Source organism: Sceloporus occidentalis, unplaced genomic scaffold (assembly GCF_023333645.1).
Source record: "Sceloporus occidentalis isolate IW3139 unplaced genomic scaffold, rSceOcc1.0.p SCAF_11, whole genome shotgun sequence".
Lineage (NCBI taxonomy): Eukaryota > Metazoa > Chordata > Lepidosauria > Squamata > Phrynosomatidae > Sceloporus > Sceloporus occidentalis.
This window is the reverse complement of record NW_028316991.1, coordinates 3,532,726-3,604,814: the sequence shown is the minus strand read 5'-3', so window position 1 is coordinate 3,604,814 and position 72,089 is coordinate 3,532,726. Positions and strand designations below refer to the sequence as shown.

The following is a 72,089-nucleotide window of genomic DNA, read 5'->3' as shown; positions in this document are numbered from 1 at the left end:
CCTCACTGAGTTTAAATGACATTTTTGTGTACATTTTGTACCAATCAACATTATTGTGGTATAACTATCCTTGCTGTCAAGGGAGCCTGTGGCTCATTGTTTTAAAAACAAACAAAAACGGTCAATGGGCTAAGGATTAATCCCTGGAGGCAACTTAAAATACTGATAGCAGCAATTAGCAATTGGAAAAACCCAACTAATTAGTGACTCAAGTCTTTCTTTTTTTAGAATGTCATTTTTGCCAGTACTAACACCCTATTTAGCATTTTGAAAAATGTTTGTATGGGTAACCAAGTGACAACTGCTGCCACAGACATATATATATATATATATATATATATAGTCATAGAGTGTATTGTAACAGTGTATATGGAAGGGTAGTAGAGGGTCAGTTCTTAGGACCTAGGGTCCTCCATAGCCTCAACCCCCTCACCTGTGACTAATAAGTAGCCTACTTTAAATCCCAGGTTGCAAAGTGTTAAAGGGGTATCTGTTTGATAGAGGAGGGGAGGGTGGGCAAAAAGAAAGAAAGGAATAAAGAAATCCCACAAAGTGTGTTTTTCTGTATTTGAGTTACTCAAGAACAATGTCCAAACACGTTGAAATACAAGCGGAGTATAATTCACATACTTAAGTAGCATACATTTGCATGCACACAATGGTAATTTTCCACCTCCATCAACAAAAACATGTTGTCCATGCCCTCGTTTTTCTCATGTCTTGACCCGTCTTGCCCCTTTACAATCCATCATGAACCCTGTCATTAGACATTTGGATTCATAGGAATTGGAAATGTATCAAAATTTGCTGATTTTGTCAATTTGTATGACTCTCCGAAAAGGAGGCTAGATCCCCACGAAAAAGAACAATAATGAATCGAAAAAGCTATGATTTTTCATCCAAAATACCCTCCCACTCTCTTTATGTTGACCGCTTCCATTTCTCGCAGCTCCACTTCTTCTCTCTTCATTTTTCTCTCTTCTTTCTTCATTTGCATCTCCGCAGACATAACCTCACAGCCAACTTCTGTCAAAATGTCAGCGGGTTGGGTTAGAGGACGTCACTTCCAATGCCAGAACTTCTGATGACATCTGCTCCCCAGTTCCTCTAATTTTGGAGGGGACGGCACAGAAATCCCCACCATTTTTGAAGAATTTTACACAGGGTTATTTTAGGACAAAATGGCAGAGCTTCTGGAGATGTGGACAAAGAATGAAGAAAGAAAAAAGGAGATTGGAGAGAGGAGAAATAAGAACAAAAAGCTGCAGAACAAGATGCAAGACACGAAAGCAGAGCCGCGAGACATGGAAACGGTTGGTAGAGAAGGTAATGAGACATTCAGAGAGCATGAGAGAGTGAACGAAACTGAGAGTGTGAGTGTCTGAGAGAGTGAATGAGCGTAAATGTGGGTATTGGACAATTAATTTTGATCCCAGAAATAAAATGACCTCTGATTTTCTTCTGAAACAGACAAGAAACAGAATGGGTCAAAAAAGAATTAAAAAAAATGTGTTTAAATTGTTTTTGACCCATTTGCACATGTCTACTTCCCGTATTCCTTTAGCTCACCCTTCCTAGTCCCTCTCCTGCTTTATGAGAATACCTAAATGCAATAATATTATTAAATTTAACTTAATTGGCATTTTTACCTTTCGTGTAATATACTCAAACTCCTTCTAGATCGTAAGCTTGTTTGCAAAGGGCCCTCCTTAAATTGTTATGTTATGCACTACTTGTTATGTCCAGTTTGCCCATTGTACAGCACAGTGGAATATGGCACTTTATAAAACAATAAATAATAATAATAATAATAATATGCAGGCTCTTCTCATTGGGCATTGTGTATATTATAATGTTAACAAAGATATTGAAAGTGAAGCATCTGAAATGTTGACACTTAATTAGGGCTTTCCGTTTACACATCAGTGCTATAGTCTTTGATGTGGTTGAGCCATGTGTTGTTAACACAAACATGATTATAAAAATATGCTTGACCTTATAAGTTTCACATTGAAGTTTAGGTCATTTACAGTTTTTTCAAAGATTCAAAGGAATCTTTCAACCCAACTGTAAGGTCCATCAACTCCAAATATTTTGCTTCATACAATAGTACATTTGATGATTTTTTTTCTTCCATGTATCATTAGAGAGTATTTGGAAAATTGAAACTTTTTTGTACCAATGTGCCAAACAATATTGATGCTATTTATTTTTAATGAATATACATACATAGGGGTGTGCAGCTAATACAGTAATTGTGAAGTTGGGAATGTTTTGTTAAAGGGATATTCCAGCCAACATATGCACTTGAATGCATATAATAGCTGAGTGTTCCCTTTAAATTAACCCCCCACCTTGCAAATGTTTGGATGGATTAACCCCTTCGCGACCTTTGCCGGTTCAGGACCGTCATAACAAGAAGGTCACTAAATGACCTTTGACGGTCCTGAACCGTCAAAAAATTAAATAAGCTTAGAAAGTGATCAAGGATCACTTTCTTCGCTTAAACGGCCTTGCTGCAATGCCTCGATGGCGAGGCATTCAGCAAGGCCGAGATCGGCATCGGGGGCCATGTCTGGCCCCTCCCCGGGGCGTCAACAGCCGCCATACATTGTATGGCGGCGGACGCCCGTTTTAAAAGCGTTTAGGAGGCATCCAGCGACACCAAACACTTACCTCTGGGTGGGCTGTGACCGCTCCGGAGAGCGGTCACAGCCGCCGCTGCCGGTGATCTTCGCCATCAAGCAAGATGGCGGCGGCCCGGGAAATAAAACAATAAAGACGAAAAAGTTCGCTAGAGGGTCTCCAGACCCTCTAGAGAACTGGCTCCACTTGCTGGTTGAATACAGGTACTGCATTCAACCATGCAAGTCAATGGAGCCCAGCTTTCTAATCACCATGTGATTAGTAAAATATTCAAAAAAAAATAAAAATAAATAAAAAATGGAAAAAAAAATAAAAAAAAAAAATGTGCTAACATTTAAAAATAATTATGCAGTGATGTCACTAGATGAACCATCCAGTACCAGCAAAATGTGTAAAAAAAATATAAAAAAAGTATTAAAAAAATAAAATTAAAAAATAAAGTTTATTATTTTGAGCAAGTGCTAAAATTTCTCAAAAATCTCAACAAAGAGTTAAAATAAAAGCACTTCAAATACCCAAGGGGTGTCTAATATATAAAAAAATGGCTGATGGGGTAAATTGGAGTGGCCTAGCTCAAAGATAGGGCATAGGTACAGACTGACCAAAATGGAGAAAGAAAGCGCACTTCCCAAATGTGGCATTTTAAATCTGAAACAACCCGACAAACCCATGCATGTCGGGTATCACTGCACTCAGGAGATGTTCCTGAACACACATTGGCGTGTTGTTTGACAGTGGCATATACCAGAACCTGTATATCTATAACTGTCAGGCCCGGCCGGGAGCACCTACCTCGCTGCGGGGGCCGCCGCCTCGGATCGCGATCCCCACCGGCAGACCTCCTCGCGACGTGGCCGCACGGTCCCCGGACCGTGCGCCACGCAGAGTATCGGGTCCGGCGTCGCGGGAGACGTCGGGCAGGAGGTCTAATCCTGCCCGCGGACCTCCCGATCACGGCGCGGCACGGCCTCGTGGCAGGCCGCGCTCCCGGACTCCCGGGCTGCGGGCACGAAGTGCCGAGCACGAGCCGCGCACCCGGAGAGGAGGGGGGCGGGGCTTAACCCCGTTTATGCAACCTCCCTCTCCCACAGCCACCAGAGGGAGGGGGAGGAGATAGACCCAGCTCTGTCTCCCTACACTCAGGTGTAGCAAGGGGGAGGGAGACAGGCACTTTGGGAGGTAGGAGTACAGGTGATAGGGGGTGGGAGCCTAATTACCTGCCCCTATATAAACTCCCCAAACCTCTACACCAGTGCTTCTTTGTTAAGCTTCAAGTACTTGCTTATCCCGACCTCTAGTACTCGTGTCCTTGGTATCCTGACCTTTTTGGCTTTCGTCTTCCGTTTATGCTGTCTGCTGCCTGCCTTGACCTTTGGACCGTGACCTCGACTATTCTCCTGGATTTGCCCCTCTTTGTGCTACGCTCCTGGACTCTGTATAGTGGTGCCTGCGCCACGCTCCGCACCCCTCACCTGACAATAACTAAAGTACAATTTGTGTGAAAAAAAAATAAAAAAAATTACTATTACAAAGTTTGACAAAGTGTAGTTGTATAATTGGTGCATGGAAAGGGTTAAAATAACAGCATTTGGAATACCCTGGGGTGTCTAGTTTTCAAAAATATATGGTTTGAATGGGTTAAATTGAGTTAACCGGCTTCAAAGATGTTCCAAAGAGGAGATGGAGGCAGACTGACCAGATTTGTTAAAAAAGATTTGGAAATCATAAAACGCTGCTTGTACTTATTGCCCTATAACTTACAAAAAACAGCAAAAAAACATAAAAACATTGGGTATTTCTAAACTCAGGACAAGTAGTAGAATCTATTTAGCTAGTTTTTTTACTTGCTTTTTTAGGTGAGTAAAAGATTTTTCAAATAAAAGTCATAAAATGTGTTTTTTTTTCAATTTTTCACCATGTTTTTTTTAATTTTTTTTATAGTAAATAAGATGATACGATCAAAATAATGGTATCTGAAGAAAGCCCATCTTGTCCTGAAAAAAACAATATATAACTTATGTGGGTACACTAAATGGGTGAGGAGAAAATTACAGCTGAACACAAGCACTACAAAAGTGTCAAAACAGCCTCGGTCCCACAGGGTACAAAACGAAAAATTAGCCCGGTCCTTAAGGGGTTAATTAAAACCCCCCTATGCATTTGGCCAACCACATCTCCTGCTTGCCAGTGTGTATGTGCGCTATACTCTCTATCAGCCAGCTCCAACACTGACTCACGTCTAAAGACAACATCTTCTCATGCATTTGCAGAAAGGACCCCTTGCCCCCCTCCAGTAACTAACATACATACTGGCACACACACACACATACTTACACTAACACACACATACTAACACACAGTTACATACTCATGCTAACACACAGTCCCTCTCACACACTTATACATACACACTCATGCTAACACACATGCACATTCATTCTCACACACACCTATACATGCACTCTTACTCTAACATACATACGTAGTCCTTCCCTCGCTAAGCCCCTCACTTTCTGGCGCTTGCACACTGTGGAAGCAGCCTCTCTTTAACTGTGGGGCCACATAACTTTATGTGACCCTGCTGCTTTCCTGCCTCCTTGGGCCCATTCCAGGTTGGTCCAGCCCCCTGCTCCACCTCTGATAAATACATAACATTGACACCTGAATTATATTTCCTATGTCATATTTTCCTATGCACCTTATATTTGTTCTTCTTCTGTTTTTTTTCTTGCTTTTAAAAATTCTAGCACTTTTTTATTACAATCTATGCAGACAATTGTCTACATTGCTTGCAGGGTATGGTTAGGGTTATTGGTGCCTGGGTGTATTACCCCATAATTAAAACACATGCATATACTAACATGCAAAACACCTACACACACACTATTTCCCTCCTCACCCTCAGAGAAGGCCTGACAGTACCTTCTCACACACTTTCTTACGTTAACACCATACACTCACACACATGTGCTGCTCACTCACTAACACATGTACACGCTAATGTCATACAGTAACAAACACTCATGTTAACCCCATACACTCACACACACATATATTAACAGCATACACTAAGTCAAAGAGATGGTATAATGGCAGGATACCACCAATGGCCACCAATTAATAATGCATATTAAAGTACTTAAAAAGTAAATTAATATGTAATTTATTATTTTGAGGGAACAAAAATGTTTGGGCTGCTTAAAAGTGCATGCACACAGTGGGGTCTGCATGGAAGCACAAAAGCACTGGTAGTGACTGGTAGTGAGTATAGCCCTTGTGCACATTCGGTTGAAATTAGCATTTGGGTTTGTTTCATTGACCCCTTTTTTGAGTGAATGCAAGAGTATTGTTAGTCACAAATGTTGTTCATGTCCTTGGCAGCTGCACGCTGACAATAGTGCTGGCGGTACCATCAGGTATCTAAATATATGTGCAGGCCGAGGCTGGCCTTCTGGGATACTGATCGAATGCCCTGTGGGCCAGAGCCAGATGGTATGGGTCATTATGTGTGTTCATGTATGTTTGTGTGTGCTTAAGTATTATAAATGTGTATGTGTGTTTCAATAAGTATGTTAGTGTCTGCGTATGTGACCTTGTGTTAGTGTGTGTAAATGTGTTACTGTGTATCTGACTAAATATATTACTATACTGTATATGTAAGTATATTAGTGCTTAAGTAAATATGTTAGCCTGGGTGTAAGTATGATACCGTGTGTTACATGTTACACTGTGTGGAATGTTTCCAGCACCTTGTAGAAAGTATTCCATGAAGAACGAAGGCAGTTCTGAAGGCAAAATAACGTGGCCAGTGAGTGTATATACTGCGTATGTACGTATAATACATTTTTGTTACACCACTGCTCAAGATTGGTATGATCTATTTACATCTTTTAATTAAGTAAGAATAAAAATAGTGACATACACTGATCCGTGGCAAACATTCTGAGGTCCTATAAAGATACAGGCATTGGGGACTGTTCATCCTAAAAATGGGAAACTTGGAAGATGTATGCACAGCTAAATTTAGACTCTTTTTTTTTTTAAATGTGTGTATGCCTATCAATATACCAGTATTATACTTACCAAAATCTCTCTGATGTGTAAATCAGTTGTAAATTCACAAAACACTACAGAATACATACTATATACTACAAAATGTATGAACTTGTGATCTTATTGACCCTAAAAGATTAAACACTGGTATAGCCTTTATACATGATACTGTAGAATACAAGACATATTTACATAGTATTGTGTAAAGCAAGGCCTTGAATGATGCCAGTGTAAACTATGATAGGTAATATTTACATATAAGCTCATTAAATAGATTCAGATGTTGTTTCCCAGTCCATTTGACAAAGATGAACAAATAAAGCCAATTCAGCATATCGTATAAACAGGTGTGACACCAATGAACACCTTTTGCTGTCCAATGCATGTTCCTTTCTACTTACATTTCTTTTCCACAAAGGTCATTACAAACCAGGCAACTATAGGTCACGGGGCAGTTCATTACACTGTCATTGTAACTGTAAAAAAGGCCTTGATGAGGGCAGGTTTGGACTCTTGTTAGTTCAAAACTCATTTCTTCAGGATAAGTGCAGCAACTTATTTAGGATTTAGGTAGATGCTGTTCTAACACAGTTAGTATCTGCCCATGCTGTACCTTTACCAATGCATTAAATAAATTTATTTATTTATTTATAATGAAATTCGTCCAAGGCTTATAAGACAGCATTCTTCAGACCTTATTGTAATTCCACCAAAGCATATTGGGATTCGGGACCCAATTGAGCTATTCTTTGAATTTTGCCACTTAGGAGGGGTTATTTCTTGACTCCAAAAGACAATCAGATTTCTTCTTGGATCAAAAAGCTCTTTAATATCCTTAAAGAATATCTTCCTTCATAGTCTATGAAATCTTCACTCTTGCATTCTCAGAGGATGACCGCTGTACATTTCTGTTAAGGAACAGGTCCCTGGAGAGCCCCTTATATTGGCCCTGCACATATTTATGCAATGCTATAATATCCCCTACAAGACATTGTTTTTGTAGCATACATAGATGCAACTTTTTTAGTCTCTCTTCATAACACAGATCTTTTAATCCCCTTATTAACTTTGTAGCCCTCCTTTGCACCTTTTGTTGTGAGGTCTCACCATTGACTTGTAAAGAGGCAAGATTATATCCTCCTCAATACCCCCTTTTATACATGCCAATATCTTATTGGCTTTTGCAGCTACTGACTGGCATTGCATACTGTTGCTAAGTCTGTTGGCTATAATTATTCCTAAAGTATAATCATTAGTAGTTTTTGCCAGGAAGAGGCCATTATTTTTCCCATAATGTATAACTTTACATTGATCTGTATTAAACTTCATTATTCAATTGCCTGCCCAGTCTGTCTAAATTCCTTCTTCAGAGAATAAACATCAAGGTTAGACTGTTTGTACAGTAACCGTTTGTGTGGAATCATATCAAATACCTTAGTCCAAATAGATCACATCTCCTGCCAACTTACTGGCAATATTAGATCTACCAAGCACGTTAGAGCATGCTGATAAGAAATGGGGTCAGCAAGAAATCATTATTCTGCACATCATAGAGGTGTGGTAAGGTTCCTACCACCTAAAATCAACAGAGAAGGGTAGGAAAAAGTTGAGTAGAGCCATGAATACATTTGAGGGGTTCAACCTGATTTGCACTCAAGATACAGGACCTTTATATGGATGATGGGGACCATCAGTCAGATCTTTTTAACAATGGCTTCCATGAATGATTGAAGAGGTGCCTGAAGCCTTTACAGTGAGTGGCAGTTTTGCAGTGGTCTCCCCTTCTCCCTTGGCAACCAACAACTCGTTTGGTTTTTGTGAAGGCCAAAGCTGGGCACAGATTGTCAAAACAAAGGTCAAAGGTTGGCAGACACTGTCTATCACTTATGTTGTCGTCACAACATTGTGGTCGGGTCTGTCATATGGGTGAAATTGGGGCTATCATCATAAGCAGACCATGGACTAATAAGATTGGGGATCGTGCACAAGAGACATTTAGCTAATGCTCTGGCAATCTTCCAATGATAGATGCTGAGGTGGATGGCAAACTTGGTTGGAGGGGACAGAAGGCTAGACCCTAGACCCAGGAGTGGCACCCGGATGCAGGTAGTGCTTACGTTGTGTGCAGGTGTGGCTCTGCCTTAGGTGAGAGGAAATAACACAGTACTTCTAAGGGGCCTCAACATACATTTTAGAAAGTGACTCAAACTGCCACAGGTCATTCATATTTGTGTGTTTTTTTCATGCTTTGTCATGTAGAGGTTTATTTTTGGCCCTCCCTCCCTTTATCATGAGATGTTTTCCTGTTGTTTCTGATTGGTGTTCATGTTTAATAATTTCCTGTTTCTGTTCTAGGCATTTTGTCACAGCCAGGGGCGGTAGCTTGCCAGGTAGCGGGGGTCTTATGGCCACTGGTGGTAAAGTATTAATGGAAGGTTCCTGGCTGGGCGTGTTTGCTGGAACCTTTGGATGGGGGCGGGGCATCACAGCATGCCCTCCCATAAGGTGATGCTTACAAGTTCGGCCCTGTTTGGTCCTGACAAACTTAGGGGTGCTTGGCTGTAATTGGTTTGGGTCATTGTTGTGTTAACGTACCTTTTTTATGTTCACAGGTTGCATGGCAATGACGTTAATACATCGGCTGTGGCCTTTCCATCCCACATTGGTGTCTGTGTTTTTTTGGGTGGTTAATTGGGCATGGCATAGCCCATGAGTCGAGGCTACTCCTGTCAAGATTAAAAAGTTTCTAAGGACGACAACAGTAATTGTTGAGAAAGGGTCATAATAGAATCAAGAGCCAATACCAGAGTTTTAATTCAGGTCTCTGAAAAGTATAAAGCATCTACACAGACAGGTTTAGACTAGCCATTGGGCATAAAGGACATACTCTTCTTGTACCGCTGGGTCAGGGGTAATTTTGTGCCTTACCCCGGGCAAGTCAGTTTGGAGATTATTATAGTTTATATACAGAGTGCCAGCAGATTTTATAGTGCTACTACAATGACGGAAGAATGAACACAAGATCAACAATTTAAACAAACATAAGTCACACTGGCACAAAAGAAGAGATTCCACAGCTCCGCCGTGTAGGTCTTCCTTGTCAAGAATTCACTAGGTTGCAATTATAGCTGTCATTCACCCAGTCACTTACCGAGACACAGTGGAAGGTGAGAAACAGACTCTGCTTATTGAACAGCACACCTGTATTTATACACACAGAACTTGGTGAAATACAATATCTTTCACTCCCCCGGTCTCACCCAGGGCAACTATTTTGTTCCTCTGCCTGGCACTTCTCTCACGGCAAGAACTAAAGAATGTGAAAAACCAGTGTCAAAAAGTGTGTACAAGAAGAAACAATAAAAAGATACTTTCCTTTCTCTTTTAAACCGGATACACAGCTGCAAACCCGTAATAACACTCTCCTGGTGTTAGAAAGATAATTTTGATCCACTAGGTGTTAGAAAGATAATTTTGATTGAAAAAAACGACCAAAAACACGAGCGCCCCCTAGTGGATCAAAAACTCCTCTCACGGCACCCTGCTGTCCCGGTGTACAAAAAACAGGGTTCCCCCGGGTCCCCCCATATGTCCCTAGATGCCTCTCACAATTGCCTCCCTGCTCCCAAAATAGCATACTGTTCTGAGGCTTTATGGGAGAGCGGCAACCGCTCAATGTTTTAGTGGACCACAGCAGATCTTGGTTTGTCCCAGTCAGGTGCATAGAGACCTCATAACAGGTTAGTCTGTAGAAGTCTGGATTGGACAGGCCAGACTGGGTTTCCTGTTCACCGTGTGCTCCCCCATACATACTGGAGACATAAGTGTGACAGAATGACCTATCATACAGGGCCCCAAGGTAGTCAGAGATGGCTCCAGCCTGGCTGCCAGACAAAGACAGCACAGGCAGGAACTCCATTGTGTAAACTAATCCCTTTAATAAAATTGCTGCCAGGGGGAGATTGAGTAGCTAAAGGTGATTAAAGGTTGGGCTGTCTACATATACCTGTTTATCAATGTTAATGTAATTATGTGGATAAATAAGGCTATGTTTTACAACAATACAATGTTCAATTTGTTCTTCACAATCATGGTGACTACTTTTGTGATCTAAGACAAAGATCCATCTATTAGCCTCCTGAGGCTGGAGACTATCCTGAGGGACAGACAAAGTTGGGTTCATAGGGTATCTGTAGCCCTAACTAAGCAACCCGTTTAAGCATGCCTAGGAACTCTCTGGGTCAACCTCCGAATCCTTCAAGATGCGGGAGCACCCTTCAAGATCCACTGGATCATCTGCTCTGAAGTGGGTTATACAGGGGACAGTAACATAACAATCATGGAGGATATGTCTTGTTAGACACATATTCAGAAAACCCAGAATTATAAGATAGAAAATGTCAAATCACGATAGTTTAGGACCATATACTAACTCCCCACAATTAATAATCACCTAAACAGAAAAATTATCTATCCAAAACACATGTGCAAGAAATCCCAGAAAACTGAAAGGTAGATTTAGAATGTTCGATTGAGATCACTCCATTCTGGTGCAGGAAGGCAGAAGGGGTACTAAAGGAAAACTCCACTCTTGCTTATGCCACCTACAGTATTTTACTCAATATATAGGTGTTTTACCCATTCCCTACTTCTCATCAATGCCCTTCTCAAAATGCTCATTATTATTGTTATTACCATTAATATAATATTATATGAGGGGCACCAGTATTCTTTGTGCCTTAGGGTACTGCTGTACATCCTTCATGAGCCATCCCTAGTCATTGCCATGTAATTTATTCAACTAAGAGGCTCCTTTCTACTGAATTGAAAAACATGCAAGAAAATAATGACATAGCGTCCTTTGCCAAATTAGCAAACGTCTTACACCTGATACTTATAAAGTACTGGAAGTGAAGCACGTGAACAAAGTAAAGTAAACAAAGTCCCTTCATGTGATCAAACAAACAACTCGATGTACTCCAAGTAGCGGTGTGTGTAGTAAAAACAATGGTCTTTTCTCTCTTATTCTGTCTTCAATACAGGGTCACAGATGATCAGCTGCTTTCACTCTCAGTCGACTGACAGCATGGAAAACTTAATGGATTTGATTACATTGCAGCCTACATCATTACTAGAAATATAGGCAGCACACAAGGCCTGGAGGTTCATTTCCTCAACTCAGGACAAACATTCTGCAAAAGAGTCATTGTTTATAGTTTAATGACCACACAGGCAACACAGAACCACGTCCTTCTGTCCTTGGGGAAATTGGGTTAAATGCCTCGTAATTCTTTCAACACAAAAGATAGTAAATTAAAAAATTTGAAATATATAACGTGAACTCTGGGTTTACAGAGGTAAAACATGAATACACATGGTGAAGCATACACACTGGAGAACGCTTAAGCCATTTTGCTAATCATATATGGTGTTTTTTTATATAAATAGTAAAATGGACATAGCTACATACTCTACGGCTTTAACTGTATTTAGGTACAGTAGATCGTATTTACAAATAAATAGCTGTGACTATCCTAGAAACATTCCCCAATTTAGGGGTGTCGGGGGTGTGGCAAGGGGTAGAAGGACTTGACTGTTTTTTTTTCACAGCTCTCTGGGCCAGTCAGGAGAGATCAGAAGACTTCCGCAACCAGCCCATGATACCACTGCCCGAAAACCAGTACTGTCCCACCTATAGTATCATAGGTCACAATACCAACTCACAAAGGACAATGTATTGCAGTCGGAGTGTTTATGACCCTCAATTACCTAGATTTGTACACAAAAAGGAGCAACCCACAAAGCAGATATAACTACAAAACCACAGAATCTGAGATATTATAGTATATAATACTTGGCTTTACTGGATCACTCATCCCGGCATCTCTGCAGTGTTTTAGTAGCTATTGTTGATTTGGGTTTTCTCCCATTTACCCGGAGAGGAGAAGATACCTGGCCAGTCTGACTGTGCTCATTATGCTATAACTAAGCATAATCCCAGTTTATGGTTCAGTAATTATCGCTGCCTATAGCCTCTGTATTTTTTGTCAATGTCAGTCTAATTGTTTTGCAGGTATTTAGTTTAACAGTTCATCTAGTTGAAATTGACATCTGTGTCTCAGAGCTGCAGGGCCAACATTATCTGATCAATTCCCTGTCCTGAAGTCTTTAGATGAAAGCCAGTCCCGTCATCAGCATGCAGCTACATAAACAGTACAGAATCTTTTATTTCTTAAAATATACTGCATTTACTCTCATCAAAATGACGTGTTTAAAGGAACCTAACACCAAACATTACATTAGATATTCTGTTTCTTTTTAGATTTAAGAGGTAACATAAGCAGCTGCTTAGGGCACTAAGTCAGTGGGGGGTGCAGGCATTTGGTTCTTCTCTGGGTTATAAAAAACAGAGGATGAAGAAGGGGGCATCAGAAACCCGAGGGCTGGACCTGGATTCAAGGTTTATTTCCTTTACAAATATGGCTTCACAAAGTATTTGGCAGTGACAGAATAGGTAATGTCCAAAAAGTCTTAAATACAACATGTAATAACAAAATAAGCACAGATAATAAAACACAATAGAGACTGTTACATGAAAACAAGTTGATTGAGGAGGTGTGCGGCACACAGTGTTCATTGTTTCCTACTAGGACTGGACATACAAAAGAACATTGTAGCCAACACAACGAGCTGTTGCAAATATTTATGTTTTTGTCATAATTGGACAAAGAGAGTTGGTTTGTTGCTAAGTACTGATAGGACTTAAATAGGTCATTATCACACTACTATTGGATTTTAGCTGCCCACCTTATAGTATTGTAGTTCAACAGTAGTAATTGTGCAGAAAGTCAGGGAGATTATCAGTTTAATGGGTAATAGGCCAAAAAGCAGTCAGACCAGTTTAACATTTTAAGATGGTCACATTTATAGCAAATATTAACACCAGTAAATTAGGTTGCCCACAAGGAAACTAATAATACTGAACAGGAAACAGCTGTAGGGGCCTCAACACTATTCTAACCCTCATATCTGGGACTGAAAGCTCAAAATAGGACCTGTTGTGAGGAGATGACCTCTACTTGTCATGTAGAGAGCAAGAGACCCTAGACATAAAACTAATCTCACTTAACTTTCAAGTAGCTTTTTGCTCCCACTCTATCAAATATTTGGGAATAAATTAGCAATATTAGAGTGATTTTATCCAATCTTTTGCACTACTACCATACTGCCCAACTATAGCAATGGCAAGCACACCGGTCTGCAAATGCTTGTTAGACTTAGAACATATTTTAATGTGTATGGATCTCCCATCTATTTATGTCTGGGTCACAAACGTCATTGCTCGTTATTCCTTACTTCCTGTTGCCTGAACTATTTTTTTAACTTGGCTAATAGATAAATTAGCCTTATTCTTTAACTATGATTTTTTTCTAAACAGCAGGGCATTTCCCCAGACCTATAAAAATCTAGACAGAACTGGTTTATCTTATGTAATGTTAATACTACAATAATATCTTTTGCAACGTCTGGTGGTATTCAACCCCTGGGTGACTATATAGAATAAATATAAATAAAATAATATAAATACAAAAATCTGATGTATGTTGGAAACTGTGTGAGGGAAATAGGAATTATTACTCATGGTCAGGATGCCCCATGGTCTAGCAGTCCTGGTTTGAAATTACCAACCTAGCATCTCAAATGTTAGCTACCCTGCTCTTGATCCTTGAGCTTTTTCACTATACTGTCCAACAAGCTATGAAATCACATAGCCTTGGGTGGCCTGAAGGATTATGTCAGAGAACTGGGGGCTACCTACATTCCCTTCCTTCCAGGTAGTCTAAATTAAAATGAAATATGCTATGGAAATAGATCTCTCAATGACCAAAATAAGGCATTTCAAAAAATACAGACTCATTGGATGGCATAAGACACTCTGCAATGACTTTATCCTTTGCAAAAAAAATGTCGTTTCCTTTTTTCTCTGTTTTTCCCTTGGTGGTCAGCTTTCTCCTTCCTTCAATCGGCTTTTCTGCTATATATATGGCAGGGGGGATAGGTGGTAAATTCAGAATTTATGTTATAATTTGCCACAGTACTTATGTTTGTTCATGTGGTTTTTTTTCTGGATAAGAGTTGGTTTGAAACCAAATGTATTTATATGCAAGAACCTTCTATTGCCAAAATATGACAATGTGCAAGACTTAATACGCAATTTATTTTAGCAATCAGAAGCATTTCATAGAAATCTGACAGCTGATACTATCTTTTAAAAAATATATGTACTCTTTCTAATCACACTGCAATTTAGTTAATCCTTGTGTGCCTGTGGGGCATATTACTGACTTCAGTGACCTCAGCCTAGTAGGCTACACCCAACTCTAGTTGGTTTCTGGTAGTGAGTTTCTCGCCTCTAGGTAAAGTAGGGAAGATATGATTTAATTTTACACCATGCAGCGGACTTCTGGAGTGTTTATCTGATTATTGGCACCATTAAATATTTTAATGCGTTTCACCTTGTGAGTAGTAACCAAGTACATGCATTGTCTATTTAGGGGCTTCCCTTGACTCTAGAGTGCCCCTTTATTGAGATATGTTGGACTTAAGACAAAATATCCCAAAAGAATGTAGAACATATAATTCAGTTACAATATATGATCTGAGGGAGGGAGTGGAACATCATGTCAGGTTACTAATTGCCAGAAAGTGCATGTTTGTTATCACATAGCTAGTTTATTCTGCAAAGCTGTCACCTTGTGTTAGTTTACCCCCCAATATAAGTACACATAACAGACTACAAAAACCTCTTATATGACATGACATGTTCCAGAACACAATTTGCAGGGGAACCCAGTGTTACTCCAATTACCTCCACAAGAAATACTAGTGAACATGCCCTGATATGGACATGCCCCTGCCATAAACTATGCAGATTCCATGTTGCTTTAACGGGAACTCCCATGGGTGATATGGTTGTGTAGTCAGTAGGGTATGTAGTTTTGAGAGCTTTGTAGGTTATTTGTAAGTGAAGCATTGCGCTGAAGAGCTTACCTGAGGTTTTGCATGGACGTCATACCTGGGAACTTTTAAGCTCCAGCTACCTGGAGCCTCCCTCGCAGGATGGGGACAGGACTACCCACTGACGTCGCAGGCTGTCCCACTGACGTTGAAGGACACACCGACATTTAAGGGGGAAATAGGCAGGGAGTGGGATGTTATAGGAACCCGCTCCCGCAACCCGGAGGATTCTGGTTTAGCCTGGAGAACTCGCACTTTTCTTGGAGTCTCTGGGCTAAACCCAGGTATGATGGGAGCCCTTACTTCTACCTTCCCTCTGTTAATGAGCTGCTGAGTCTCTTTTTCTCACAGCATTGCCTCTATCTGCCAGACTTCTGCTGATTTCAGACACCCCTTGTGTGAAGCTGTGTATTGCCGAAAATAGGGCCTGATTTAGTGGCCTTTTAGGTAATGCTTAGCTTTCCTGTGGTATTTACCAAGCTATTTGCATCCTATGTATTTGGGTGGTGATGTTCCATGCAACATTGTATGCAATGTCATTTCTGCAGTCTTCCAAGCACTGGGAGACTTCCGTGTATTGAGAAGAAGACAGCTATCCAGTGGATCATGGGTAGATACAGCAGAGTATTTACCTTTGGCTCTGCCTTAGGCCTCACCCAGTTCGGTGCCCCCAGCTGCCTTCTCCACAGCTGCCATCTTCACTCTAGGGCGCCAGGATATTACGTCATATCATGTATTAAAGGCAGGCGGCCTAGGCCAGAATTCATCTCTGAGTAAGTGAGCAAATGTAACAATTTTAAACGATTTAATATAAAGGCTTAAGTATATTTTACTTACATGCTTGATGCTTTTTAAAAAAAAAAAAAAAAAATTAGGCAAGGTATTGGGAGTTCCCCTTTGATTTGGCACGAATGCAGGCCCTAAAAGGCTGTTGCCATAGGAACAAAAAAAACACTTCTTAAGAGTTTCTGTATTGTTTTTATGTGATTAAGCCTTCAAAGGAAACAATAAAATGACATATTTTATGGGGGTTTTTTGGCTTAACATGTTAGAGAGCTCAATCTTTTGTCAAAATGGGACAGCACCTTTAAACAGTTGCAGCTTACATGACTGTCACAGTGCATAAAACATTAATATAACTAGAGATTAAATGTGATCAGAAAGTATATGCATGCATGTACATTATGTAATCATATAATGTGTATATATTGTATGTCAGGATTGGTTGTTTTACATTTACTAGACCAGGACAACATAATAAGTGATATTTTTCCGGTAAGATGCCAAGTGCAGGTTACTTTGGGGAAACATACGGGAAAAATAATAACATTTAAAGTGCAGTAGTGTCTAAGGCTGATAAGTAAGCAATTCAAGTTAGAAAATCAGGAGCCCGAACAGGACTTAGTAGGTCAAGATGCCCTCGTGTCATCTGCATTAATGAATGTGCATCCAATAGTCTTTTTTTCCCAAAACATTCTATTAGATACACAGTTATCCGTACTTTTAATGGAAAAATTCAACAAACAACATTTTTCTTCATTTTCTGTTACAACTTACATTGTAAGTGGATTTAAAAGTTATGCAAGTAATGCAACTTGTCAAGATTGGGGTACTTTGACATAGTGGTGGGCTAAGCAGTATATAACCATACCTAAGTACAATATAATAGTGTTACACACTGTCCACAGGTCTAGAATACCATTGTACCCCTCCTTTAACAAACCCTTCATGCTTATGGCACCCTCGACAAAGCTCTTCCCTGGCTTAAGTCATACCTCTAGTGTCTCCTTAGCTGGAACTTGTTCCTCTACCCTACCACTATCTGTTGTTGTTGCCCATAGCTCAGTTCTTGAGCCTCTACTCTTCTCCATTTACACCTCTTCCCTTGGACAACTCATGTCTTCATTTGGCTTCCAATACCACTTTTGTAAATGATACCCTAATAAACATTTCCCCTCTTGATTAATCACCCTCTCTTCTAACTCGCTTCATCCACTGCCCTTCTGGAATTGCATCATAGATGGCATTGCACTACCTGAAGCTTAACATCTCAAAGACTGAGCTTATGGTTATCAGGCCATCTCCTCTGTCCAGAATTCCAGACATCTCTAATACTGTTGACAACTCCACTATACAACCGACAGGCCAAGTTTGCTGCATTGGTTTCATACTCGACTCTGTTCTCTCCTTCATTCCTCACATCCTGTCCCCCACCAAATCCTGCTCCTGTTCACCTGAAAACATATCTCGAATTCTACCATTCCTCGCACAAGAAACAAACAAAATATTAATCCACTCCCTTGTGATATCCCGTTTGGATTATTGCAACTCCATACTAAGTGGTCTCCCCCTCTCCAGCATTTTACCGCTCCAATCTATCCTCAACACTGCTTCTAGACTAATCTTTCTCTGTCACCGTTACTCATCTGCTGCTCCATTGGCTCCATATACCCTCCAGAACCAAATTCTGACCCTTACCTACAGAGCCCTTTAATAGCTCTTCACCCCCTCCTGCATGTCTACCCTCTTATCCAAATACACCCTTAATCGCCCTTACCATTTAGTGTCAGTCTTCTTCCTTGTAACCAGCCCATTGTGCACGGGGACACAGGGGAGCTTGATCACCCAAGAGGGAGATCTGTGTTTTTTGGGGGGTTTTTTTGTAGCAGGGGACTGCATGCCCCCTAGACCTGCCTAGGTCAGGTCACTGATCATACCTCAAAAAAAAATCTCAGAGGGACACTTTCCCAAGGTGTTTCAAGAGGCTAAGTATAGCATTTGTGAGAAGAATGTGTTTATTTTCATGCCTTAGTTTAGAAACACATTTTTTCTCGTTTATACACATACTATTGCAACTCTTAGGATTCTCTGAAATAAATAAAAGTTTGCACTTGTAAATAAACAAAATACGTTATGTTTTTTAAATCTCTCTTTATTATGTTTAAACTTATTGACACACAACTGTATACAATGTATAGGTAATACCTCTCAGTGACATTTTTGGTGCTTATTTGTTTTTTCACCTCCACTGATTCATCATATGGGCTTCAATTACATCTGCTATTTGAACTGTCAGACAGAAAGCAGAAAGGAGTTTACTTGTGCTTTCAAAATATTTATTTATTAGTAACAAGGAGGAGAAATGTTAGGAATGGCAATCAACTAGAGAGTCAGAGGCTTAGATGTTTTACTTTATTAAGAGGGTGTTTGATAAATGGAACAGCCTCCCATCAGTAGTGGTAGGGGCCAATACAATGAGGGAATTTAAACATACATGAGATAGACATAAAGATATCCTGAATCAAAGACAAGACCAGGGACTGATTAAGCTCCTTACGTCAGGAAAAATGGACAGACTAGAGGTGGCTCCTTAGGTAAGATGGGTGAATGGCTTTGCCTCCTGCACCACTTACTTCATGCCAGCTCTTACCCTCCTCACCTCTGGCCGCACACCCCAATAGAGGTGCACTGATTAGGACACCTAAAATGTTGGGGGGGCCAAGCATGACCAAAATTCCAGTATGTGAGCAAGCAGTGTCATATACACAGTAGAGTACCAAAAGGGGGGCGAGGGTTGCGGTCTGCCCCGGGTGCCACTCATCAGAGGGGTGCCACGCCGGCCACCTAATGCGGGCCTGCAGCTCACTGCTGACGCCCCCGCGCACTGTGTGAGGGAAAAGAGTTTCCTCACACAGTGTGCGGCCCATAGATGCCTGCGCGGCCCCAGAGATGTTACTTATTTAATTTATTTGTAAGTTAATAATTATTTTTTCATTTTTCTAGTTTTTTTCCAGTTGATGTACAGTTTACAAATTTGTGAAATAAATATTCTTGCATTATTTTTTTATGTGTGGGGGATGCCACATACAGGATCCGCCCTGGGTGCCAAATACTCCAGGTACACCCCTGCATGTACGCATACTTTGTGAACCCAGCAGTGTTGTCCTTGCCACCTTGACCTGTAACAATCAGCATTAATGTATCGGTAATGCCGGCGTGCCTCCGGACACACACCATCAATTACATTTTCCTTTATACAGCTCGCAGCCACATTCATTTCTAGGCTCCCCTCAGCTGTGTAGATGGCACCCCATCTCCCTAGGCTCCTTTCGCTCATCCTCTGTAGCAGTGTGAAAGAATGATCAGTGCTACAATGTTTCAGAATGAATATACTTTGAATTCTTGAGAAGTTAAGCACACATGATAAGTCTCCTTCACACAGTTTCATTCTGAAGAGACGATCTCTGTGGTTTGCTGTGGTTTATGTAACTTTATATATTTTTTATCTTAATCATCGGGCCAAGTCTACTTATGTATTGTAGTGGAAGCACTAGGGGTGTATTGGTAGTGGGCTTAAATTAACACTCTGAAATTGGATGGAAGTACATTGAAATCAATGTAATTTCATGTTACAATCTTGTGACTTGAACGGCAGCTCCTTGCAGATATGAGTTTAACTCCCATTGCGTTCAGTAGTGCGTGTGATCTCAGCTCACACGTGTGTGAACGGCGTGATGAGCAGCAGCCACTTGCACATACGTCAGCTGAATTTCCAAAAAAATAAAATAGGGAATGGAATGTCGGGTGAACTGGTTAAATGCTTAAGGGAATTTATTTTGATGATTATTTCTTGCTAAAATTTACAACTTAACTAACAGCACTTTGCGATGTCGCCATCAGATCTCCTGTCAGAGGTTAAAATATGTGTCTTCTGTTAAAGGGCACCTCTTGTAAATGTACTCAAATTCCATGTATTTATGACTGCTGGCGATGGCTGATGATGTCAGAGAAGTATCAGATAAGTTAAAAAAAAAAATAGTATATCTGTTCAGCATATCCTACAAACATGACCTGAAAGAGTTGAGGTGAGCACGTGCAGTGCAAAGCACGTGACTCATGTCTTAAGGGCAGGACAATCGCCTACTATGAGACAGGTCAGCATAAGGTAAAGCCCAGGGAGCTTGAATACCCCTGTTTGCGTCTACTAAACCTGCAAGAGGATCGCCTCGCGCATGGAGTGGACCAATCCTTATAAAGCTTACAGCTAGAAGCAGCTGCATTGACCAATCACAAGCGCCCATTAGAAAGCCGGTAGGCGGCTTCTGCTCGTGTCACTTAGGGTGAAAGCGCCCCGCCTCCAGCAGTAGATGCGTGCGGTCGTAGATATGAGCAGCTGCTCGCGCATATAAACACGTTATGCGCTGTGATCCGTCACACTTCTCTCCTGTTCTAGCTCATCGAAAGCGCTGCGCGGCCATTATTCTCCTCTGTCGGAGTCTGGTTTGTGGGCGGGGTCACGTCATTACGTCACCTCATTGGCGTCTGCGAAGCCCTGTGCGCATGGGCAGCAGGTGAAAGAAAAAAAAAAGAAAAAGAAAAAAAAAAAGGACCCGTCCGTGCTGCGGGATCGTATGCCCGCCGCGCGGGACGCAGGGTTTATGGGGAGATCGCAGGACTGTCCCGCTCAATGCGGGGCGCCTGGCACCCTCACCTGAGTGCATGTCTCTGTATATACTCATCTATAGGGTTTTCTCGGCCAGGAAAAAGAAATCAGACACACAATCGGCGGATGATGCGCTAGAAATGCTTCCTTTATTGGACGGGAATACCATTTGTCTCTGGATTACATCCTGATTGCCGCTTTTTTGTTTTTAACCCTTTAAACGCCCGTCCTTTATTGATGCACAGGTGCGCGTTAGTGCGGCCACGCTTTGCAGATCTTTTGCCTCCTGGCCGTCTCCTCTTTGCGGTTATCGGTGGGTTGCCCCCCTGAGGCAGTGTTCAATGGAAGTATGTTACCAGCTGCCGGTGCTGCCCTTGGACAGGCCGGTACCCAAGCATGTTCTGAGCCGCAGAGGTGCCATCAGTTTCAGCTCCAGTTCTGCTCTCTTTGGATGCCCCAATCCCAGGCATCTGTCTCAGGTAAGGGGTGAGGAGGGGGCATTGTCTTCTTTATGCATGTTCAGTGCTGCTGGATGGGGGTGTATTCAGCACAGTGCTGTGGAAAGCATCGGTTTTTGGCTGAAATTTTAATAATTTCAATATTTATTGGTTTAAATAGCGCCATCATATTCCGCAGTGCTGTACAATGGGACTTAATAAGTAGCGTACCATGTCACAATCTTTAATATTTTTTAATTAATTTGCTCAACTGGGAGATGAATAATGTCATTAACCGGCCTGCCTCTGCCTTCCAGAGCGACTGATAAATTATCATAAAATATGAATTATTTAAATGCCTTTTTGATATTTTAATAGTAAACACAAACTTAATACTAGTTGGGTTTAGCGTTAGCATTTCAAACAGGCAGCTTTTACGTATGATATTTTGGAAATGAAAATACAGCTTTACGAGAAAAAAAAAAAAATCCCCTAAAATTATGATATTGTGAAAGTTTATTATTTGTTTACTTAAGGTTGCCCAAAGCAACGGCATGCGATCATCTTGGTTTCGGTCTAATATGATTTGTCCCTATGTGTTTAACATGTAAATGGGGGGGGGAGATATGATTTCGTCATGAATTGTCGAATGAATATCTTGTAGACCCAGCAATTGTTATGTATCAAACTTGGCAATAATAAGACCCACTTATTGGGGAAATTACTATTTTCAATCTGGTCTGTTATGGCCATGCATGGGGAAAAAGTTAAGAAATACATGTAAATTTAAAGGGACCATGTAGCTATCTTAAGCATTTTAACTGATGGCTCGAGTGTCTTTTGAACATGTTTTTATATGTTGGCCCAGTAAAACGTATCAATTAGTTGAGAAATCTAAAATAAAATGTAGCTAATGTCACCAGCATGTCCGTACCAAAAGCCTTGATCATCCTGTCAGCCCTGGCTGGGCAAAGATATGGTTAGAATTCTGGCTCCGCTTTATTAAGTCATATAAACACTTTGAGATTTTGTTCGACTTATAACGTGTTGTCAGATAAAGGATTCCGGATGACCCTGTGTTGCCGTAGGTCAACTGAATCTGACTGATGACCACGAATATAACCGGAACATGGCCGGTTCTTTAGGTGACCTGGTTATGCACCTAGCAATCGGAACTGTCACAGGCTGTAAACATAGAATCATATAATTCGATGGCAGATAAGAACCATTGAACTCGTCTAGTCTGTCCATTTTTCCTGTAGTAAGACTGGGGGTTTTAATCAGTCCTTTGTCTTGTCTTAGATTTGTGATAGCTTTATGTGATTTCCTTACTTTATTAACCTCTACCACTTCACCACCTTCTTAGTGGTGAAGAAAACTTCTATACATCACATATAAACTCTCACTCTCTAGTTTGAAATAAATTTCCCCCTGTTACTTTGTTAGAAACATTTAAATACTTAAAGGGATTTATCGCATCGGCAGATATTCTTATACAGGGGCAGATTGGAATTGGACCAGTGGAAGTGAGCGGAAAACCTACCGCTATTTCCATACAGATAGAAATGTAGGTAATTTTTGTGGAATCTGTTTTAGGCAGGTGTGAAAAAATACTGTAAAGTAAAAACTTAAAAAAAAAATAAAAGACATGTTAATAGTTTTTTTGTCATTTAACAAAATACAAAGTGAGTTAACAAAAGAAAAGTCAAATCAATATTTAATGTGATCACCGTTTGCCTGCAAAACTGCATCAAGGTACACTTGCATGATTTTGTAGGCATGTAGTTAGGTGTATGAACAAACAATTTTTCCTAACAGGTGCTAATGATCATCAATTTTAATATGTAGCTTGGAACGCAATCAATCATTTACTGAAACAGAAAGAGCTGTGTAGGAGATGAACAGCCAAACTCAATAACAAGGTGAGGTTGCGATGATAGTTTGTAAAAAGTCCTACACCATGGCAAGACTGAGCACAGCAACAAAACACAGGGTAGCTATACTGCATCAGCGAGGTTTCTCCCAAGCAGAAATTTTAAGGTAGGCAACAGTTTCAGATGTTCTGCCCAAGCTCCATTGAAGATTCAGGCAATGTAGAGGACCGTTGATGAAGTGTTTGGCCGAAAAAAATCAGTACAACAGATGAAGACGCATCATGCTTACCTCCCTTTGCAATCGGAAGATCTGCAGCAGTGCTGTTAGCTCACATTGACAGAAAACACTGGGATCCAGGTACACCTATCTACTGTCTGGAGAAGCCTGGTCAGCAACGGTCTTCATGGAAGGCTTGCAGTCATACCTAGCGTCTCGAGTATTCATGAAAACAAAGGAACTGGGGTGCCGAAAAATGGCAGCAGGTGCTCTAGACTGACAAGTCAAAATTTGAAAAATTTGGTTATAACAGAAGGCAATTTGTTCGCCAACGGACTGGAGAGGGGAATGAGTGTTTGGTGGCAACAGTGAAGCAATGTGGAGGTTCCTTGCAAGTTTCGAGCTGCATTTCTGCAAATGCAATTGGGGATTTGGTCAAAATTCTGAATGCTGACAAATACAGGCAGATATTTATCCATCATGCAATACCATCAGGGAGGCATCTGATTGGCCCCAAGTGTATTCTGCAGCATGACAACGTCCCCAAACTTACAGCCAAATTCATTAAGAACTATCTCCGGCGTAAGGATGAACAAGGAGACCCTGGAAGTCCTTGGAATGGCCGCCACAGAGCCCTGATCTCAACATTATTGGGTCTGTCTGGGATTACGTGGGGAGATAAGCAACTGAGGCTGCTTAATCCACAGAACAACTGTAGTTAGTTCTCCAAGATGTTCCTTAAACTGTGTACATAAAAAAAAAAAAAAAAAAAAAACCCAAAAAAACAACAATATATAGATGCTGTTTTGAAGACAAAGGTTGCCCACACCAAGTATTGATTCAGTTCACTTATAAAATTATAAAATTGAATATGTCTGTTTCTGAAAGCATTCTCACTCTACAGAATTTTTCATACTTGCTTAAAAGTACTGTGTGTAAAATTGATATGTGTTTGTGTGTATAATATATATATTTCACTTAGATGATACTACAACTGATCCTGCATTGTTACACTAGAAGAAAATTGGGGATATCACTGTGAATATCCTCATGAAGTTTAGAAGCTGCAGAGACCCCCAAGCTATAGTTAGTGTACATGTATAGAAAGGAAACTTATCTAAAGAAGAGACCTCTGGCGTACTGACCGCTTAAGTAACTTGACGGAACAGTCTATTGTCCCTGATGGCACCACTAAGGAAGAATACGTATTTCAATACCCAGTCAGCACTTTAATTTGCATTCTTCAAAAACTAAAAATATTAGCCCATGTTTAAATTAGATGTCGTGCTCTGTGGTCCAATGATTCTTGCCAGTGATTGGCTGCTTCTAGTCAGGAAAGGGGTCCTGTTGGAATTACTTTGCTGTGTACACTTACATGGGTCCCAAAAACTACTGCCAGCCAGACATCTCTTGGACCCTATGAAAAATGTAAAGGGGACCATGCAGCTATCCTATGCATTAAACTGAATATTTTGGCTCAGGGGGGGCCTTTTTAACATCATTTTCTATGTTGACAGAGTAAAAGGTATCCACTAAAAAACATTTTCTTTTGGGCTATTATGGATATTGTTTTTTCTACAGTTTGAGGAATATTTTTTTGTTAACCAGCTCTGCTGACACTGGAAAATCTTTACTATCCTGTTTTTTGTAAAATAGTTTTAGATTTATATTTACAAAAATAAATGCTAGAAAAGGACATTATGGAAGTATTGTGTACTTAAATTATGAGGCAATAAGACTGTATAGTTTATGACATCATATATACACTAAAAAATGGGCACACTGCTGAGAGCGGCCCCGGGGCTGCTTGTTGCAAACATATAGCAAATGTATTTGCTGTTGATAACTTACATAAAAAAGTGTTTGTGTTCATATCTGGATCAATTTAGTAAAAACTGTCAACTTCTGTCTACTTCAAAAAGTTTCTGAATATTTTAGAAAAGCACAACATACGGGACTATAAATGATCGAATAAGCATTAATATTTAGAGCTACTTGATCCAAGCAGAAACCTGATTGCCTTTTAGAGTCAAGAAGGAATCAGAAAAATTTTTTTTTTTGGCCTTCTTTTGGATCAAAAGCAGGAAGGATAAGTAGAAGGGTTGACCTTGATGGACTTAAAGGAGTGCTGATTCAAACATGCACGATGATTAGATCTGAGGCAAAGCCGGTTACACCACGTGCATACACAGATGAAAAAGGGGCCATAAACAGAGCTTACATGGGGCCCCCGATATTGTTCCGCCTGTCTTTTTGCACATACAGATGATAGAATTCTTGAATGGCTCCACAATTCCAAATGACTTCTCCTGTAGACACATTAATGTTCTCTTGGTTTGTTGACATTTCTAATATTTCCTAAATCCACCTTATCTTCTCTCTGCACGTGAACTATTAATCCGTTTTGTGCTTTTGCCTTTTCAGTTTGTTGCTTCCCACACCCTGTAATCTGTGCCAATTTCCGCTGCTTTAAAGGGATAGTCGGGACTCCTCGAGCCCATTGCTAAAATTTCAAGGGCTTACCCGTTATCTTTCTGCAATTGAGCTTTCTGGCTGCCGGCGATCCAAGCAACTGAGACGGACCGTTTAACCGTTTAGTTACAGTTGCCATGAAGTGGGCAGATTGTAATACGGATTGTATGAAAGGTCTCTGAAACCGCAACAGTCGCCTGAAAATAGCAGCCGACGGTATTCCCTCCCACAGCATGGCTTGGAGGGAAGGCCATGCTTTGTCGTAAAGTTTTACCGTGACCTTTGGAATTATCTGAGATAATGTTTGGAGCTCTGTTGTATATTTAGACTGTTTTTTATTACTATTGCAAGTGTGATTTCACATAGAACCTTATATAACGTTATACAATGTACAGAAGAGTGAGCGGTTGATTCAGCTGTCCCGCGTACTTTGGAGACTGCTCATCAAATACAAATTCTCAAATAAATAATAAAAATCAGCATATGTCTTTGACACCAGGACATACTGTAGGCTAACCTGTACTCTGCTAATCTAGTTTATACTTTGATCAAAATGTCCTGAATTTAGCTCGTATGGTATCTATAAGTTTATAGCCTAGGGTTTTCAAGCCCTTCACCAGGTCGCCATGACGACTAGAAACCGCTTCCTGGCCAGGGCTGGCATTGTGAATCTGGCACCCTACGCGTGGACATTACGTGACCCTGTGGGGTGCCTTACTGCACCCTGCAGGAAATAGGGTGCCTGATTCACAATGGCAGAAGACAGACATCCATGTATAGTCTAGGGATGCACTGATATATCGGGCTGGGCTGCTTACCTGCGCGTTGGCCCACAGTGTGCGAGCAGCATCTCGGCCAGGAAATGCAGTAACCCAGCAGATTCACGTGAATGCACGTCACATGACTCTGTTCCGTTCCTTCTCATCCTCTGGGGGCGTGCCCATAGAAGTTCGAGAGGAAGCAGCAGGGCCCCTGCGGTAGTCTGCGAGTGAGATCTGCAGTACAGGTAATGGGGTGGGGGAGGGTGTAAATGAATGAGTATATGAGTGTGAATGGGATAGGGGGCCTGTAATCACACTCCTATCATGCCCAGGTTCTTTTTTTTTTTTTTTTTTTTTTTTGTGTATTCTAATAAAAACGGTTAACACACCAAAATTGGACAAAAATGCAATAACAATATTTCGGTTTCGGTCCAGAATTTCCATTTCGGTGCATCCCTATAATGTATACTGCTGGAGTCAGTGTGTGTGTGTGTGTGTGTGTGTGTGTGTGTGTGTGTGTGAATGTATAGTGCCAGAGTCAGTATGTCTGTAGTCATTATGTGTATGTGTGCGCATAGTGTGTATTTTTATATATGTATAGAATTGGCCAGTACATGTATGTTGGATATTTCGTACAGGTAAGGTGTTAGTGACTGTAAGGTGTTGGCGTGTGTCTGTTGCTGTATGGTGTAGTGGTTAAGGATAATAGTTAACCATGCAAGCTTGAGTCTTTATGGTGTAAAATGCCTCTTGTCATGAAGGGGTTAACTGTACGAAGTGGTGCAGCACTGAAGAAAGTGTGTTTTCTGTCATATTGCCTTAATAAACATCCTTTAACTACAGACTAGGGGGGAATACATGAAAATAAAAACATTGAAGAAATATTTTTTTTTTATTTTTTTTTTGTCTGTCTCCTAGATCCAAACCAGATTTGCCGACCCCCCCCCCCCGCGTTTTTATAAGATCAAAGCTAAAAGGCAGTCAGAAAAATCGACACATAGTTATGTTTTAGAGTACTGTAGAGTTTTCTTTCTTATTTCCATTTTGCTTTAAAAGCAGCACTTAAGGGACACGGCACCATCGACAAGACTGTATACCAGACCTCCAACTTCTAGGCTGGGGCAAAGCCTGGAAGGCAGCATCGTTGGCAGTGCTGCGCATGCCCAGTGCACTGCCCCCTCCGTGGTCCGGTCTGACATGTGGGAACACTTTCTGCATGCACGTGTGGCTTGTTAAATCCCCTCGGATCTCATGGCAGTCACCATGACATGCCCTTTCAGTGAGGGGGAGATGTGTTTGGCCAAACACGCTTGTACGCTAAGAAGCGTGGGGGGGGTAGAATATGGAGGGGATTCTGCAGAATCGGTCCACATGTCTGCAAAGAAGAAGACAAACGTGTAAAGGGCCCACGAATCGTACGCACGCATATGATGTCATATGTGTGTGCCATGCCCTGTTATGAATGTATACTCGGGTGTCTCTACGGCTAATGTTTGTAAGTGAATTCTGTGTGTCTGTTATACTGACTCTATAAGTAAATGAATGCCCGCATGTTTGTGACATCATAGTAAATATATAAACAGGTGGTCACAGTGAGGCATGCTACTCCTTTAAAAGCTGTGTATTCACAGAGCTATGTATAATCTGGACGTGGGTATTTTGTGTCTACTTGAGGAATTCTTTTAGCTGAGATATATTGTTATGGGGCAGGGGCGTCCAAGTTTTTTTTCTGCAGTGGGCCACTTCATCAGAATTGTATACGTGCGCGGGCCGCGCTCATTTTTCACTGAGAGAAAATATGGCCTTTAATAAGATATGCAGATTAAAATAAAGTAAATGACACAAAACCTTTACTTTTCCTCTCACTGATTTCTGGGATTTCTGGGCCTACAAATGCAGGATTCTGTATAAGTAAAAATAAAATAGTTCTATTTATTTTAGCGATGCACTAAAATGAAAATTCTGGACCAAAACCGAAAATTCAGGGTTCACTTAGCCGAAACTGAAAATGACCCCCCACACACTTTTAATAAAAGTAAGTTACACACCAAAATTGTACAAAAAATTATATATTCTGATTAACAGCAATCTCAGGCATACCCAGATTCCAGCATGTACTGGTTGGCTGGGCATTGTATTTTTTGTCCAATTTTAGTGTGTAACCACGCTTTTATTAAAAGTAACACACCACAATTGGACAAAAAAAATCAGCAATATGACTTGGAATGATAGGAGTGTGATTGCTAACAGCAAACACACTCTTTTTATACCCAGGCAACCAGTAAATGCTGGCACCTAGGCATGATGGGACTGTGATTGCTGTTAGCAGATTGCTGTTAGTTGTTAGCAATCACACTCATATCATCCCAAGTCAGCCAGTACATGCTGGTACAGGGTGGCTGTAAGTGCAGACCCCATACTGCTGGCAGCATCAATACACAAGGGGGACAGCTAGCCAGGTTTCAGCATATACTGGCTGACTTGGCATGATAGGAGTGTGATTGCTAACAACTAACAGCAATCTGCTAACAGCAATCACAGTCCCATCATGCCTAGGTGCCAGCATTTACACATCCATGCTATCACACACACACAAATTCATTCATTCCCTCAATCAGGCATACTCATTCAAACACACTCCCTCACCCCCTTACCTGCACTACAGCTCTCTCAATGCCGATCAGACTTCAGCAGGGGGCGCGGCCTCCCTCGTTCTCCCCACAGAGGAGGCAGGGCTCAAGTGATCCTGGCTGCCGATCTCACGCGGGCCGCACCTTGAGGTCCCGTGGGCCGCATGTTGGACGCCCCTGTTATAGGGGATTGGCCTATGAGATGTTAATAGTGTTCAAAAACATGTCAGTGTGGCTTCGTTACTTTTGTTGGATCAGTTGTTTGTTGGGAAGGCATACACCTGCCTGGCCTGATCACTCAGGGTATGGCATGCTGCGTTTTGCATAGATTACTGGAGACTTAATCTAATCTTCTTCCATTGCGGTTAGTCCTGCTTTATGCTATGGTGCCCATTCCTCATTGGAATTTCTTTAGTCAGAGGGTTCAGGTGGGAGGCTAAGACTGAGCCATTCTATTGTCGCCGATGGGGGTCCAGTAACAGAACTAGAACACATACGTATGGCTAATATGCAGCTGCCTCAATACATAATAATTTGGGAAACCTAGAGCTGTGTTAAAGACACGCACTGCAATGTTTATTTATTTTATTATTTTTTTTTTTAAACCTATTTTTTCATCCAATAAAAATCTATTTTTTTAATCTGAAAAGTTTCCTTTTGAGGTTGTGTGTATGTCCTACTACCCCCTTTATGGAAAGATCTGTATTTCTTTTCAAAGAATGAAAAAGCACATTTTAGAGCTAGCGTAACATAGCTAGAAGTGAAGGGCCGTCTGTAATGGGCACCACGTTAAGTGATGATGTCATCCGCACAATAGGAATCTAGTCCTCTAAACTGCACAATTATCAGTGTTTTACATCATATGCCTTTTATGGTATAAAAGTGAATAACTGGACTTTGGGCCTTTTACCCCTTTGCATGTCGGGGTAATATTGTTTTGGTTAAATGACATAGCATACCATAGAAGCAGAAATAGACGTTTGGCCAAGAATCGTATGCTATTTGCCCCTCTGGTGCACCTGCTGCTTTGGAATGCATTTCCCTTGTTTTCTTTCTTTCTGCCCAGCTTTTATGAGGAGGTGAGCTCAAGACTGGATCGGGGTGAATCGCTGGATGTCGTATATCTTGATTTTTCCAAAGCATTTGATACGGTGCCACATAAAAGGCTCGTACATAAAATGAGAATGCTTGGGCTGGGGGAGAATGTGTGTATGTGGGTAAGTAACTGGCTCAGTGATAGGAAACAGAGGGTGGTTATTAATGGTACATACTCTGAGTGGGTGACTGTTGCTAGTGGGGTACCACAGGGGTCAGTTTTGGGTCCTATTCTTTTTAATATATTTATTAATGACCTTGTAGAGGGATTGCATAGTAAAGTATCAATCTTTGCAGACGATACTAAGCTCTGTAACGTGGTTAACACAATAGAGGACAGCGCACGATTACAAATGGATCTGCATAGGTTGGAGGCTTGGGCTGGGATGTGGCAGATGAGGTTCAACACAGATAAATGTAAGGTTATGCACATGGGGAAGAAAAATCCAGGCTGGGAATATGTATTAAATGGGAAAACACTGGGGACGACTGACATGGAAAAGGACTTAGGAGTTTTAGTTAACAGTAAATTTACCTGTAGCGACCAGTGTCAGGCAGCTGCTGCTAAGGCAAATAAAATCATGGGGTGCATCAAAAGGGGCATAGATGCCCACGACAAGGAAATAATTCTACCCCTGTACAAGTCACTAGTCAGACCACACATGGAATACTGTGTACAGTACTGGGCACCAGTGTACAAGAAAGATATAGTGGAGCTGGAGAGGGTTCAAAGACGGGCAACCAGAGTAATAAGGGGAATGGGAGGACTACAGTACCCAGAAAGATTATCAGAATTGGGGTTATTTAGTTTGGAAAAAAGACGGCTTAGGGGGGACTTAATAACTATGTATAAATATATAAGGGGACAGTACAGAGATCACTCCCAGGACCTATTTATACCCAGGACTGTATCTATAACAAGGGGACATCCTCTACGGCTGGAGGAAAGAAGGTTTCTACACCAGCACAGACGGGGGTTCTTTACAGTAAGAGCGGTGAGATTATGGAACTCTCTGCCAGAGGAAGTGGTGATGGTAAACTCAATAAAAGAGTTCAAAAGGAGCCTGGACGTGTTTCTTGAAAGCAATAATATTACAAGTTATGGATATTAGATTAATAGGGACAGAACGTTGATCCAGGGATTTATTCTGATTGCCATATTTGGAGTCGGGAAGGAATTTTCCCCCTGGTATGGGGCAATTGGCATCTGCTTCATAAGGGTTTTTTGCCTTCCTCTGGATCAACACAGTAGGGACACAATATGTATATAGGTTGAACTTGATGGACTTTGGTCTTTTTTCAACCTTATGAACTATGTTACTATGTTACTATGTAATCATGTTGCTTGGAATCCACAATAGATCATGTACGTATTCATTTTTATGTTTTAAAGGAAATAAAATATAAATTTTATATAAAAAGTTACTAATGGAGGGTGAAGGTTTGGCGTGTGGAAGGGCACCTGTGATGTCACAATGTCAGATCCGTGCACGTTCAGAAACATCATCTGAGAGCCTCCAGTTTTAAGTGTAAATTCTCGGCTTCAGTCTCCAGACAAGCACACGACATTATTCCGCCTCTAAATATTTTATTCATGCGTGTCAATGTATAATAAAGTAATGCCAAAATACTATTGAAAAAGTTTTCAGTTATGAAGTTATAGTTATATGAATGAAGTGGATTTTTATCTCGGAGGTGAGAGAAAGGAACGTGATGTAATGAAAGGAAGTTTTACGAAGCTGAGGGAGTGGTGGATAAGTAGAGCAGCCTCTGAGCAGAAATGGTAGAGATGAGGGATTTTAAATATGCATGGGGTGGACATAAGCCTGTCCAGTAGGATCAATGGAGGGATGAATGTTTATCTGCCGCCAATACGTTTCTGTAAAAGAACAAAGCTGTCTGTGATCGAGCGCGGCCCGAGTCTTATTCCTACCCTTATTTTTCTGCTTGCATTGTTTACTACCCTTCTAAACCCACTTCCATGGCTGTGATTATTTGATTTCTGTAACGATTTGTTTTTATTATAATTTAGCCGCGCAGTAAAAAGACATCCAGCGTTCGTATTTGGCACAAAGTGCATTCAGTGCTGATCATCAGCATGTTTTTGAGTTGGTTTCATTGCGTGTCCAGACAGGAGAGATTATTTCAGGTTAGCGCAGTCCATGTGATCCGGATGTTTACTTGCTGCCAATAACTGACTTTTATATTGTAACTAAAATGAGATCTTCGGTGTCTGTTGATGGAACGGCCCTGAGTGGCTTATAAAGTAGAGTCAAATATAATTGCTCTTTTCTACATCCATGGGCGAAAACCTTGTGTGCGCTCCTACCCGATGCATTATTCCCAATAACCATACCTGGATTTACATTTTATAAATGTCTTGGCTGGAGAAGCTTTAGAGGGGCAGATGCCGATAGATCCCTGATATAACTATATAATCCTAGGTAACCTGTAACACCCCCTCCCCTCATAGGGCTAAGGTGTCAAAGCACCTATATGCATGAATAAATGGATAGTGCGATCTAGAGCCCTGCGCGGGGCATCTTTTTTAATCCCGCTCCCGCTGATTTTTTGCTCGCTCCCGCAATGTGGGTGTTCCGCTCCCGCCACGTTTGTGGCCAATCCCACGCGGTCCCGCAAGGCTGCCTTCTCGCTGCTCCCTCATAGTATCTCTTCTCTTACTCCGCCCAGGAACGAGGCGGAGTCACGGGAAGTGACGTCACATCACGTGACTCAGTTTTGTTCCTGGGCGGAGCAAGATAGGAGACCCTGTAAGGGAGCAACGAGAAGGCAGCTTTGCGGGACTGCGCAGGATTACCGGGACCCGCAGGTACAGTCCCTGACCGCCCGCTCCCACCCGCAGCACCAGCAAGACGGCCCGCAAGTTTTTTGGCGGGACCCACCTCCCAATGCAGTCCTCTAGGGCGATCATCTAACTTTAATCGATTTTATTAACCAAAGAAATTACATCTAATAGTTTATCAGGACTGCTCCCGCCAACATGGCTGGCAGTATATAAACACATGCTGTTATGTGTGTAAAATATATAATATATATCTATAGATATCCGTAGAGGTTACAATGTCTAATACGAAATGGGATTGAGAGCATTTAACTGACCACCGCTATAGACAATTATATCGTATCGCTTAGAAAATTATATATAATATTTTTATTTGGGACATATTTTTTGTTATCCTTTATTGTACAGCGGATGGCGTTAAGCTGGATAATAAACCGACCAGCTGCTCTCCTAATGCAATAGTACAGCCATGGGAGGCTTATCGTATATAATGCGTCATTCCAAAAATCCTTTTATGCATTTGCAATGTTTAAAGCTGCAGCTCACATTCATTTTTATTTTTTTAATAGCCTCAACACACTAACATATTGAGTCATCCTGGCTTCGGTTTAATCGCCGTTTTGACTCGCCTTAAAGGGAAACTGTTAACGAACGCTGGAATTATTTTTCGGGAGCCGAGATGTGTGGCACGATGTGGCATAACTAGAATGTCGGCTTATTGCGCAACTTTACTTTGTTTTAATTGTTAGCCTGGCAACAAGGACAGCGTCGGGTTGTTTTCTTGTGTATCAGGGGCTGTTCTATAAAGTGTCGAGGTGTTGTGTTTCTTTTTTTAAATATTTAGACCTAACAAGCGTATTTACTGCAGTAATGGTGATTTTGGCACGATATCTGTGAAAATCTACTGTTAAATGATGAATACATAATGCGTCAATGCAAATTTCACAATTACGTTTGTATTCTTTTATTCAAGTACAATAGGTGGAGGATCTGGCTTATAGCTACAGAATTCATTGTCTCCTACCTGAAATAAAAGGTGAACCGACTGCTGTTTTTATGAGCTTAGATTTTGAGTTTTTCATTGTGTTTGAAACTTTTTTTCATAGCAGAAGAAAATATGTTCATGTTAGTGATGATATAGACAGCATTTTAGGCTTATCTTAAGTGTGCTGTTTTTGTGCTAATTTTTTTTTTAAGCTCTATTTTCCTTTGTGGACTGATGCCGTCTTATAAATCTGATGTACAATAATTGCGTCTATTGGGTTCCCGAGTCTTAGTTTTTTACTGCCAGACTATAGCACTCACAAACCAGTTTGCTATTTACTTTATTTCTCTTACTAAGGATCAGTCAATTTTTACTTATTTTGTTTATCCAGCGGCTCTGTGGCTCTGCACAGAGAAAACGTTTTACAACATTTAAGGATCGTTGGCTGCTAGAGCTTGAAAGCTAAATGATTATTGTGTCCATAGTGTATATGGGCTGTTAGGGAAAGAGATCTTTCTTGTAATGCGCATGGAGGACTTCTGGTTTGCGGGGCTGCTGCCCTAAGCCAATTCTGCCTTTTCCAGAACACACCACTGACTTAGTGCTGCTCCAGAAATAACGTAGGAAATACACAGAGGGGGGACCTCTTGGAGCATAAGTTCTCTGCGTATTCCCACTAGTCTGAACCGAGCTACTATGAGGAGGTGTCCTTGGTTTTCACATTGACTTTGTTGCGTTTCTGGCTACTGATCAACGCTGATTATAGTGAATACCCGCACACTGTTAATGTGTAGAAGTATTTTTTTTCCTTGAAAAACCATATAACTCATTGGCAAGATGTATATACCTTTTATACACCATATCCTCTTTGAGCATTAAAGTGACTCTTCTGTGTCCCATGATGAACAATGATCTATGTCCCATGTGTCCCATGATCTACAAAGAATTGCTCAGCCTGGAAACAAGAATAATCGCTTGCCTTTCAGAGAAGCTGCAGTGAGGCAGTTACCATGGTCTGACGTTCTGGTCCACTGATTGGCTGCTACTAGACAAACCCATCTCTCCCCAGAGCACCAACGGAGTTGGAGCTTATTGACTTCCTCCACCAATGGGGAGTGCATGCAATGTAAGATGAAACTCCCACCATTTTTATTTTATATATGAAAAACAATAGAATGGCTCACCCATACAGATACTCTGACTAATGAAACTCCCATTGAGGAATGGACTTCATTTGCATTGCCATAAAGAAATAACTCTGTGTGGTGTCCGAGCAGGGAAAGTCACATGACAACAGCAGCATCCTCCAGGTCTGTAGACCAAGAAAGACGATTGGAACAAAACCAGATACAGCCAGGATTTAGTCTTCATTACTGTATACTGCTATGTTTTTCCATGGAACTTCACCTTTAATAGGGCCCACTCAGCCGCCATATACGTGTTAAAGTGCGTGTGATGGCTGGTGTGTCCCCTTTTAAATGTTGCTGTTGGCGTAATACATTCTGATATTGTGTAATGAGCACAAGGAGATGGTTATATAAGTGAAAATGTGCAAACGGCAGCAATCCTGACCTTTTGGTAGATGCGAGGAGTGTTCTTTCCTGTCGTGTTCATCGCAGGGAGATCGGGGGGCTTCTCCTCCTCGAAGGGGGATTACACGTGTTGTGTATTCACGCGGGCGGCGTGCCTGTTGCTGTATAAAGAGGCATTGCAGATAACTGTGTGCCTGGAGCAGTGCGTGGCTTTCTTTGTAATAAATGCTTGAATGAGAACTGAAGCTCGGCAGTCCCGGTTCTCAATGCATGTGCTTTTCCCCAAAACAATAGAATGCCTTCCTGCTGCTTTTCCACCCTTTAGAGTTAAACATATAGCTGTTGGTAGTCTGACGTAAAAATAAAATAGTTTGGCTTCAGCTACCGGCTCCGTTTAGATGACTCTCGGATCTATTTTTCTCATATCCTCTCTGAAATTCAGCAGGTTTGCAGCATGACTTGTGGTTCCTGGATGGCTCACTGATGATTAAAACTGCTTTCCATTTGACTTTCACCAACAACTCCAAAACATTTTACTGCAGGAGAAACGTTCAGCCTTGATGTAACATTCAATGTCAGCACTGAGCTTACCACCTGCTCGTGGATGTGCCAGTCCAAACTACTTCTGCAGTCTTTGGGGTAACCAGACTGCAATGTTTTAATGGATCCATTCATTTTCTTTGTGACCTCTCCTTGGTCTTGATGGACCGTCCACGTTAGCATCCCTCTTTAAATCCAGTTCAAAGAATTCCTACCCAGTAATCCAGACTCATCAGTAGACTCATGGCTTGTGTGAAAGATTGTAATTGGTTGCCTTTATTTTTTCATATATATATAATGTATATAGATAACTCAGATGGGTACTTCAAGGTAACTAAAAAAAATAAATAAATAAATAAATTATATATAGATATAATTTAAAAAATACATTCTACACACCACCTTATTTTGGGGAAGTTAACAATGTTGCTGTTGAGAGGCAGTAATCGCTGTCTAAAATGGCACTTTTCATTGGAATTTCCTTTTATAATTGTTTTTTTTTTTTTGCTTTCATGTATATAGGTATGTTCTGCTGTAGACAAAGTTTTGTTATCTGCCTGGCATTGCAGTTACATGATATTTTTCAGCCATGCAAAAACACATAAAATGCTGTTTTGCAGACAGTAGTACAGCTGTTACATGAAAATAGTTAAATACTCATATTGCATCATTAAAAGATTTTATGCTTGAATAATTTACAAGCCGACTTTTTTTAACGTCGAGTTTTTCCTGATTTCTGCATGTCACAAGAAGAGGCGCTTTCATCTAAATTGCTGAAAATACTTTTACTTTTAAAACGGCTTTAGAAACAGCATTCCTGTTTCTAAAAATGTTGTATTATATATAATACTTTACTGTCCCTTTATTTGAATGCTAACATTTATTTTAACACATTTAAGGGGAAAATGTAGCTGTAGCCTGCGACTTGCATAAAGTAACAACCCCTTTTTTAAACGAATAACTCCTTTTGAGTTTATTTGGTTGAATTACATTACCATGAAGTCACCAGGTTCCTGTAAGGAAGTTTCTCTCTTGGTTTCGATTGCCTGGTTAAATGACTGCATTGCGCAATATGTACCTTGGCCTCTCTGCCTTTTTTACTCTAGGTCATAGCTTTCTTTCAATTAACGTAAAATAAATAGATTCTAGATTAGCTTGCGAGCAGGGCTCTCTCCACCAAATGTATCGGTTTGTCTTAGTCTGTCAATTCTTGTCTTGTCATATCCCTTGAATTTATGTATTGTATTAAGCGCTGCGTAAACTGTTGGCGCTATATAAATAAAAGATAATAATAATAATAATAATAATTCTATCTACTGTTATCTAGCTCCTCGCTGGTTTTCCTGGCAAGTCTTTTCCATCTGTGTTCCAATTTTTTGGCAGACATGCCTCTTCAAATAAAAGTCTGCAAAGACTTGCCGTAGACTGATTACTTGAAGGTTGTCCAAGGTTACGTCGATGGTCAGGAACAAAAGAAGACCTTAGGTATTGTTTGAAAGGCACATTAAATATTTGGGAAGGAAGGGTTTGTTTGGCTCTGTGTTGTGAAAACCTTCCTCTGTATCTTTTTTTGCCAAGCTGTACGCCCAGTGTGTGTAGTTTCTGTATTTACGCGTTTATACAAGTGCAATAAAGAAAAAGAAGGCAGCACTGAGTTGACAGACGGGCTACGAATGAATAATGGGAATGAGAGAATTGGAATATGAGGAATGTTTACTTGGTCTGCTTAATTGCCTCTCCTGTGATTCTCAGCCAGCTTTAAAACAAATGAAACCGCTATAATTTATATATAATCTAGGGAGAATGCTTGCGTTTACCTAATGCATCGATTTGTCTTTGTCTGTGAACTGAGTATGTGTTGTATGAAGCGCTGCATAAAGTGTTGGCGCTATAAAAATAAGCAATTATAATAGTCAGGGGTTAGGTTATAAGAGTCAATGAAGCTAATGTTCTAAAGGCTTGGTGTTTAGGCCGTCTACTTCAATTTAGAAATGAATCTCGGAAGCAAGCGAATATAAAATAGCACTAACAGCAACAGTCTTTAAAACTGTTTAACATCTAAAGTGAAATGGCTCCCCTCATGGTGATTCACAAGTACTGCATGTAGATTGTGCCATCATAGTTCCTTGTTTTTAAAAAAAATAAAAAAATTATTATTAGTATAGTACAGGGCTCGACAAATCCCAGGTCGCCATGGCGACTCAGAATTTTGTCCTGGCGCCTAGGAATTTGTCAGCCTCTTACATCCACAAAAAAATGCTGTTGCTGTCTGCCCAGGAGTCTGGGCAGACAGCACAGCCACTCGGAGCCCGCCCCCGAGCCTGAGATCCCTCCCACGGAGTGATCCTGTAGGCTGAAACCGCGGTTGCTGCAAAACCAGCAATCGTGTTATCAGCTGCCACAGGCAGCTTCAGGAAAGGGGGTTCAGTGTTGATTGGGTCCCCACACAAGTGTGACACAACACCCCCTGCTGCCTGATCGTTCCATGAGAGCGACAGGGCAGCGTTAACCCCTTCAGTGCCCCGATCGCGGCATTTTAGGGGTTAATTCCCGTTTTGTACGGGGCTCTGCTGCTGGTGGTCTGCCTGGAAGCCAGCCTACAGCAGTCATCAGAGAGATTCTACCTGCAATGGCTGGTCTATAGACCAGCAATTGCGTCCCAGCTGCCAGAGGCAGCTTTAGGGACAGGGGGAGAGGGTTCTTCGGTCTCCACATGAGTGTGGGGACCTGACACAACACCCCCCTACTGCCTGATCACTCCATGAGAGCGACAGGGCAGCGTTAACCCCTTCTATTCCACAATTGTGTATAACACATTCGTGGCATTGCAGGGGTTAACATTTGTCCCCACAAGCTTGTAGGGACTAAATATCAGTCATTGCTGTGCTCCAATGGAACATCAGCATTGAAAGTGTTCAAAAAATAAATAAATAAAAAAAAAATAAATATATATATATATATATATATATATATATATATATATATATATATATATATATATATAATATATCAAAAGAAATAATAAAAAAAAAAACCAAATAACAGCACTGACCTGAAAGTCCAGGGTGCTTCCAGGTCAAACGCTGTGAGTTTAGTAAGCGGGCTGATGATGATCAGATCGCTCCTAACCAACTGTTAGTTTAAAAAAAAATCCTGGCTCCTAACTTTTTTAGCTGGCGCCTAGATTCACAACAAATTTGTCAAGCCCTGGTATAGTATATTCCAGGACACTTTCTATCTTATGTTGTTTTTTTTTTTGTGTGTCCTTGAATATTTCGCACTTGAATAAAAGGCTCTTAGGGTGTGTTGTACCCCACTCTGGACTCTTATAGACATAGTTGCGGCCTTCTAGATCATAATGTCTATTAGAAGGACCCTTTGCATATATTGTGTAGATTAGGAGGGGGTTCAACAAATGCATTTCCAGAGGTCTTAATGGAGTTTTTCTATGTAGATTGAGAGGCACTATGGTCTATAACAGAATAGCTTTAAATAGAACCCAGCAGCTGGGTAATATCATGGCTACTAGGTCCTTGCTCCTAACATTTGTGACATTTTAGAAGGATCTCAATGGGTATACTTTCAGCTGCATACTGATTTGTATCTCATTCTATATATTATACTATAATAATAATATAATTTTCATTGTACAAAAGACACTATTTACTGTGTCCTCCCAATCCTTCAGTTTTATTTTCCTTTGCGGATCATCCATCTAATCTGAAGAGACATACTCCAATACCATGACTTTTCAAGTTGTTTTCTAAAACACAAAATGTAGAACCTGTAATATTGTGAATAATACATATCCTTAGGTTGGACAGGGTAAAGAATAAGGTGTTACTATTGCCCAGTTTCATTGCTGTGAACAAACATTGTAATGTGCTAGTGTGTCACTGAACACAGTTATATAATAAAGGTCAAGACAGATCGCATCATATTAGTTTACCCCAGAGCTTTAGGGTAAACCTTGCAAACTAATTTCTCCAAAGGGAGAAGTCTGAACAGCAAGTTAATATTTCAAAGCTTCCTACTTGATCGGGGAGGAAGAGATGAACTTGCTGCACATTGTGGATGCTGATAGCATGATATGTAGAGTCTCAAACTTCTTATGCCTTCTAAATTCCACTCATCATCAGATCCAAAGACGGTAGCTGTGATGACCCGACCCACTAAAACCAACTGCAATCTTACAACAAAGTTCTATGCCTTTTTCTTCTGGTTATTATTATTATTATTATTATTATTATTATTACGGTTTGAAGCTGTGAATCATTTACTTGCCGTCCAGACTCTTCAAAATCAAATGGGTCAAAATTTATGGTTGGATGAATGAGAGGCCAATGTTTAACCTAATTCTGGAGTACTCGCTTTATCTGTACGATTAAATTGGAGCGCTGGGACGTTTCCCCATACAGTTTGCTTCCTGATGTGCACCGCCGTAGTAATATGTATGTATCTGTGCCTTTTGGTTGATACTTCCGGTTGTCTTTGGACACTTGCGATACCTTTTTTAATCAGAAGAAGAATATTAAACCTTCGAGATCTTGTCCTAGATGTAGATTACTGCTGGAACTAAGAAGTAAATCTCTTGTCCATAAAGGCTTATAATAACTACAGGGTAATAAGAGGCCATTTTCAGGCATAACTAGGAGGTAACTTGTGTGTTAATGAATTCAGCACGAGTTTCTTGCTTTTCGTTGACCCTGCTTGATTGGGTGCACGTGCGTTTGGCACAGAAAAATACAGCTTCTGTAATATGTATGTAGCGGAGAACAACAAAGCAGATGGACGTAGTACTTTATGGCTGAATAATTGGATAGGCATAAATACGATTGGTGTGACACCTGGGCACCATTCCAAAGATGCACATATTAAATGTTTTTAGTGTTTTTTTTTGGGGGGGTTGTGTATTTATTAGGGCTGCAACAACTAATCTATAATGAAAATCGTTGCCAACGAATTTCATTATCGATTAGTTGAATCGATTTTTATCGATTATAAAATGAGGGTTTTTCAGAGCAAACGCTCTGAAAAATACCCCTCATTATATAAACCGTTTCAGTGACTCACAGCAGCAGCTCCTACTTACCAGCCCCTTCCTGTAATCACTGTGACAACTGGCCCCGCCCCCTTCCTTCTCCCAGAAGGCCAGAACCACATGGCTGTGACACTCATCTAACTGTAAGTATAACATTAATATTTGGGCTGCTGAAAGTTAGGGGAGGTGGGGGTTAATTTAGGGGCAGTTATGGTTAATGGGGTGTTTAGGGGCAGCTATGGTTAATGGGGTGTTTAGGGTTAATTTAGGGGCAGCTATGGTTAATGGGGTGTTTAGGGTTAATATAGGAGCAGCTGTGGTTAATGGGGTGTTTGGGGTTAATTTGAGGCAGTTGTGGTTAATGGGGTGTTTAGGGTTAATTTAGGGGCTGTTGTGGTTGATGGGGGGTCTTTAGGGTTAATTTAGGGGATGCTGTGGTTAATGGGGTGTTTAGGGTTAATTTAGGGTAGTTGTGGTTGATGGGGTATTTAGAGTTAATTTAGGTGTAGTTATGGTTAATGGGGTGTTTAGGGTTAATTTAGGGTAGTTGTGGTTGATGGGGTATTTAGAGTTAATTTAGGTGTAGTTATGGTTAATGGGGTGTTTAGTGTTAATTTAATGATGAGGACTGAGGGTTAATTTAATTAATTTAATAAAGTTAACTTAAGGTGCAGTTAGAGGTAAAGGGGGGCCAAACTAAGGGCAATCTAAATCCTGGGGGCAGTGAAGATTAACCTAGTACTTATAAAAGTATGGTGTCAGTGTGCTGTGAACAGGTCTGTGACTCTGAGGGGACTATGAGATATCTGGGGAGGATGGAGTGACATATCTGGGGGTATAAGGCATATAGGGTATATAAGGCATATGTGGGGAGGGCAGTGTGGCATGTCTGGGGAGGATGGAGTGGTGTATCAGGGGGTATAAGGCATATCAGGCACAGTGGCATATGTGGGGGTGGAGTGGTATATGTGGGAGGCAGTGTGGAGTGGCATATGTGGGAGGCAGCGTGGCATATGTGGGAGGCAGCGTGGAGTGGTATATGTGGGAGGCAGCGTGGAGTGGCATATGTGGGAGGCAGCGTGGCATATGTGGGAGGCAGCGTGGCATATGTGGGAGGCAGCGTGGCATGTCTGGGAGGCAGCGTGGCATGTCTGGGAGGCAGCGTGGCATGTCTGGGAGGCAGCGTGGCATGTCTGAGCTCAAATGTGCATAAATTGGGGGGGCTGGTTGGGAAATAAAGACAAGAAATGCATTTTATCAGTTTTTTTTTTTATTCTGCGTTTGTATTTAACATCATTTGTTTATTAAATTATTTTAAATAAATGAAAAAAGTACATTAATTTTTTTCATCCGATTAATCGAAAAAATAATCGGCCAACTAATCGATTATGAAAATAATCGTTAGTTGCAGCCCTAGTATTTATAGAGAAGTAGTGCTGTGTTGGTCCGAGAGGCACTAGCATCACCAGGAGATTGTGATATAATTAGTGTAAAATTAGCTTTCCCATCTGGGAAATGTATTGATTATAAGGATGATGATTAACAACTGTTTAAATATTTTCCACCTCATGGAAAGACTGAGTAGTCCTAGGAGGTTGACCCCCCTGGTATCTGGGTGAGAGGAGTGGTGTCTGGTTTTCCTCTCCTACTTGCTCCATTTAATTAATATTTTGGGCTTTGCTCTGCCTTTGGGTTGGGTTAGCCACATTTTGACGCCGCCACCTCCCATAAGGAGTAGGGATGGACTGCACCTTGGGCTGGAGGGCATGTTTCTTTTTAGTCACCCACTTTGTCTAAAATTTTCGGTTCTATTTCTGACCTCATGCGACCCAGTTTCTTACAGTATCAGACTCTCTCCTCTTTTCTTAACTGGCTGGCTGAGTGTAGATGTAATATGTAATAACAAAACGCAAAGCAGAAAGTGAAACTTTTCTGATACAGTATATTATAACAAATGCGATCAGAAACTTTCCTATATGTGTTTTAGTAATATTTACTTATTAATCAGCTTATTTTAATTAGCCTTCTAATTAGCATTAATGATTCCCGGATAAGGATCTCTGCACAATGTACACTCCTGTCTGATAGTGTGCAAGAAATACTTGCATATCCCTCTCCCATTACCCCAATTAACTCATTATTATAGGGATAATGCGGAACATATCTTTTTCTGCAACCACCCATTTTCTGGGCAACAAATAGAACAAATCAGGGCAAGTTACCGATTTTTTTTTTTTTTTTTTTTTTTTTTTTTTTTTTTTTTTTTCTTAATGTCTTGCATTTAAGTATGTTTTTTTTCTTCTGAAACCATATTAAAAGCGGTTAAAGAAAGGGCTATGGCAATATCATTGGCATGCTGCATGTTTTATAGGTTAGGAACCATGTGGTCATTATACTTAAATGGGAACTCTGCTTTCTCATGTGCCTGCTGAGTTCCGTCTCTGCTGCACCCTGGGCTTCATGGTTGTGTTCCTTATGTATTCCCTTCTGGGCCTGTCTGACCACCAGATGTCTCTGAACAGTCAAGTCAAATTTACCGGCACCAGTAACTCTGGTACGTAAAACCATGACGTTACGCTAAAATACACTTAATAAAAAAAAAAGCATTAAAAATGTTCCCCTGCGTTATAATTACGCCATAGAGAGACACCATAGCAGATACATTGGAAAAATGTCTTCACAAAATTCAGAGCATCAGGTAACAAAATTCATCACAGCAGCTGTAAATGTGAAGGGTGTCGCTGAATATAACTCGCGTGATAAATAATGTTTATTGACTGTGCTGATTGGAGAGGAGGAAAAAAAAGTCCCAAGAACTAGCTTCTCAAATAGATCATGGGTAGATGAGTGTTTGATTTGTCGCAAAAAGCCTTAAATGGATAACGTTGGCGTTTATCCCCACATCTCATTCACTTATTCCTTACAGCTATATGTGGTGGGGGTTCTACCTTAAACACCTTGTTATTGTGCTTAAAAAAAAAAGGCTAAAGAGTGTGAGCGGCCCAGCTGATGAAGAACTGTTCTAAAATAAGATCAGGCTTTTGACTTTCCTCTGGCTTAACATTGGAACCTCCTATAAACCAACTGATCTTTACATTCATGTTAAGACAGTTAAACTAGAGAAAAGATACCTTTCTTTGCAAGTGTATTTGTCTTTTATGTATGAAGCGCCAACGACTTACGCAGCGCTTCTTACAGTACATACATGCAAAAGGTATGACAACTAGAACTGACAAACCAATACCATTAAGTACTGTGTTGAAATTATTACTGTCATGTAAAAATATAATTCATTTTGCCTTTAATGTCTTAATTTATTAATGGCCCTAGGAAGGATTTTAGAAGCCCAGAAATGTTTCTGCAGCCTTTAATACTAGGCACGCCAACATTGTCGGCCTGCACACTGGAGAAGTCACGGGTGATTGTTGAGACGTACGCCATGGGTTACGCATGATATATATATATATATATATATATATATATATATATATATATATATATTAAATTAGTGTGTGTACACGCACGATATAGTGGCAAACTCTAATGGTTTTGTTTGCTCTTGTCGTTTTTTTTGGTGTATTCTCAGTCCTCCCCGTTTTAGAGCCAGTCAAGTAGTTGGAAGGTAAGGGGCTCTCCGTGTGACTTGAAATTTATGTGGACATTGGCTCTTTCTCTAGGGAGGGATAATTGGGCTATGGCTGAGACGGGTTTTCCTTCCTGGGATTACGTTTACTTCGGTGAGCGTACCTTGTGAATCCGCCGTTCTCCAGACTCCTCCATGCCTCTGTCTCGTAACAGGAAGGGAGCTGCTTGGGCAACTTTAAGTTTTTTCTGGGCTAATTAATTATTATTGCTGCTGCCAGTAAGTTCATATAAAGTGCTTTTAGTAGAGCGTTCCAGAGTTCTAGGAATCCTCACGTTCTGTTTGTGGTCTCTCGCTTATCAGCGAGGTACGCGGGGCAGTACATTTTGATGCAGGCGCTTTCATGGTAATCAGGTGACTGTAACGTTAGTGCAGCTGATTAAACTCAGAACCCTTCTGTTTAATGTCCCAGATTACTCGTTGCTTACATGCCCAAAAAGCTTTTGCTGTTGCCCGCGTTACAGGGGGGCAGGAGAAGATAGTCCTTCTATTATGATTTAGTTTGTTGTGTGACTCGATGGGAATTGCATTAATCTGGTCAATAGCATTGATGATTATCAAGTGGATTACTTCTAAGGTAAGCATTCGTAGAGCTGTTTTATTTTAACTGGTATTCCGATCGATCGCGCACACTCTTGTTCAAAATATTCGCGGAAAAATGGAAGTCTGCAGACTGTTGGCTATGGATTGTATGGCTTTGTCTAAGCAGCTGCTCTGATAATCATAAGACCAAGTTCTTGTAAAGAATTGGGCAACTGGGGATTGTATATTGTGGTCCAATATTAGAAAAGGCAAAAGGAAGATTATAGTTTAAAAATGGCTGTTTACATCAATACAAAGGATACAGTAATGATTTATGATTGAGGTGTTAATGTACTTGTTTTGTATGTGTGTGATGGTTGTATGTTCATATAATGTATAGGAACACATGTAGCAAAATATGTGAAACGTTACAGTAAATTGATATACCATATTTGCTCGATTATAAGATGACCCTGATTATAAGATGACCCCCCAAATCTGAATATTAATTTAGGAAAAAAAGAGCCTTTTTTTTTACCAGTAAATGTTAATTCATCTAAACTATTTTTTTTAATAAAAGCTGTGATTAAGAAAAATATTTTGGTTTTATTTCCTTCTATTTTCCAACCTGCCCCCCAGTTATGCACATCTGCCCCAGAAATGCCTTATACCCCCTAGATGCCACTGTGCCCCATGATATGCCTTTTAACCCCCTATGTGCCTCTCTGCCTCCAGAAATGCCTTATACCACTATATGCCACTCTGGGCAAGAGTGGCATATAGGGAGGTTTAAGGCATTCATGAGGTAGAGTGGCATATAGAGGGTTAAAAAGGCATTTCTGGAGGCAGAGTGACATTAAGGGGGTTAAAAGGCATTTCACAAGAGCACTCTGCCTCCAGAAATGCCTTATGCCCCCCATTTAACACTCCCCCGCCCCCCCCCATGTCATGTAGCCGGGGCAGCGTGTAGATCCCACGCACTTACGCTGCAGCCGGAAGGAGGCGTGGCTAGCAGCGGGGGTTGTCTGCGTCATCGCGCGGGGGAAGGTCTGCAAGATGGACGCAGACAACCCCTGCTGCTAGCCACACCTCCTTCCTGCTGCGGCGGAAGTTGTCTACACGAATCGCGTAGATATCTACACGCTGCCCCAGCTACACACCGGGGGACTCGGAAGTACCGGTAAGTGGGGTGGGGTGGGGGGGCAGACAGGAGGATCCAGGTCCCCTCCAGCTGCGGGGGATCTGGATCTTAGTCGTCTCATAGTCAGACCTATTTGAGATCTGATTATAAGACGACCCCGATTATAAGACGAGGGGTATTTTTCAGAGCATTTGCTCTGAAAAAAACCTTGTTTTATAATCGAGCAAATACGGTAATCCGTGTTTGTACGAAATCAAATGGTTACCAAAGAGGTCACTGCTCCAAAAATCCCCCCTCGTAATTAAACACAGGATCACATGCACCCCTGCAATGAAAATGTACTGGTGTGTAGATTGTACAGCGAAGCGGAATATGACGGCGCTTTATGCATCTATAAATAATAATAATAATGGACCCCATCCATGGCTTCAAAGAATAGGTTTTTGCATAAATTTATTTTTTATGGTATATTAAACCGCAATGACGTTTCAGTTGAAAAGTCAATTTTGTAGCCAATCGTTTAGGTAAATGCAATTTGTGTACAATGTGCACCGTGGTGTAAAATCATTGACATAATCTGCTTCAATCTGTTAATCTTGATACGAGGAATCTGTGCCCGATAAATACTACATGTAAATTGGTGCAAGCATTCTGCGATTAGGATTAAATGTTTTGAAGCACACTACATGTCTGTTTTCTCTTATGCCTTTTTCTCTATAAAAAAATAAAAATAAAAATTATGTTTTAAAGCCTATCATAAATTCAGTTCTCACTCGATGTTGGTTTCAGTATTGAGCACAGTGTCACCCAGTGTGCAGGGCACAACAATGGGCTCCAATATGCATATAATGTGTTAAAAAGGGCTTTGACCTTCAAAACTGAGCCAGTCTATGGTGTACCACAATACAGTATGATAAAGACTCGGGGTGTTTAATTTTGTTTGCGTAGTAGAACGGGCCAAGATAACGCATATTCGTGGCTTACGTACAGACGTCTATAAACATTGTATTGTGTGAACCCGAATTGTTTTAAAACGGAAAACAATATCCTTGAGCTCATTTTGGATGTGATAGTGTTGGTGGGAGCTCTCCCTTAAGCCATTTGATTTACGATATTATGGATCCCTAAAATCGCTACACAACTTTTTCATCCCCCTTTCAAAATATGTCATGGTTCCGTGTAGAGGAGCCAAAAACGTTGATCCTGGTGATGTGCAAGCAATTGGTTTATAAATGTTCAGGTGGGTATTCAATGCATCCTTGTCATAATAGAACTCCCCATGAACCAACACCTAATAAAAATTGTCTTTGGTTTTCTCACGTCTTCTCATTCATCAAAAACAAAAACCCTGTCTTGATTGTGGCCTTTCTCATTGACTGGAAGCACATGCATAAGGGAAAAACATTTTTTCCCCACACGCAACACAAGTTTTTCAATCAGGATCCACCATTTCGAACAGGATAATGAAAAAATTCAAAAAAACTAGAATACGCCATTTTTCATTTTTTTGCGGTGGAACCAATGCTGCATGTTACAGCCCACACTTTTTGATATTAGCTGATTTTAATCAAAATCATTCTAAGTCCCTAAATGGTTCGATGCTGTATTGTCATTGGATCATCACTTGCGTACTAAGGGGGTTATAGGCAGGTGTGGATCTATGAGGTTTTCATATAAAGGGACCTGTTTCTTGGGGTTACATAATCGTGGAGATTTGGGTACCTGTCTGCTACTTAGCATATTCATGCCTATGGAAACAGTAAGTGTGTGCTTAGTTTTTCACACATGGCTTCTCCATTTTGGCTTTATTTTTGTTGAATAAATCATAACAGTGTAATATGTCATGCGTTCATCTCTGGTTTTTGACCTGCTAAGGAACAGATGATTGTTTATTATTATGTCCTGATATGTAAACCCATAGAATTCAGAGGATCTACCCCCCCCCCCACAACTGTATATGATGTAGAAATATTTGTGCACATTAGGGCACCCAGTCATCGAGCTTTGCATCGGACATGTTGTGTACCCATTACAGGAACCTAGCAATCATCCCTTTAGGGTCAGGGTACACCCTGATCTGCTCACGGCCATCTATCCTGCAACTTTGTAATGTCAAAGAGGTGTGAATTTTAATGAATGGATGGGGACATTTTTTTTTAACCCTTCCTTCTGCCTCTGCACCTCCCTGCAATGCAATATGATATATACATTTGAGTGAATGTTATATTTTCTAATGGATTATATAAATTGCTCATGTCCAGGAGGATTTTAATGTCTCAGCCGCTGAGTGGAAAGTACTGTACGCAGCATGTCCTACAATCCACTGGCATTTAAATTGGCTGATAAGGCTATGAGCTGAAGCCCGAAATAGGAAGTGTGGTGCTACAATAACTGGCAGAGCATTCCAGGAGCTTCAGCAGAACAAATATGTAGCATAAAGTAGCAAATCTGCAGGGATATTTGAGTAGAAAAGCTGACATTGCAACGCGAAGGAGACTTTTTTTATAAAGGTTGTGTAAAGCCCTTGACGTAAAAGAATTCCCCCCGTCAAGGCCATGTTTAACGAGTCTTTTCATTTTCTTACATGCGTAACATAATTGTGTATTTGCCTGCGTCATTTTAAGCAAATCCTGAAATAAATCCTGCCTTTTTTTCTGTACTGTGGAAAGCAGCAGGTCTCGGACTGACGTGAGCGCTGGCTTTTCTTCTGTTCTCTCCCGGAACACTCATATGACTTATCGCTATTAATTGATATTTATATTAAGTATATATATTATTTTTTTTTTAAAGCGTTGTATATTATATTGATAGTTTGTTGTAATTTGTCTCCTCCAATGTTTTTCTTTAGCCAGAAGATTGTATTTTAAATGAGGAGAAGCCCAGGAATGTGGCTGGCTCATTTTACATCTTACAATGGCCAGATGATCGGGTTCACGGTTGGCTTCTACGTCTTGGCACAGCTATACATTTCAAGTTAGAAAGCTAGGCGTGCTTCATTCTCGCTGACTTAAATATCCGCTATAACGCTGGGTGCGTACATAAAGGGTAATCATGAGTCCTATTAAGTTTTAGGTACCTCTTGCACCCGAACTGCTAGAGTATGATCTCCATGTCAATTATAATGATCTTGGGGTGAGATTTTTTAAGTCGGTTTCTTAGTATCTTAAGTGTGTGACCCGGAGTTAATCGACCGATTAAAGAAAGGCTAACTAAATTAAGATGGTATTGAGCTCGGAGTCTAGGTCTGAAAGGCCGTCTTCTCGTTAGTTACATCAATGAACTGAAAATGATTTGACGATTACCGGCAATTAGCTTTTCTGACGGCTGTGGAGTTTGAGTCATAATGTTGCAATTTGTTCTCTTCCCCTTTTGAATAAACTGGAAATCTGTTATAATAAGTGGCGGCTTTCAGTCTCCCACAAGGTGGAATTTCGCTACACGCCTGTTTTCTTGAACGGTATCAAAGAGATTGTCTATTCACTAAATATTTTTTCCGTATACAGGAAGTTCAGCTCTCGCTTGATGCTGGTTTTGGTATTGAACACAGTGTGTCCCCGGTGTGCCAAAGACCGGCCGTCGCGTACAATATAATGCAGGCCGCAATCACTCAGACTTACATTGCAGCGTCTGCGCAGTCAAGTTCGTAATTGATTTAAAGACATGCTAGAGTCCGTGTAGCATGGAGTCCAATGCATCTTACTGTGGTTTGAAAATCGCACTACGTTCTCCTTCCCCAACACCAGGTCTCTACTGAAACTCGGAAGTGTAAGCAGGAAGAATACTTAAGTACACGTCGTGCCTCGCCATTGACGTCAGCAGTAGCGTCAATCAGTCTGCATTCATTTAGAAAGGGTGGTAGATAAGTGGAGCAGCATCCCGGCAAAGTAATACAGTGAAGGAATTGAAACTTGCATGGGATAGGCAGGACACTATTCGGAATCGAAGACAGGACCAAGGACTGATTAAGTCTCAGCATCCGGATAAACGGGCAGACTGGATGAGCTGAATAGTTCTCGTCTACTGTCAAATTCTATGTTTGCCTTAATAACATTTCTGCTGGTTAGTGCAGCATGGAAGGCATGTTTCAAATATAAAAGGAGGTCAACATTTTGTCAAACGCAGGAAACCCATGTATAACGGTAAACAAATATGTGTAAAAGTTAGAAGCCAGGCGCATACTTGGGAATCCCCAATATTAATGCCATAGGTGGTTCTTGAATGGTGTTTGCTGGATAGGTGCTGAATTCCTGCTTTGTTTTTGTAGACGTGTTCAGGAACCAGTTATACACCCGTTTAGATTAATAGAAAATGGCCTTGGCTACTTGGCTCCTGGGATTCAGGAGGTTCACAGAGGCCTCCTCTTGCTGTTATTTATTCTTTGGTTGGATGTTAAAATTAATCCTCTACACAATACTGAACTACATAAGAAGTTATGGCACTTTAGGCATACATGGCTTACAGTGGACACATCTTCCGGGCGTTTGGGATATTGGCTGCAGCATGACCTTTCAAATGTTCCCACTTAGCCATGGCAAGGTCGATGGGCGTATGAGAACGTCGTGCAAATAGGGACTGAATGCTAACAAAAATATGTGCTCAGCAAGCCCACTTAATATATCTTAATAATATATCTTATTATAAATTTATAAATGTTTTTGTTTTCTTTCAGAGACGAGGTGCAATTTCCTATGACAGCTCAGACCAAACGGCATTATACATTCGTATGCTAGGTAAGAACAATCTGTTTCCAATATCTGTACTTATTCGGAGGGTAGGTTATTTGTGGATATTTTCTTTTATAGTACAGGTGCGCGATGAATCTGAATTCCCTTAAAGTTCATGTTATGTAATAAGTCCGTAATGCGACCAGAGGCTGTCTGTTGATCTCTCCCCACCGCTTGACAAGTGACACAGAAAATCCTGGAGGTTTGCTGCATGACCCATGTGTGCTTCTTAAAATACAAAGGGTGAAAGTTAACCTAAAAAAGGAGAGAAATTGTCTATCAAGTCTTTCCTTGACTTTCTTGTTGAAAACTTATTACGTAGCTTGGGTTAAGCTTGCATCTGAGTGCCTCCATCTTTTCCTTGAGTTTATGAAATTAGGCTCCGCGTGGGTCACGGCATGGTCAGACGTGATAAAGGGAGTCAGCGTGTTGTCTCTTGGCTTGGCCGGAGTGACGTAACAAAGGCATTAGCGGGTGCAGTGAATTTTCCAATGTGGTTACCTTGTGTTTAACACCACTAATGATTCAACCTGCCCTTTCAGGAGTATCACAATTTAGAAATCTAGTCGGCAACATTGATATGTTTTCAGTGTATATGCCCATGCCGTCACACATCAATGTGCAGTGGGTTGTGTGTGTATATAGTTCCAAAGAAACGTATGGTCATCGTGAAGTTTATTCAAGAGAAGGCCATCAGGAGGGGCTGCCAAAAGGATTGGGACATTCATTATCTTAGCCTGTTTGTTTAAAAATACATTGGCTGTTGTATGCCGTGGGATCTCTGGTATTAAGTGATTTATATGGAATATTAACTGCCTGTATTGGTATTGACCATTAAGTTCTCTGTTGAGTAAAACAGAGGTCTCTTGGGAAACTGTGTCGGGAAAGTCCTTCCATTGAAATGAAATCGAGTGCTTTCCGCACAGGGCGCTTGGGATCAAGCCCCATGGGTTTACAAGGATACTGCATACAATTAAATGGGCCTCTCGTCTGTCCTATAAAGGGCAGAACATTTGCTGTAATAAGCTTGAGCACTGAGGAAACTGATAGTGTCAAACTCAATTGTTACTTTATAACAACTCTTTTTAACCCTTAGTTGTTGATGCCCTAGTCATTAAACCCCTATTTGTGTTCAGAGACCGTAACATCCCTTTTTTAATGCAGAGCCTTTGTCGATGTATAAATAACGGTAATGCTTAAACAACTCTTTGAGTTTGGGATTAATGTAGAAAGCACTGGCTGAGCATGATGAGCGGTGACACTCTTTCAGATTGTTGAGAGGGGATCTTCAAAGGCTTGGGTCTTGTGGGACAGCAATTAATTCCCTTATGTAATGTGATTGAGAAGTTAAGTTTGAGCAGGACACCACTAAGGGGTGGGCAAGTGAGTTTCCCTTTCTGACCAGTGTGTCCTTAAGGGGTGTTTAAGTGCAGACAATAGCTGGAGCGTCCCATTTAACTTTTATTATAGCGAAGGAAAGCAAAATGATAGGAAAACAAAATGTGCATAACCTCGCTGCGGTGATAAAGTAACTCGCTAAATGCAGCACAACTGGGGGAGTAAGAGATCGATTGTTCTTCTAACGCGCCTCCCGTTAGGAGTGTTTGTCTTAGGTTCTGCTCTTTGTAGTTTTATGGATTTCGGTACTTTATTTACCTTTTGTAATGAGGATATTGTATAACTTGTTAGTGTCTGCTTAGTGTTTAATGTATCCTCACACTTTACAAACCACTGCCTAGAAATCCACTTAAAATTTTTCCCTATCAAGATTGTTTACGCGAAGGTAAGCAAGCGGTGGCAAGTGACTTAAGACGTGGCTGTCTACATAGGTGTGAACCATTTGATGATGAGTTTTTAGGACTTGCATTACAGGAGATGAAACCAACTGCTTCACAAGTCTGTCTCTCGTAACCTTCGGGGTATAGTTATTAGAGATTAGATTGCAGGGGAGTTACACGGTTTGATTCCTTGATATTGCCGCGCTATGAAAGGTCAGCACGTGGATAGCAAAATCTGTGAAATGTTTGAACGGTGAACCAGTGGGGTTTCTAACCTGGGAACATTTCAAGTTGTTAACTAGGACTAAATCGTCCTTGTATAATGCATAGTTGCACCAGTGAGATGGCTTATCTCAACTATGCATTATACAGGGCCAGCTTGGTTATGGTGTATAGTTAGGGAACTGTAACCGCTGCCCTGCAAACTCACAGGTTAGTGAATTACAACTCTACATATATGGTAGTAAAGCATATGCTTTACTGGATTTTTAATTTTTGTTCTGTCATTAACCACTGCGTGATCTGGTTCCGTATTATTGGCATGACGAATGTGTTCTGCTTGACTTTAGACATTATCCTGTGTTGTAATGTCTGCCACTAAATACATCCCAGGCATCTCCAAGTGAGCAAGTAGTTGACCGCTCTAATTTAAAAATAGTTTACGCATATTAGCGCTTCTTTTTTCCTTACACAAACCATTTTATTCAGTGCTCAAACTAAAATGGAGCACATAGAGTAAAGGAAAAATGATTTGACCCCCTGCTGGTTTTGTATGTTTGCCCTTTGACACAGACATGATCATTCTATAATTTTAATGGTAGGTTTATTTGAACAGTGGGACAGAATAACAACAACAAAACCAGAATAATGCATTTCAGTTATAAATTGATTTAAATTTTACTCAGTGAAATAAGTATTTGATCCCCTATCAATCAGCAAGAGGTCTGGCTCCCAGGTGTCTTTTATACAGGTAACGAGTTGAGATTAGGAGCACTCTCTTAAAGAGAGTGCTCCTAATTTCAGCTTGTTACCTGTATAAGACACCTGTCCACAGAAGCAATCCATCAGATTCCAAACTCTCCACCATGGCCAAGACCAAAGAGCTGTCCAAGGATGTTGGGGACAGGATTGTAGACCTACACAAGGTTGGAATGGTCTACAAGACCATCACTAAGCAGCTTGGTGAGAAGGTGACAACAGGTGCGATTATTCGCAAATGGAAGAAACACAAAATAACTGTCACTCCCTTGGTCTGGGGCTCCATGCAAGATCTCACCTTGTGGAGTTTGAACGATCATGAGAACAGTGAGGAATCGGCTCAGAACTACATGGGAGGATCTTGTCAATGATCTCAAGGCAGCTGGGACCATAGTCACCAAGAAAACAATTGGTAACACACTACGCCGTGAAGGACTGAAATCCTGCAGCGCCCGCAAGGTCCCCCTGCTCAAGAAAGCATATGTACAGGCCCGTCTGAAGTTTGGTGGAAACATTATGCTTTGGGGGTGTTTTTCTGCTAAGGGGACAGGACAACATGACCACATCAAAGGGGCGATGGATGGGGCCATCACCGTCCAATCTTGTGTGAGAACCTCCTTCCCTCAGCCAGGATATTGAAAATGGGTCGTCTATGTGTATTCCAGCATGACAGTGACCCAAAACACCCGGCCAAGGCAACAAAGGAGTGTCTCAAGAAGAAGCGCATTAAGGTCCTGGAGTGGCCTAGCCAGTCTCCAGACCTTAATCCCATAGAAAATCTGTGGAGGGAGCTGAAGGTTCAAGTTGCCAAAAGTCAACCTCGAAACCTTAATGACTTGGAGAGGATCTGCAAAGAGGAGTGGGATAAAATCCCTCCTGAGATGTGTGCAAACCTGGTGGCCAACTACAAGAAACATCTGACCTCTGTGATTGCCAACAAGGGTTTTTCCACCAAGTACCAAGTCATGTTTTGCAAAGGGGGTCAAATACTAATTTCACTGAGTAAAATGCAAATCAATGTGTAACTTATTTGAAATGCGTTATTCTGGATTTTTGTTCTGCCTAACTGTTAAAATGTATGTAATTATAATAATATATTGGATATATTAAACTTATAAAATTATAGACTGATCATGTCTTTGTCAGTGGGCAAACGTACACAATCAGCAGGGGATCCAATATCTTTTTTCCTTCACTGTAGACGCATTGACAATGGCTGAACACAGTTCTTGTGACTTATCTGACTTCATTTGGTGAAGAGCAATGTAAGAAGTGAGTGTGTACTGCCTTGGAAGGCTGGGAATACTAGAAGCCTAAACTATTGAGGCCCTGAGAACTGACTGTGTGGGAGAAGCTGCACCGTATGCATAACAGAAATGCTAGCATGTGTAGAATTCCATCCATTTGGTGCCGCCATCTTCCGGTGCAGTTTGGGTACTGGGCTCTTCATGATGCATGGGAGTGTGGCCTATACAAACTTACTTACTTGAAAGATTATAATTGGACAAGAAGCTAATGCATGTCTGCCCAGGACAGAAACAAAGTCATTTTTCTTAGAATTCTTTACAAGTTCTACTATTTTTCACCAGTTCCCAAACTATAATCAATGGGTGAGCAGTGACTTTCAACGTCTTCAGCAGTGTTGAAGAACGTTCCACTCGAAACAGACATTTCAATAGCTTGGTGACTCTCGTGAATGGCAGAGAATAAGGGTTTAGGGTCCAAGAAAAAAAAATTGTATGTAGCTTTTTTTTTTTTTTTTTTTTTTTTTTAAGAAAAAGATTGTCAGACATTATATATTTGCCACTATAAAATGTTTAATACTGAGTTTTGGTATTTTGATAGGCTCTTGTGTAATATTCAAACAGCTGAGTGCAAGTAAGTAATTGCCAGCGGGGATGTGCTGTTTTCTGATATGGAATCAAATTAGCTGATCTGCTAAAAGCTATCATTTCTAGATGCTAAGCCTTGTATATTGTGCAAAATCCCCTGTCTGTAACCATTACTGCAGGGCAAGCTAGACTACCGAATGAACGTTAATATTCTGTCCGTGGAAGCGCCTTGTATCATTATAGTGTGAGAGCATATACTTTGGTTTCATCTGAATGCTTAGCACATGCTTTGGCCTCGTTTGCTTAGGCAGGGCTAATAAATCCACTGACTTGGGAGCATGTGCGTGCATGTCTGAAAGTCCCGATGTGGAATTGTGTAAGACGGATGGAGATCGCGGGCCGAGGGGCTTTGCTCACTTGCTGATCCGCACAAAGTTCCTGTAACAATAAGCCTTCCCCATTTGTCTTCTAACCAGGAGATGTCCGAGTGAGAAGTCGAGCTGGATTTGAATCTGAAAGACGGGGCTCTCATCCTTACATTGACTTTCGGATTTTGCACTGTGAGTAGCAATGTGCCGCAATATCTTTATACATAACCCACACCGTGTCTCCGACTACAAATAAAGTGCTTTATAATATACATTGCAGATGCTGTGTTGCCGGTACAGTATTTGATGTGGTTGCTAGAGCTTTAAGCACGTGAAGGATTTTACTGTTGATCGTTAGCGGTAGAAAGCGGTAGAATCCCCTCTCGTATGTGTTTTAGCTGTGCATTGTAAACGGGGAGGTTCATTTGTATCGGCTTGTATGTCTTGGGTTAGAGGACAATCTCCATTCATGAATAGAACGGCGCCATTCTTTTAGTTCACAGCCTTGTGCGTCTTAAGTCTTTGCCTTCTTTTTCTTTTTCATCATATTTTTTTATTCTTAATTAGGGAATCATTGTTGCTTTGCTCTTTTTCATACCCGCAGCGCATTCAGAGATAGAAATCTCATTGTCCGCAAGAAACATTCGGAGGTTGCTAAGTTTTCAGCGGTACCTAAGATCCTCTCGCTTCTTCCGTGGCGTAAATGCACAAAACTCGTTGTACATTTTGGACGATGATTACAATGGACAAGCCAAGGTTTGTAGAAGTTTATTCCCTCCGTTACTAGTTGTGGAAACTATGCCTAACTTTTCACTAGGCTAAATCACACTAAAAGGTGGGGTTATTCAGATCCTCCAAAGATTTACGTGTGTGTTATGCAGCCTGTATTTTAAATATCCTCATGGATTTATATAGCACATTATGCTTCCTCGTAGCCTTAACGTTGCCAGAATTAGTATTGTGTATTGCGGATTACTGGTGTGAATTCCTTATGGGTTTTTGTAGTTTACATCTGACATTCGACTAAAGTCATACATACAGTCACGCTTATAACAAGCGAACAAAAATCAGATCTAAAGAATGTTTGTTTTTCCATTTTTAAAATTCTATGATTAGTTTTTTATGTCGGTTATTAAAATTATAAGTGTAAGTGAAAAGCATGCACATTTGAGATTTGGATAGAATTCATGAAAATGTATTCAATTACCGAATACGACCTTTTGGCCTTCTGATAACAGGAGCCTTGCTTAGGGGAGTTATCCAATGTTCATGCAGAATTTCATTTTTCACAGAGTACTTTTCTTCTAAATACATAACGGGTATCGGCGTGAGAGAACATTTATGTGTGAATTACTTATAAAGAAAGTGTTGCCTTTCTGTGCTCAACCATGTTTGTTTTTCTTTTCAGTGTATGCTGGAAAAAGTTGGAAATTGGAATTTTGATATATTTATTTTTGATAGATTAACAAATGGTTAGTAGAAGTTTTATTTTTATCATTGTTTTATCATTTGATTAAACGTAGCATATTTGTGCTATCAAAAAGGTTGATTTTGCATTTCCAGCTCTGCATTTCCACCAACATATATCATTCTGATTAGTAGCATTGCAGACATTTTGTGGGGTCACCCGGGCGAAACCAGGCATATCTGTCCATTTTGATTATTGGAGGTCATGTGACTTTTTTTTTCTCTGCTATATTTCCTAAGTGTGTCCCTGGTTAAAGAGACCACCCCATAACCCTCTTCTGTATATAAAAATAATGCTCTGTGGTGGTCGGATATTTTTGTTCCTGCTTGGTAATTTTCATGTTTCGACACTTTCACTTTTCTATAAAACGTTCAGGACCGTTTTTTTTATTTTTCTTCATTTTCTTTCCTAGGAAACAGTCTTGTTACCCTAACCTTTCATCTCTTGAGCCACCATGGTCTGATAGATCATTTCCACATGGACATGGTGAAGCTACGGAGGTTTTTAGGTAAGTGAATAGTCTTAACCTGTAGATCAAGTAAAGAGAGAGAAAATTATATATATATAAAAAAATGCAATCTTAATTATATCATTCATAAGATTATAAAGATCTATCCAAGACAGAATACCTGAAAGAATTAAGTATTTTAGGGAGGTTCTAAAAAGAGTAAGTGTGTTCATCACCTTAATTATTTATTACAGTTGGGAATGCTGGGTATAAATGTACTTCTGCCGCGCGTTCTATGGCGCAGGCCCTGCCTGGGCATCCAGTAAACTGGCCAAATGTCTTGTAGGCCGTGGCCAGTCTTCTACGTACCCTCCATGCTCCCTGTGCTGTGTAGGCACACGTCAATCACTTATCAGATGCTGGCCTTTATATTGCCAGAGATTATCTTAATCCTCAATCCGTCGCTGGTACGGAGTATCATTAACCATGCATTAGTGTGGTGTATAACCATATAATACTGTATGACCAAAAATGTCTTTTTCCCTAGTTATGGTTCAAGAAGATTATCACAGTCAAAATCCATATCACAATGCAGTCCACGCTGCCGATGTGACTCAGGCCATGTACTGTTATTTAAAAGAACCTAAGGTAAGAAATGTTTTTCTGCTTGGAAATAGTGTGTGTATATATATATATATATATATATATATATATATATATATATATATATATATATATAATATAATATAATATATATGTGTGTTACTATGTAATCCATGATTTCTAATATCTCTGTATCACGTTCCATATTACGTATGTGTAGTAAAGTAGATCTTAAATGGGGGTTTTTTTGGGTGGGGAGGGGGGTTTCAGTCTTTGATCAAAATGTTTCTATTATTCCGGGGTTGACGAGAATGAATGTAGTTCAGCCCAAATGTAATATGGGATTTTCTGTCACCGTGTTGATGATGTGCGTGTCTGCTTGTTTCAGCTTGCCAAGTCTCTTACTCCATGGGATATCCTGCTGGGTTTGATTGCCGCTGCAACACACGATTTAGATCATCCTGGTGTAAATCAATCTTTTCTAATAAAAACAAACCACTACTTAGCAACTTTATACAAGGTAATTGGCTGCAATAGATGGGGCAAATGTTTGATTAGATGTCGGTGACTTATTATAGGGGTTGCGCACGCAGTGTTTGATGGGGCCTGTATACTAATCATTTCCCTGTACATTACAGTATTATAATATATAATTATATTATGTGATTGATGCCCAAGGATCAGAGAAAGCATTGTGATGTTATACCTTCTGCTTTTCAGAATACCTCAGTATTAGAGAACCACCACTGGAGATCTGCAGTGGGCTTGTTGCGAGAATCGGGTTTGTTTGCACATATGTCTGTAGAAGACAGGTGAGATGTAATGGATGCTTTCTCCTTTTATGTTTCAATTTCTAATCCGAAATAAGTGTAAAAATAGGAAAATTCTTCAGATCTATGTGATGTATTTTGAATGCATTGATAAAATCAATGTGACAGAGAGAGATGTAATTCTGACTTCTGCTTCTATGCAGATTTCTTGATAAATACTTATCTGGTGTCTATTTCCCAGACAACACATGGAGAGCCAGTTAGGCTCAATCATTCTTGCTACGGACATCAGTCGACAAAATGAGTACCTCTCCCAGTTCAGGACCCACCTGGACAGAGAAGACTTATGTCTGGAGAATGCTGCACACCGGCATTTCATACTACAGGTACCTGTTTAATCTGTGCTAATTTTAAGTCATTGTAGGTGTAATGTGCGTATTGCATGCAGACCACCATAGTTTATCGAGATTGGTCAGGAGAGACACAGGTTACTTTTTACAGCCTTACTAATATTCATTCTCATTGTATACTTTTAGAAGCCCACAGACGCTTCTAGGTTCCTTCCCACTCGTCGTGGTGGTCTTTTTTGTTCGGCTATCTTTATTGTTTCAAGCAGTCTTATGAATCTTTTCGTGATCGCTGATTTGCTAATATATAATATTATAATATATAAGTGCTTGCAAGGAATAAATGGCTGCTGCTATTGATGTGTTCAGAACCCCTTGTAAAATTCACATTTGTTTTCCTCCACAACTCCAGATGGCTTTGAAGTGCGCAGATATCTGTAACCCGTGCCGGACCTGGGAGCTGAGCAAGCAGTGGAGTGAAAAAGTAACGGAGGAATTTTTCTACCAAGGTAAGTAACTGCAGGTTATAACTAGGGCTGCAACTAACGATAATTTTAATAATCGATTAGTTGGCCGATTATTTTTTCGATTAATCTGATAAAAAATTTTTTTTTTTTCAATTTAAAATAATGTAATAAAAAACGTACAATTTACACTTTCATCTCTTTATTGCAATGGCCTCTCTCTATTCACCTTCTTATTTTACTGACATAATAATAAAAGCTACAAGAACCCAAACACAGTGTTTCTCAAACTAGGTTTTAATACAAAGTTATTAGTAAATATGAATTCATATGTTAACTATTTTTCATATTTAATAAAAACTATGAGAAAAAAAGCCTTGTTTAAATTTTTTCTATTTACCAAACTGCCCCCGGTTATGCACATCTGACCCCCAGCTTGCCACTCTGTCCCCATATATGCCTTATACCTCTTATATGCCAGTGATATGCAACTGAGCCCCCTGATATACCTTTTACCCCCAGATATGTTTTATCCCCCCCTGATATGCCTAATATCGATATGCCTTATAATGCATGATACCCCCCATACACCACTATAACTCACCCATACACGCTCCTCCCCCTCCAATACACCACTTTGGCTCCTCCCCCTCACATATACCACTTTGGCTCCTCCCCCTCACATATACCACTTTGGCTCCTCCCCCTCCCATTCTCCACTCTGGCTCCTCCCCCCTCCCATACACCACTCTGGCTCCTCCCCCTCCCATACTCCACTCTGCCTCCTCCCCCTCCCATACATCACTTTGCCTCCTCCCCCTCCCATATACCACTTTGCCCCCTCCCATACACCACTCTGCCTCCTCCCCCTCCCATACACCACTCTGCCTCCTCCCCCCTCCCATACACCACTCTGGCTCCTCCCCCCTCCCATACACCACTCTGCCTCCTCCCCCTCCCATACTCCACTCTGCCTCCTCCCTCTCCCATACATCACTTTGCCTCCTCCTCCTCCCATATACCACTCTGCCTCCTCCCCCTCCCATACATCACTTTGCCTCCTCCCCCTCCCATACATCACTTTGCCTCCTCCCCCTCCCATATACCACTTTGCCCCCTCCCATACATCACCTTGGCTCCTCCCCCTCCCATACTCCACTCTGGCTCCTCCCCCTCCCATACTCCACTCTGGCTCCTCCCCCTCCCATACTCCACTCTGCCTCCTCCCCCCTTCCATACTCCACTCTGCTTCCTCCCCCCTTCCATACTCCACTCTGCTTCCTCCCCCCTCCCATACTCCACTCTGCCTCCTGTCAGCCACGGAGGTTCACAAGACACCAGGGAGCCGGGTAGAGAGAGAGAGTGGTGTATGGGAGGGGGAGGAGCCAGAGTGGTGTATGGGAGGGTGGCTCCCATACACCCCTCTGACTCCTCCCCCCTCCCATACACCGCTCTGCCTCTCTACCCGGCTCCGTTACTGACAGGAACTTTCACTGCAGCTTCATAGAAGCCTCAGCATAAGTGAAGGTGAGTAACGGAGGCTGTCTGTGCGATGCAGACCCCCACCGGCTGACAGAGGACTAAACGATGCGCACAGACAGCCTCCGTTACTGCCCTTCACTTACGCTGAGGCTTCTATGAAGTCAGTAACGGAGCCGGGTAGAGAGGCAGAGCGGTGTATGGGAGGGGGGAGGAGTCAGAGGGGTGTATGGGAGGGGGAGAGAGACGGAAGTGAGAGACCGGCCGACAGTGAGGGGAATCCAGGTCCCCTGCAGCGTTGCAGGGGATCTGGATTCTAGTGTTATAATCCGATCTCTGTTTGAGGTCGGATTATAATTTTTATAATCGATCAAAATCGATTCGATTAATCGATAATGAAAATCATTGACACCGATTTTCATTATCGATTTTATCGATTAGTTGTTTCAGCCCTAGTTATAACCGCGTAGTGTGTCTGTACACCAGATCTCTGAAACTCACATGATCCCTGTCGATCCACTAAGAAGGTATCGGACGTCCCAGGACTTGCCCTTGGGTTTTCGATGGATAGATTTTCATCAGACAACTCACTGAAGTTCAGGGATTATCTCAAATATCTGTCAAGATGTTATATAGAAACACACAACTTCAGGAAGCCTTTTCGCTTTCTTTTGCAACAGCCTATTAGTCTCTGCTTTCGTGTCGCATGACAAGCATTCTTTGAAACATTTTTGAATGAGGTCAAATTTTGTATTAATGCAGAATTATTAGAATTGCTAAGTACTGCTGACTGCACAGACTTTTACCAGGATTTTTTTTTCTTTATGGTAAAAAGTCATTATCCAAGCAGATTGGTCTAATGGGAACTCATGTCGTTTTAGTGAATGGCTTAAATGAGTATATGCCACTTCTTTTAACCCCTTCGTGACAAAGGCTGATTTTACTTTTTGTACCCTTCGTGACAATGGCCGTTTTAACATTTCTGCGCTGCTCGTGTTTAGCTGTAATTTTCTTCTTTCCCGTTTACTGAACCCACACACATTATATATTGTTTTTTTCAGGACAAGAAGGGCTTTCTTTAGATGACATTGTTTTGATTGTATCATATTATTTACTATTAAAAAAAAGTATAAAATATGGTGAAAAATTTAGAAAAAAATGACTGTTTCTAACTTTTAGTTGAAAAATCTTTTACTCATCTATAAAAGGTAATGAAAAAACCTGCTAAATAGATTCTACTATTTGTCCTGAGTTTAGAAATACCCAATGTTTTTATGTTTTTTTGCTTTTTTCTGCACGTTATGGAGCAATAAGTACAGGTAGCGTTTTGCTATTTCAAAGCCATTTTTTCCAAATCTGGTAATTCTTCCCTCCATGTGCCATTTTGGGTATCTTTGAAGCCGGCCAATGCAATTTACCCCATCAAATCATATATTTTTGAAAACTAGACAGCCCAGGGTATTCCAAATGCTGGTATTTTAACCCTTTCCAAGCACTTATTCTACCATCAGCCTTTGTCAAACTTTATGGTAGTAATTTTTTTGCATTTGTTTTTTCACACACATTTTACTTTAGGTATAAATAAACAGGTTCTGGTATATGTCACTATCATAAAACACCCCAATATGTGTTTAGCAACATCTCCTGAGTACAGCGATACCTCACATAAATGATTTTGCCTGGCTGTTTGGGGGCAAAAGGGCCACATTTAGGGCATGCACATTTTTCAATGTTGAACTTTGGCATTTGGGGATCCACTGCCCATGCCCTATTTGGTACATCTTTGAGCCGGGCCATTTCAGTGTGCCCAATAAAGATATATATTTTTGAAAACTAGACACCCCAGGGTATTTCAAATGCTAGTATTTTAACTCTTTCCATGCACCATATCTGCCACCAGTCTTTGTCAAACTTTGTGATAGTCATTTTTTTGCATTTGTTTTGTCACACACATTTTACTTCAGGTATGAATTAAAAAGTTCTCGTATATGTCACTATCATAAAACACCCCAATATGTGTTCAGCAACATCTCCTGAGAGCAGTGATACCCCACATGAATGATTTTGCCTGGCTGTTCGGGGGCAAAAGGGCCACATTTGGGGCATGCACATTTTTCAATGTTGAACTTTGGCATTTGGGGATCCACTACCCGTGCCCTATTTGGTACATCTTTGAGCCGGGCCATTTCAGTGTGCCCAACAAAACCATATATTTTTGAAAACTAGACACCCCAGGGTATTTTAAATGCTGGTATTTTAACTCTTTGCATGCACACATTTTACCACCAGCATTTTTTCAAAGTTTGCAGTAGTATTTTTGTGTGTGTATTTTTTCCACACACACCTACTTTATGTATGAATTTACAGCTCCTGGTATATGCCGCTGTCACACGACACCCCAATATGTGTTCAGCAACATCTCCTGAGTACAACGATACCCCACATGCATGGGTTTGTCATTTTTGGGGGGAACTAAAAGGCCACATTTGGTACGTGTGCATTTTTCTAATTGGAAATTAGATGTGTGGCCATCCTTCCCCCCGTGTTAATTGGGACCTTGTTGAACCCGGCCAATTCAATTTACCCCATCAAATCATACATTTTTTAAAAGTAGACCACCCCATGGGCATTTAATATGCCAGTATTTTAACTCTTTCCATGCGAGAATTGTTTTAAGCTAATATGCTAATTTTAGGACTTGCTCACAAAAATATATTTTTTATATATATATTTTTTTTGCCTTTTTTTTATTTTTTTAACATTTTTTTTCAACTTGAAGGTTCCCCTGATAGTGACATCAGTGGGAAATTATTTTTACATTTTACTGGTTTTTTACAATTTTTTTTCTAATTATTATTAATTTTATTTTATTTTTAATTTATTTTTTCTAATCACACTGTGATTAGAAAGCTGAGCTCCATTGACTTGCATGGTTGAATGCAGTACCTATATTCAACCTGCAACCATCGTTGATCGCCTCCTAAACGCTTTTAAAACGGGCGTCCGCCGCCATACAAAGTATGGCGGATGTTGACGCCCCGGGGAGGGGCCAGAGATGGCCCCTTTGTGCCGATAATGGCGTTGCTGAATGCCGTTTCGGTGCAGAAAGCGAAAATAGATCGCTTTCTGCACCCGTTTAATGACGTGCCGGTCCTGGCACGTCATTTGTCGTTATCGACTTGAATTTCCGTGACGTGCCCGGACCGGCAATTGTCATCAAGGGGTTAATGAGTGACTCAAAAGGGAAAACAAGCATCAGAAATTCCTTATTTGTTTTCAAAGATGATAGGAAGCAAGTTATTAATTCCATGAAGTCAAATATGTCTAAAAATACATTATTGCAGCATTGTGTTTATAGGATTTATAAATACCATGACATTTAAGGGAAATATGCGTATTTTAAACATGTTTTAATTTTTTTTTAGGTGATGTTGAAAGGAAATATAAACTGGATCTCAGCCCACTGTGTGATCGGCATACATCTAACATTGCCAATATCCAGATTGGTAAGCATGTGATATAAATGTGGTTACTCTCAAACCAGATTTTGTGTTATGTATTTTATTATGCATTGTATTTGCGCACGGACATCTGCATCTATCTAGCAAATAACTGGTGACATTACAGTGAGGTGCATTGGGGACAAGAGTGTACATGGCTGAATTTCTTTAAATCTGATCCACATTAAAGCTTCACATGAACAAAATCAGATTGTGCCCACGTCCAGACTTGTGATAAGGATGAGGCCCTGGCACTTTAAAGCTAGCAGCCACCTAGAGATGTAAGTGCGGCCGATGGCTGGACATGCCACACATTGTGTGTATCAGGCTGGCAACCACACATTGCAGCGGCAGATCAGTATCAGGAATGAGTATTATGGGGCATTGTTGGCTAGTACCCCACCAGCCATTTGCCCATTGTGCCTGATGGCTAGTCTGGGCCTGAATGTGACCACTGGGCCTGGACAAGAATCAGGATCAGTTTGCCTCAATCTCTGGGCATGTGTTTATAGTCTCTGCAGCTTCCTCCGTACGGAGGAATGCTGAATCTGTCCAAAGCTTTAGTGAATGTACGTACCCTCCATGCCATTAAAAAAACCTATTAACTTAAGTGTACTGTAGCCCTAATCACAAATATTGGCCCACTGGTTGACTGAAACAGATGCGCGGCTCCACATGAAGCAGGGCGATCTGAAGCAAGCCGAGTGTGCGTTTCCATTGACAGTCGGTCCTTCTGGACCTGTACAGGGGATCTTTCCCTCGCTGCCTGTTTGCAAGATGGGCCTGCTGACTATATCATTTCATTAGACATATCTTTTTTCTTACATTTTGCTAAAACACACAGTGCTGCCTCCGATGAAAAATTATGTATTGTCATCAGTATCTCTTAAAAATACTTTAGGCCATAGTTCTAAAAAGTCATTCCAGGGCTTCCAATGTGGAGCAATCGCCATAGGAACCAGAAGTATATTCCTTTAACATTTGCTACTTGTGAAGCTATAAAGCGGGGAGTAAAGTTCTGCGTTTTTAGACTCCGATTCCCTGGACTAGAAAAGTAGAATGTAATGGCGAGCGCGGCCGCTTGGTACTTTTTGCTTTAATTTAAGGCGTCTCTTGCTTTCTCATTTCCGAGGTTTCATCACGTACCTGGTGGAGCCATTGTTTGTGGAGTGGGCCCGATTCAGCAATACCAGATTGTCGCAGACAATGCTTGGCCACGTTGGGCTCAACAAAGCAAGCTGGAAGGGAGTGATACAGGAGCGCTCGAGCAGCGAAGAGGCCGACCCGGCATTCGACGATACGGACTGATAAACTTACCTCAGGAAGACCGCGCACCATGAACCTACGAACCGCCGGACAACCTTTTTAAGCGGGTTTTAATGTCTCGTACGGAAAGAAAAGTTCTTGGTGAGAGAGAATCTATCCTGATTGCCAAGGTTTTTTTGCGTAAATCTTAACGCCAGCATTATTCACAAGTTTTCCTTTAACGTTCACTTTTTTTTTTTTTTTTTTAATTAGCGGAAAATAAACATCAAGACCTGAACATAGAGCAATATGCACATACCTCAGTTGGCTTTTGTATGAAAGCTTGATTATGCAAAGCACAGCAGTGACTGATTGCAAACTGCAGGACATTCTTTATGTGCCACAGGTTATCTTACTTTATTTTTTCTTTATTCTAAACGTTAAAGGAAACTTTTTTTTTCTTTCTTTCTTAAGAAGAAGACAAAAAGAAAAAAATTAAAAACCTGAATTCTTTCTCGAAGCTGGCAGGAATTTGCCGGAATTCAAAGACTTGACGTCAAACCTTCCACCTTACGCTAAATTTATGTCTGGAAATGTGAAGTGCCCACTGCTTTGCTGCCTTGGCAAGACACGCTGTTTACAAGTACACTGAAAATACTGATTGAACCTTTGCCTGGTCGCGAAAGAACCACTAACTGAATTCTCCTTTTTATTTTTTTTTGTATGAATATTTAAGAGAACAAAATTTCTTTTTTTTTGGACTGCGGACTCGTTCGCAATACTTTGGCTAGCGCACAGCCAGGCTTCAGTGCAAAGTGGGAAACGAAGCAGCTTTTTTATATTTTTATTTAAGTGTTTTAATACAGAGTGCAAGGACCATGTGTGGCTTTTTTTTTTCTTTCTGTTTGTGGAGCTGCAGCGAATGCATTGCATGTTGTGTGGGTCCCCCCTTTTTATAAATGTGGATTTATCTCTTTTCACTACTGAACACTTGAACTGCACGCCAACGGTGGAATTAATGTTTTCTACACCATAATCAGCTCAGGGTATTTGCCAATCTGAAATAAAGCGGGAAGGGAAATGTTTGTTTTGGACAAGGGTACAAATGCCTTTTTTTGCTGCAGTGTGTGTGCGTTTGAGTGTGGAGGAGACGGTTGCGTCTGAGCGAATGGTTGTGTGTATAGATGTAGGCTGTTCCGTCTGTAGCCCTCCCAGCTATTACGGACCACTGCTTCCACCACCTTTAGCCAGCCCGCCAGCGGCTGCATAGGACGACGAGGTTCGACTAATTTGGAGGCTCGGAGGCGGTCAGCCATTGGTATTGATCGTTATGTTCAACACATCTAGCGGATGAGTGTATCGTAACAAATTGCTACAAATGCCTTAATCTATGCACAAAGCTAAGTGACCAAACCTGTTTATTTTTATTTTCTTTAAATAAATGCATTTTGGGTTTTTTTTCCTCCTTGTGTTAGTCTTTCTGTAGCAAAATTAATACAGAATTGTAGGTTCTTTTGTTGTATGATACATTGTTTTTAAGACCAATGGCAGGACTAATTTTAAACATTCCATTATTTTGTAACCTGTTTTAAGTATAGTGAGCACAACTGTTAGATAAGAAACTGGTGCTTTTTAGTTTATTTGTAGTTTTCCTTGGTATCGCTGTTAAAGACTGTTTTATTATCTGTTTACATTTTTGTCGCAACAGACATTTTTGGGGGGGAGAAGGCTTCAGGGCAAATGCCATACTCATTTTACTACGTGCCTGTTGCTGTTCAATTTTGATGAATAAAAAGAAAAAAAGGAATAATGTTTTAAAGTAGTCTTTTTGTGTCGCCCCTTCTCTTCGTCTTTCACAGAACCTTCTCCATTCTTTTAGTATTTCCTTGCAGGTACAAAGTTTGTGATCCTCGGTTATGTGATGTCAACTTTCAAAGTAAAAAAAAGAACAAAATTAAAGGAGCTGTCCAGCCCTATTTTCGTGTTAAATGCATAGTGGAGTTGAATCTGCATGGTCGCACTTTACTGAATGCAAATCTCAAAGGCACATGCTTCGTTATTCTTTGTGCACGTTCTTCGTAGAACTCCCATTTTAGTCAATGGGAGAAGCAACAGCCAATCACGTGCTTGCTATGAAGTTGTGGGGATGTACTTAGAATCTGCCCCTTAGTCCAATATAATTGTTTCTTCCTTGTGGGATCTGTATATGCCAGGTTTATCTGCCTGCAGATTTTATTAATGGCTGTTTGGGAAGATGCCTCTGCCAAGTTCAATAAAAACACTTGAGGTGGTTCTTCTGGTTGCCAAATTTGTAAATTGCCGTCTCTGCTGTACTAAATTTCCACAATATTAAAGTCCACAGAAGACTACCCAATATTTTTCACATGGTGAAACTCGTGTACACACGGGTACTCTGAAAAACTTTGAAAAGGGTTAGTTCCATTCCAGTAACAGCAGTGGTGTAAAGTGACCACATGGGGTTTATTCGCTGTAGGGAGAAAAGGTGGTTATGGAAAAGAAAGTAAAGATGAATGTGGTGCAAAGAATGCGACATGACATACGCTACCATAGTTACATAGGTCTTTTTTCAACCTTATGAACTAAGTCCATCAAGTTCAACCCTTCTACCTAACCTTCCTATTCTTGATCCAAAAGAAGGCAAAAAACCCCTAATTAAGCTACTTCGAATTCTGCCGTCAGGGGAAAGAAATTCCTTCTTGACTCCAAGAGGCAATCGGATTTCTCCTTGGATCAAGAAGCTCTAAAATATTAATGTTGTTCTATTTATAGCCCTGTATGTCATGCCTTTCTAAGAAAATATCGCGGCCCCTTTTGAAGGCATCTAATGTATTGGATAACACCACCTCCCTTGGAATACCTTTATTGTCCTCACTGTAAAGAATCCCTTCTTTTGTTGTCTATGAAATCTCCGCTCTTCCAGTCTCAGAGGGTGACGTCTTGTTCTTTGTATGTTTCTGTTAATGAACAGGTCACTGAAGAGCTCGTTATATTGGCCCTGCATATATTTGTATAATGTTATCATATCCCCTCTGAGATGCTGTTTTTCTAGCGTATATAATTTTTAACTTTTTTAGTCTCTCTTCATAACTAGTATCTCCCAATCCCCTTATTAATTTTGTAGCCCTCCTTTGTACTTTTTCTAGTTCTGTTATGTCCTTTTTAAAGACCAGTGCCCAGAATTGTACCGCATATTCAAGGTGAGGTCTTACCATTATGCATATCAAAACCTTATTGACTTCTTGCTGCAACATAATTGTAAAAGGGTTTTCTAACGATCAATTAGCCTTTTAAACTTAACCTTGGATTAGTGAACACTACGTGCCATTGGAACACAGGAGTGATGGGAGTGATAAAGGACCTCTGTATGCCTATGAATATATTCCATTAAAAATCAGCCGTTTCCAGCTACAGTAGTCAATTACAACATTAACATCTGCGCTGTATTTCTGATCCACTTGAGATATTTCCCCATGTATAAGAAGCTCCCATGTATAAGACGCAGTTATTGAACTCGTTTTATTTATCATAAAATTCATACTCGTCATCCTCCTCACTCCAATCTATTAACTGCCCCTAAATTTAGACCCCATTAACCATAACTGCCCCTAGATTAACCCCCACCTACCCTAACTTTCAGCTGCCCAAATATAAATATTTTACTTACTGTTAGATGAGTTTCTGAACCATGTGGATGCTATAAGAAGAGGGGTGGGGCCGATTATCAGTGTAACTGCAATCTACAACCACTGTATAAGACAGACCTAGTTTTTAAACCCCAAATTTTTAGAAAAACACACTTCTAGGTGAACCCAAATGTTTGTATTAATTTTATAAACATGAGAATCATTCTGGTACATACACATAACCCAGAAATACTGTTTTAGAATCACTGAGCATGCCCTGTTGCAAAAGATTGTTGTTTGGATGAGTTAGTTTCCCCATCACACAGCCCCTGAATGTGCGTATGTATAAGGGTTCCTGTTTCCTCCACAGCTTTGATTAAATATAAAAAAACCATTCATCTATGACTAATAGTTTTCAATCTGTACCAAGCAATGATTCCCCTGCTCTGAGCTCAACCTCCGCTAGATGGGGCCAGATATCCGAATCCAAATCCTGGGAACAGGAGGTTAACTTGCTGCTATACATCTATACATAGGATGAATTTCTAATGCCTATGTGTATTTTAAAATGTAACCGCCCTTTGGAGATTTACCCAAGACCTGCACTTTAAGATGCAGGATGCGTGACAGATCACTTTTCAGTGCATCTCTGTGTTTGATTAATAAACCGGCTCCAATGAAGCTGTTTGGAGATGTAGAAGTCTGTACAGTGTCAAATCTTCTGGTGCAATATGACAACATATGATATGGATAACTTAACAGACACGATGTGCTTGTATGCAGTAGTTTTTGTCTATTTTTATGGATATTGTGAATAAACTGCACTAAAGGAAACGTGAAAGCACATTTTTCTTTGTAGTATGCAAGCATTCTTAATTTTATCTAAGCACTAGTATGAAAATCACTTATGGGATTAACTAAGTAAGGTTATTTAGGTTAATTTTATGTATACTCTGTTTAACACTTAGATCCTGCAAGTGTTGAGCTGCTCGGCGACTTCATTATTTAGAAATAAAATTTAACAAAAAAATAACCGAACACTTGGGCCATTCTTTATTAACTCCGCAAACAGAAAATGGTACCTTTAACACAATTTACATTCAAGGAAATAATGATCATTTATACAAAGCAGACACAATTTCCTTTAAAATATTTAAATATAACACAAAGCAAAAAGCATAGAAAAATCCAGTTTTCTCTGTTCTAACAGTAGAAAGTGTGTCGTTCTAGAAATATAAATCAAAAGCAAATACTATATGCAACAATGACTCTGCTCAAGAACAGGGCCAGGTTTTACCTGTGTCTCATTTCTCTATTTTCATATAAAAATTGGGAATATGTTTGCAGATTTCAGCTTACTAAGGTCACCCTTTAACGCCCCTCTTAACCAAAGTAACGTGTAATAATTTTGGATATCATCTTGCATGCGCTTCGCTGCATTTTTATTTAAGATTAGAATCTAATTTCATCTCCTCTGGAATCCATTTTGAAGTGTACAGTCGTACATTTATGCTCAGCTTTCATCAGGAAAGGAGATAAAATGCCTGTATAATGAAATTAATAATGCCGACGTGCATGAATGAATACG

The 72,089-nt window shown here is 40.7% G+C and overlaps 1 protein-coding gene across 1 annotated transcript; it reads left to right on the top strand.

Annotated features, from left to right (window-relative positions):
• Positions 1–21,501: 21,501 nt before the first annotated feature.
• On the top strand, positions 21,502–69,622 carry LOC149305444 (high affinity 3',5'-cyclic-AMP phosphodiesterase 7A-like). The gene is made up of 14 exons (XM_089477511.1): positions 21,502–21,639; positions 51,523–51,583; positions 56,642–56,725; positions 57,138–57,289; positions 57,942–58,005; positions 58,414–58,509; positions 58,997–59,097; positions 59,441–59,572; positions 59,773–59,864; positions 60,064–60,208; positions 60,582–60,678; positions 65,538–65,618; positions 66,745–66,905; positions 69,560–69,622. The coding sequence occupies exons 1-14, from the start codon at positions 21,502–21,504 to the stop codon at positions 69,620–69,622; spliced, it is 1,467 nt and encodes a 488-aa protein (XP_089333637.1).
• Positions 69,623–72,089: the final 2,467 nt, after the last annotated feature.

Bases quoted from the DNA above. Each gene is read 5' to 3' on its own strand.
- LOC149305444 (XM_089477511.1), top strand. From the start codon at position 21,502: ATGGAAGTATGTTACCAGCTGCCGGTGCTGCCCTTGGACAGGCCGGTA. The intron at 21,640-51,522 runs GTAAGGGGTGAG...GTTTTCTTTCAG, and splicing joins ATCCCAGGCATCTGTCTCAG to AGACGAGGTGCAATTTCCTA. The intron at 60,209-60,581 runs GTACCTGTTTAA...CCACAACTCCAG, and splicing joins ACCGGCATTTCATACTACAG to ATGGCTTTGAAGTGCGCAGA.